Below are 72,089 nucleotides of genomic sequence, written 5' to 3'. Positions count from 1 at the left end.
CATGACTAAATACATGGCGTACTGATTATAAAATTGGATCCACGTGACACGTATTCTATGCACAGAACGAAATAAGTTTCATTTACGATAATTTTAGAATTATTGGTTCAATATCCTGTTGTTCTATTAACAATTTTATATTGAGAATAAATCTATATTTGAATTTCTGTGCTTGTTTTATTACAGTCTGTATTTAAGTTTAATAATTAGAGATCGAAATGAGATGCTGTGTGCCGCTATATGTACCGAATTTGCTTTCTGAGAAAGCGTACTGACACTGAAACGTACAGTACATACAAGTATAAACTTGAATTTTTACATTTGCGTTTAATTTAATACATTGGTATAGTAGTATTTCTACGGTTCCACTGATGACGTCATCACCTCCTATGTCTGGACGCAGGACGGTCTGAAACCATACGTAATGTCTTCTACAATGTATCTGGACTTGAAAAACAAAAACAAAAAAACGGACGAAAAAGCTCAAATAGAAGAGAAATAACGCAATGTACCATGAAAACTACGTATCGTACAAAATGTACGATAAGATACGCAAAGGGTTAATTTTCTGTTGCTTACAATCATTTGAATCTTCTGTAGTTTTACATAGCACAAAAGAAAAGACCAGTTTCACAAGTAATACTAAGAAGAATTGCTGGGAGGAAGAGCTGGGAAAATTTTACAGTTCATGGTTTGAAAACAAAATTTCATAATTAATTTGATATTATTTGTGATGTTTAATACAACTAATTAACTGAAAAGTAGACAGAGTATGTATATTATAGAGCTTAATGTATAGACCTAAATAATCATATTGGAATATATCATGCTAGAAGTAAATTATTAGTTATTATATACGTATTATTATTTTTTTTTTAAGTGAACATGTCATTTTATTTCTACAACACTATGTTGATTAACACTGTCGTCAGTTAATAAGGAATAAAACTGAGTGAAAGTGTAACATTCTTATTATACAGATATTTGAGATTTTGAGTTAAAATTCACTCTAACAACGTTCTTCTCCTGACAACTTCTTGAATATCCCCAAATTTCTTGTTTCCAAATTTTAATGAACCTTTCATCTTAGTATTATCGACACGTTCTTTATTAGAAGTAGAGAGAAAGAGTGAGAGATGGAGAGAGTGAAAATGAGAGAGTGTTTGAGAGAATGAGAGAGAGTGGAGATTGTTGGTGAACCTGACAATCGATCGGTTTACACACTGAGCAATTCTTGCAAAGCAAGCAATTTTTGTGGTTGCTCGAATTATTTCCTACTTTTGACGCGCACAGGACCCTTCTAGGGGCCCTTCCCTAATTTTTTTGATGGCCCGTTTATACAGTTGTAGCCGGGTTTGTGTGTAGAGTGTGTGTTCAGACTGACAAATTTTGTTTCTTAATTGGTATGTACTTGTGGAAAGTAAGAAGTTACTTATTGGTAAAACTAGTTTCATTTTATGCACATGCCAAGTTTTTAAAAGGAAGAAGTAGAAGCAGATAAAAATGTAGCATGTTAAAAAAAACGGGTTAGATATTAAATATATTTTTGTTCTTTTGGACAAATTTATTTAAAGATGGTACATGGCATATGTTGTAAATCTTAATTCAAGATCTGTGTTTATAGAAGCAATAGAAAAATTAAAGTTTTCAACTGGCGCAGTCGGTAGGATTAGTATTATACTATAACCATGTATACAGGGTGTTTCAAAACAATACCGACAACATTTGGGAGGTGATTCCTGACACCAAGATAAGACAAAAGGTATAAACCAAACTGGGTGCACAAATGCTTCCTTTCACAGTTACAGGCTGCCGAAAACATGAAAAAAATAACTTTAATGGTCCATAGCTCCAATACTATGGAACCTACCGCAGTTGGGTCAAGACTTCACTTAGGAACTAATGTGTGTCCTATCCAAGTATCCATGTTTCAGAATCCTGAGGAACATCTGCAGCAATTTTTATAGAGGTAGATTGTGAGTACTTCAAATTATATGCCCGTAACCAAAATTGTGCAGAAGTTCCTCAGAATTCTGAAACATGGATATTTCCCATGGACATTTGTGCACCCAGGTTGGTCTATACTTTTTGTCTTATCTTGGTGTCAGGAAACACCTCCCAAATGTTGTCGGTATTGTTTTCAAACACCCTGTATAAAACCATTATATGTAACATTAAATTGTAATGAACAATTGGTAGAATTTTTGGTAGATAAATAATGCGGATGATTCGTCTATTAAAACTCTAGGTAAATGTACGGTTAAAGTTCAATATTTAAAATATGTTGATTTGCGCATAATGGTAGTACAAAATTATATGTTTCAACCTATATTAGGCAGAAGTTGGTTAGATGCGATGTATCCTCAATAGAGGATTCAACTATTGACTATGTTAAATAACTCAGAAGATATGAAGCAGGTTGTGCTTAATAAGGATACGTTAGTGGTTATCTTACAAAATCAATAATTAATACAATTTAATGACGTATTTAATGGTTCAATTAATGTACACCTTGTCTCAAAAAGGTTGAGCGCATACCTTATTGCTGTTTTGAGGCAAAAATTTTCAAAGTCCAACTTCGGGTATCTTCGGAAAAAAGTAAACCAGGTTCGAATCTCCGAGTCAATCTTAGCAATCGCGAAAAATTTTGCAGATGTGGTTTTCTTCTTTTAAGTATGATAAGACTTGTTACCAAGTGTAGAAGAAAAGCAACATTGATTGAAATACTTAATGATACAATATTTCGAAACTTTGTATTAATGACAGCACATGCTTGTTTGTCATTTAGCTCTCCATACGTAATGGGACATTTAAATACGTAAAGGAATCTTTCCATATATAAAAGAATGTTTAAAGTTAAGACATAGAACATAATTCTCGCCTGAGTACTAAAATAAAATAACGAGTATCTCTAAACGAGTACTAAAATAACGAGTATCTCTGTTATAACTTAAAATCTGTAAACCTCAAAAACACACAACAAACACAGAAGAAATATTCTTTCAACATATCAATAGTTTAAAAGTGTGTAATAAATAACTTGCCTTAACTTGACAGAAGTAAAATCCCAATCGTTATATGCCATAGCACGAAAACAAAGAACTGACACACAGCACTGTTCCTTTTCAACTGATAAGAACGCTGCTCAAGCGCAACAGCCCTTCGTCCTTGAGAATCTTGTTTAGGTACTTATCGCTAGATTGCAGTTAATTACAGTTCAAAAAATACCGATACCCCGTTTTGCCCCCCTTCCCCGTTATGCCCCACGTTCCCCTATAGAGCGATATGTCGGTGATCACCCTAGACCTGGATTTTAGAATTTAGTTCCCTTTTATGGTTATCCTTTTTGGTACCTTAAATTCCCATGAAGGGTTTAACCTCCTCCTTAAATAACTCTTTTTGGTATCATGATATTGTACTGAAGTTTACATTAAATATTATCGTTCTCTTTGACAGATAAGATGATTACCAGCTTTCTTACCTTGATGAAGAGACAGACCGCCTTATATGTTTACGTATGGAGATCCTGTTCTTGAATTAGTATATCCCTGAAAGGAACAATGGTGAAAGAGGGGGTCATCCTTGTCGCTTGTAGATTTCTTATAACACATTGTTGTGAGTTTAAGCGATTTTTTTAAACGCTCAGTAAGTGCTTTATTAATGGAAACAGTGTTGCCAGATTTTTTCTTACCTAAACTGCTCCGATTCTTTTCGAAACGGTTCCGCAGAGTGCAAGAAATTTTGAACTAAAATTTTTTCGAACTAAAAAAATTTCAAAACAAAATTTTTCGAACTAAAAAAATTGTAACTAAAAAATTTTCGAACAAAAAAATTGAAACAAAAAGTTTCAAACAAAAAATTTTCGAACTAAAAAATTTCAAAAAAATTTCGAACTAAAAAATTGAAAAAATTTTGTCGAACTAAAACATTTTTTAAAAACAAAAGTTTCGAACTAAAAATGTAAATCACATCTAAAAATTTTCAAATCAAACTTTTTATCGAACTAAACTTTTAAAATTTTCGAACTAGAAATTTAAACCAAGTTTTAGAAAACTAAAAAGAAAAATCCTAAGAAATGTTTTTTCAGGAATCGAACTCAGGTCTTTCAAACCAAAGATGTGTATGCTAACCGCTTAGCTATGAATGAATTCGGTTTTAATCGTGCTTGGTGGGTTTCGAACCATGGTTCTTGAAAAGGATACACTTATACTTTAAGAAAATAAATCTGACAGTGTAACGCTTCCGTTCGTGGATTAAAATAAAATGCTGATAGACTTCTTTGTGTGTTGACATAGAAGCACATATGATTGAAAATGCAAACGTCAGCGGATGTTGTATCGTATTACTTTAGTTTTACTACGAACGTGTCAGCATGATTCATGAAAAAAGCAAACATTGACATTCTCGTATGGAATATGAGGAAAATGAAATGTCGTCACAGTTACGACAGGTAGTGACATGATCCTGACAGAAAGCATTTTGGGATGATGTCATGATCGGAATTGCGATACTAGATGTTGTAACTATTGAGAAACGTGAATGACGTCACGATCGATTGTTACACATCGTTTTGGTTCGTGATTCATGACGAAAAGCAGCGTTTTGATTGGTTCGTTGTGATGTCATTTTATAAATTTCCTCGTTTCTGATTGGTTGACGGTGACGTCGTTTTCACAGCGACCTAAATAAAAATCTAAATTTCATTTTTCAAATCCTACACCGCTCTCAACTATCAAGTGAGAAGGTCTACTTTTAAAAGTGTCTTCATTGCACCGACTTTTTGTTCATTGAATTTGAGGTAAGTTCAGTGAGATTTTATTTTTCACACAAGATTCGAAAATCATATTTAGTTCATATTTGTGGACGGATCACGAATACACTGTTTTACTTTTAGTACGAAATATTTAGGCTATGTGGAATTAGTGGAATGGGAAAGTGAGAGTACGAATCAGGAAACCCCACACATTAAAACTAAGCACGAGAAATGATATTGTTTAGCGTCCCTTCAGCTTAATGTTGAATCTGAGCGCCCGTCGGGAATTGAACCATGGTCAGAAAATATGTATGCTTAGTTTTGAAAAGAATGCATTACAAAATTTCTAAAACTATGCCTGAGAATAATATTGCTCGATACCCTTTGAAACCATTGTTTTAGTTTAACGTCCCTTCAGTTTAACGTGATATTCGAGCAACCGCCCGGGATTGAACCAGGGCCAGAGGTGTGTACGTCAACTTTGTTTTGAAAAGAATGTATGATAACGCATGAGAATAATACATTTCAGAAAAGGTTTGACAGCGCCCCGACGTGGAAAGCAAACCCACCGAGGATTGAACCAGGGCCTTTCACGTTAAAAGCATGTACGCTAACCGCTTAGCCACGAGTGCATGAATATGTGGTTAAAAGTTTTACGCTATACAGATTTTGTTTTGACAATTACGATGCGTAACGTTAATGTTTGATGAATCTCTTTAACTTGCAAACGCATCATTTAAAGGTCGTTGTGAGTGGAAAAATGCTTACGCGTATTTTATCACATCTCAGCACTGATGAAACATTCATTCATGCATTCTTTTTATCACTATAGAATCATAGGTCAGTTAAATCCTGATGTAATGGTCTCGAGTATGACAGCAATAAAACATTTCAGTAACATAATTATTTTTTTTAAAAAAAACTTTGATTTCTAGTACGCGTGCTTTCATAATGAGATTCTGAACGTCACCGCCAGGGAATCAAACTCAGGACCATTACATGAATTACTTAGTTAAGAATTTATCATGAATGTTATGATTTCCTGTTTATCAGGTGATTAAGATTTTTCTTTCTTCTTTTCTTTTGTAGTAAATTCACGCTGGTCAATTCCTTTTTTCCCATTACATACTTTATCGTAATTCTACCTGTTTGTTTGTTTTCTCCTTTTATTAACCATGGCCGAATCGGGTTTTACTGTTTGTAATGAAATCACTCGTCATTATAGACGATTTAACATTGAGGGCAGAATGCTCGAAATTCAATTCAACGCACCACCCGTAGGAACCGATATTATCCAATATGTGCATAATAGTTTCCAAGCGATGCTGGACCATTTATTAGCCAATGTCGATGATGAGGCGATGGTTGGTTTATCGGTAATATCGCCACGCAATACCAATAAGCCGTTTTGGGTGAGTTTTCGCCAAGCACGAAACCTGACATTGGAAACGATGTGGGCCTCCTTTGAAAGAGTTTTACAAAGTAACAATTCATTTCTTCTTCACGAACCCTTCACCGTTCATTTTCATCGTGTGGATATTCCACGTGGCTACGGCGGTGGTTTGCGGCAAGGAGTACTTCAAAACGAAGAATTGTTACGAAGCAAAAAAGGGATTGTACGCGTAAAAAATCAAGATTCAAGGTGTCTGGCGTACGCTCTTGTTATTGGTACTGGCCTGAAAAATACAAGAATGTAGATGTGAATCGACATAAGCAGTATCAATATCAAACAAAATGTATTGTGGACCAAGAAGTCGATGCGTTATGTGCAAATGCAGGAGTGAATTTGGATCATGGTGCCAGTGTAAATGAAATTCGACAATTCCAGTCATACCTCAAAGAATATAAAATTACTGTGTATACCAGTTTTACAGGCCATTATATCATGTACGAGGGGCCCAATGATGAAAATCGCACTCCCATAAATTTGATTTGTTTGGCTGGCCACTTTGACATCATCCAATCTTTAACTGCTTGTTTTGCAACCAAGTTCTACTGTGAAGCGTGCCATAAAAAGTATGATCAGCGTAACAGACATGTGAAAAATTGTCCTGTAACATGTTCAAAATGTCTACAGAGACCACTATGCGACAAGAACCAAACGTCGATATTGTGCAACGACTGCAATCGTCAATTTTATGGCGAACAATGTTTTAATAATCATCGTAATATTGTATATCATCAAGGGGAACCTATATGTAAAATGGTGAAGCAATGTACTAAATGCTACAGAGTTTATTCTTTTGTACGAAGTGGACAACGCATTCTTGATTGTAATGATATCTTTTGTAATGTTTGTAAGAAGATTGTTCCGGGATCACATCAATGTTTTATGCTTCCTGATCGACAATGCTTAAAACCTGGCGTTCCTTCACTCATGCACGCAAAGAAAGCCTTGTTGATTTTCTACGATATAGAATCCATGCAGGACAAAAATATTGACGATAATATGTATGTACACGTTCCGAATTTATTGGTTGCACAACAAGTATGTTACGCATGTGTTGAAAATGATAATATCCAGCAGTCTTGCAGTACGTGTGGTCAGCGCCAGCATATTTTCCAAGGAGACGATCCAGTTTATGATTTTCTCCAGTACTTGCGGGAACGTCGTCCCAATATAAATAGGATTTTCTGTCTCGCTCACAACTCGAAGGGCTACGATGGACATTTTATTCTAAAGGCTATGGTAGAACAATGTCAATGGAGACCTGACGTCATATTAAATGGGACCAAGATACTGAGTTTAACGTTGAATAATCTGACGTTCATTGACTCGTTGAACTTCCTGCCTATGGCATTAAGCAAATTGTCAAAAGCGTTCAATTTACCCGCAACCAAAGGCTACTTCCCGCATTTCTTCAACACCATGAAAATCAATCGTATATTGGACCACTTCCAGAAACGAAGTATTATGGTGCAAATGAAATGGCCGTCGAAGACAGGAACAAGTTCATGCAGTGGTACAACGATCATCGTAATGACACGTTTGATTTCCAGAAAGAAATTATCAACTATTGTATTCAAGATGTCAATGTACTGCGACAAGCATGCGTTTCGTTTATGACGTCTTTTGAAGCAGAAACCAAAGTAAATCCCTTCTTGGAGACGATAACGATTGCCAGTGCTTCCAATTTAGTATTCCGCCGGAATTTCCTCAAACCCAACACCATTGGAATTCTACCGGCACATGGCTATCGATGGAGAAGTACCCAATCGATCGCTGCAATGCAATGGCTGGTCTACATTGAAAAAACCGAAGGAAAACAAATCTTACATGCGGCCCGACAAAAAGAAGTGTTTATTGCGGGATTCCACGTTGATGGCTACTACCAAGATCCTGAGACGTTAGAGGAACACATCTACGAGCATGCCGGCTGTTTTTATCACTGGTGTAAAGTGTGTATTACTACAGGCCGTAATCAGCCCATCTACGGCAATCCAGAAGACACCATGGAATCCCGTTATGAACGAACGCAACGCAAAAATGCAAGACTGCGTGAATTGGGGTACATTGTACATGAAATGTGGGAGTGCGAATTTAAACAGTTCTTGAAAGAAAATCCAGCAATGGCGACGTATCTCAAGAATCATCCGTACATGAACCGTAGACCATTAAATCCAAGAGATAGCTTTTTTGGAGGAAGGACCAATTGCGTGAAATTGTACCACCAAGTCGACGAAAAAGCGGGGGAAGTAATAAAATATTTCGATATTGTCTCGCTTTATCCTTACATAAATAAGTGTGCTAAATACCCTGTAGGCCATCCTAGAATTTATCTACAGGGTGATGAAAATATACCACCAATAAATAAAGTCAATGGTCTGATCAAAATGACGATATTACCAAGTCGCCATCTTTATCATGGTCTCCTGCCTTACCGATGCAACAAGAAACTATTGTTTCCACTGTGTGCTGCGTGTGCCGAAGAAATGAACCCAGACTCTACAGCAACGTGTACGCACAACGATCAGGAGCGGTGCCTCACTGGAACATGGGTATCATATGAAATACAGAAGGCAATAGAATTAGGATATCAACCGGTGGAAATCTTTGAAATTGGGGATTATGACATTGAACAATATGATCCCATCACGAAAACAGGTGGCTTGTTCACGGAATATATCAATACGTTTTTGAAATCGAAAATGGAAGCTTCTGGCTGGCCCAGTTCCTGTGTCACCGAAGAAGACAAATCAAAATTTATACAAACCGTCCTGGAGCGTGAAGGTATTGCATTGGATCCGACCAAAATTGAAAATAATCCTGCACGAAGAAGTTTATCTAAGCTTTGTGTTAACTCTCTATGGGGAAAACTTTCTCAGCGTACAAACTTTAGCCAGACCACAATTATTGATCGGCCGGAAGAATTTTATGAAAAACTCACTTCCCCCGACATTAAACTCCATTAAATTGTACCCATCAATGATACGATGTTGTATGCGTTCTGGGAGTACAATGAACATGTGTCTGTTCAAAACCGAAACACCAATGTCGTGTTAGGTGCATTTACAACATGTCAGGCACGTCTGGAACTGTACAAGTACCTGGAAATGTTGCAGGAACGTGTTTTATATTTCGACACGGATTCTGTGATATTTACAGAGAAGCCTGGAGAGCCAACCATTAAACCTTCTACGTACTTGGGATGCTTATCGGATGAGATGGAGTCTTATGGACAACGAGCGTACATCAAGACATTTGTTAGTGGAGGACCGAAAAATTACAGCTTAGAAATATACAATCCAGATACCAACGTCACCAGCTACATATGTAAAATTAGAGGATTTACATTAAATTACAATGCAGGACAACAATTAAATTTCAACACGCTAAAAGAAATGATTACAAATCAATGCCGTGGACAAGTCACCATTACTATCCCCCATAAAATATGCAGGACCAAAGACCATACCATCGTCACACGCAAAGAAGAAAAAATGTACAGCATCCAGTACACAAAACGTCGATTTAAAGAACTCAATTCCTATGATACGGTTCCGTACGGGTACGTTAAAAAACAGAAGATGGAATTGGAAAAAGAAGAAGATGAAGAAAAAACTGTAAACACCCAATGAGGCCGCCATTTCTTTTTACCTTTTCCTTTTTTCTCCTTGACCACAAAACCAACACCAAGAAGAAAAAAACGCAGTACCCAGAAGATTTCATAAACCACCAACACCATCAGTGGAAGAAATGTAGTCATCTCGTACCCAAGGGGGAACCTTGACCATAAAGCACCAACACCAAGAAAAATGCAGTACCCAGAAGAGTTCATAAACCACCAACACCACCATCAGTGGAAGAAATGCACCCGAGGAGGAAGATGAGCCTAAACAGATCCATCATTTACGAGTAAGTTTTATTTCTCTCTTATCAATATTGACCCGCTTTTATTGTTTCAGAAAAAAAAGAAATTCATAAAGTAATCCTTTGTTTCTTCTTTTTCTTTACAGGATACGTCTACAACATTCGAAGATGATGACACGTCCAACATATTCATTAAATTAGATCCTGTATTTATTATGTTAATAAAATTGTATGAGAAGAGCACATACCTTTCGTTAAAATACAAGCTAAAAAAAATTTGTTTTATTATTTCTTGAAATCCTGAACACTTGTTTTCAAATAATGGTAATCTTGAAAATTTAAGATGGAAAATACATCCAAGAATTGGTTTAAATGAATAGTTTGAAAATATTTTGTTCGAAAATTAATTAATTTTTAGTGTCCAAATTTTGGTTTTTAATTTTAGTTCGAAAAAATTGATTTGAAAATTTTTAAATGCGGTTTACATCTTTAGTTCGAAACTTGTTTTTAAAAATTGGTTCGAAAATTTTTAAAAAATTTTTAGTTCGAAAAATTTTGATTTGAAAATTTAGTTCGAAAGTTTTGTTTAAATTATTTTTTCGTTCGAAAATTTTTTAATTTTTTTAGTTCGAAATTTTTTTGGGTTCGAAAATTTAATTTTTTTTTGTTCGAAAATGTTTTTATTTGAAAATTTAGTTCGAAAGTTTTTAGTTTAAATTTTTTAGTTCGAAATTTTTTTGAAATTTTTGTTTCAAAATTTTTAGTTCGAAAATTTGTTGTTTAAAATTTTTTAGTTACAATTTTTTTTAGTTCGAAAAAATTTTAGTTCAAAATTTCTTGCACTCTGCGGAACCGTTTCGAAAAGAATCGGAGCAGTTTAGGTAAGAAAAAATCTGGCAACACTGTTTCCATTAATAAACCACTTACTGAGCGTTTAAAAAAAATCGCTCAAACTCACAACAATGTGTTATAAGAAATCTACAAGCGACAAGGATGACCCCCTCTTTCACCATTGTTCCTTTCAGGGATATACTAATTCAAGAACAGGATCTCCATACGTAAACATATAAGGCGGTCTGTCTCTTCATCAAGGTAAGAAAGCTGGTAATCATCTTATCTGTCAAAGAGAACGATAATATTTAATGTAAACTTCAGTACAATATCATGATACCAAAAAGAGTTATTTAAGGAGGAGGTTCAACCCTTCATGGGAACTTTAAGGTACCAAAAAGGTTAACCATAAAAGGGAACTAAATTCTAAAATCCAGGTCTAGAGTGATCAACGACATATCGCTCTATATTTCCCTCATGGACTGTGGAGGGGGGGCTAAGATCATGTGACTTCTATCAACCAATCAAAATTGATGTACCAAAACATTCATCTTACCTGTAAAAGGAAACAAATGAGTGAGGGGTTTTCCCACGTTATACCATGTAATCTGTTCACCGTGTGGCGGGTCTAAAATCATGTGACCTCTATCAACCAATCAGAATCGAGGTACCAAAGTATACATCAGAAAGGACACCCTAATTTCAAAAATCCTAGGACCTAAAATCACGTGATCTCTATCATCCAATCAGAATCAAGGTACCAAAGCACTTATCTTACCCGCAAAAGGAAACGAATTAGTGATGGATTTCCCCGCAAGGGTAAAACATGACGTCATACCATGTGACTTGTTCACCGTGTAGCGGGTCTAAGATCATGTAACCTCTATCAGCCAATCAGTATCGTAGTACCAAAGTACTCATCAAAGAGGATACCCAAATTTCAAAATCCCAGGGTCTAAGATCATGTAACCGCTATCAACCAATCAAATTCAAGGTACCAAACCACTCATCTTACCCATAAAAGGGAACGAATTTTAAAAAATCCCTGAGCCTAAGATCACGTGACCTCTATCAGCCAATCAGCATCGTGGTACCAAAGGATTCATCTTACCCGTAAAAGGGAACGAATTTCAAATATCGCAGGGTCTAAAATCACGTGACAGCTGTCAATCAATCAGAATGAGATATCAAAACACACCTCTTACCCGTAAAAGGGAACAAATTTCAAAAATCCTAGTCATAAAAGAGAATGAGGGATTTCCGCGCAGGGTGACTCATGACGTCATACCACGTGACCTGGAAATTTGAATTTTCCGCGTGGGCGGGGCCTAACGTCACGTGACCTCTCTCAGCCAATCAGAATCGAGAAAATTTTTGCTGACTCGACTAGATATACGCGCGTCCCTACTACTACGGTAATGCAGATGAGCAGAGAAGTGCGTGGTGATCAGTTGGCACAATATCGCAGTTCAGGCAATGCGCAAACATCAAGTTCATATGTAAATTAAAAAAAAAATTGCTTCAGAGACTTAGATAGCCTTAAAACAGTTTACGATGACAATGCTTTAAGGAAAAATTGGCCTCAAATTAGCTCATTTCATCACCGTAGAAGACGATCCAAACTAGTGCTGTCGAATTTTTGTCACATTTGCGGTTTTCGGTTTTTGAGAAAGCCGGTTTTCTGGAAACCAAAAACCGCAAAAGCGGTTTTGAAGACCGAAACCGCAAATGTGGTTTTCGAAACTGAAACCGCAAAAACTGTTTTCAAAACCGAAACCGCAAAGACGGTTTTCAAAACCGAAAAAGCAAAAGCGGTTTTCAAAACCAACATTTCGGTTTTATGAAATTTCACTTTTTTCAAGAACCGTTTTTCGATTTTTCAAAAATCAATTTCGACAGCACTAATCCAAACCAACGGGATGGCTGAACTACAAATTATATCAAAAAAAGACTTTCATCTGTGTTTCCAGCAATGTCACGAGAAGTTAAGTAAGTGTGTGTGTTCCGAAGAAACCTTGTACTTTGAAGGTGATTAAGCATATACTGTATGTACTTATATTGTGGCAATAAAGAGCTGCAACAAAATACCTGGAACTTTTTGACTGTCCTGGTATTTCATAAGCTAATATTGTTGGTACGATATGTTTTCTTTTCTTGCAGAATATACCTAGATCTTTATATTTAATAAGCAATAGAAGCTATTAAAGTCTGATACATTATTTATGATTATATTTCGCATTAAGAGTTGCTAATTATTATGTATTATTTACTATTTTATAATTACCATTTTGTTGATAATTTTCTTTCAGTGATGAAGTAAAACGAATGCATACGGCATTGAAGTTGAACCAAGTAATATTAGAAAAATCTCAGAAAGCCGACTTAATAATAATCCATTTACCAACTCCTCCCAAAGAAACCAACATAGAAAAAGATGCACATTGTATCCTTTCCTGTTACTTATGCGAGTTCGTCTTCTAATTAGATAATAATTCATTTGTTTAAATTAAGGAAAAATACGTAAAATTATAGAAATCGCACGATTTTCATCTAATAGAGTACCAAATGGCTTAAATACTATGTTGCCACTTGTCTTGGATATTTGGTCATAAATATAACGAGAAAACTACTACAGCATCCAAAGGGGTCAATCACGTTGGCAGATCGTCTCCTAGACGGCAAGTTAGAGACATGGAATACACGTTTCTTACATATACTACTAGTACTTTTATCGATAGCTTTTGTGGCTTGTTCAATGCATAAAAGAATCAATTCAACTTTCGGTCATTTCGGATATATTTTATCCTTAAGATCTCTCTCTATATAGCTCCTTTCAGAGCTAAAAGATTCATATTCAGATTTTGTAAATAACTTTTACAATGTAAAAAGAAGAAAAAACTTTCCGCACAAACTGTATGTGTATTTTACTCGTGAATTGATTACCTTGTGCCCTGAACACTCCGTATATAACATGCTATAATTATTAATTAAGTGTGATGTGATACTGAATAGCATGGAACTCAGCGTTTGAAGTGGCCCAGAAAGCTAAGGGAATAGCCCTTACATATTTCTTTAATTTCTGTTTATACCAGGGCATAATTTTGCACAATTGGAAAGAATTTAAAAAAAAAAAACTTTTAAAGCAAAAATATTGTCCAACTTCCAAAAAGCACTAGAAAGCAGAGAATAGTTTGAAAAGCGCTTAAAAAGGAGAATAGAAATTTTAAAAAGATCTAAAACTTTTCTGTTACCAATAGAAATGTTGAAGTCTGTGCCCAAACAAATTATTGCCTAATATGAAATTATGGTATCAATAGCAATCTCATTAGATTGGTTTGGCTTGACACGCACTTCATTAGACACACACACACACACACACACACATATATATATATATATATATATATATATATATATATATATATATATATATATATATATATAAGTAACGTTTTAAAGTGTTATAAATTATTTCTTCTTAGCGCTTTTAAAATTACTTTTTGCATTCTAGAGGTTTTTTAATAGGTCAATATTTTCTATAATGTTTTTATTTTCTGCTTGTTTGGTTAATTGAGGAGCTTCAAATCTTTCACGCTCTTTGACTCAAAAAGCGCTATGCCTTTCGTGTTGTTCGGAACAGAACGCACTATTTGATAATGCAGAAAAATGTAATCACATCAGCTCACAAGTTGTTTTGCGTGTTGTCAGTATGAATGACTCTAGTGTGGTTAGGAATTTTCTTGACATCATTTGGCGTCTGTATGGCGATAGTTTAACGCTTCTACAAAATCCATTCGATCTTTTCCGACGGTCCTGTGGTCAAAATGAAAACACATATGTTGTGTACATGACTTAATCTGTGGTTGCTGCTAAGATCTCTTTCTTCTCTCAAGAATATTACTATGCACTTTCCAGTGTGAGGCTGTTCCTATCTCCTTGCCGACCGATTGTTTGGAGTGTTAGAAAAGTATTTCGAAAACATTCCGAAATTTTGAATCCTGATAGTTACACTTCATTGTACCGCGAAATTGGGACTGAAAGTTCTAGGCGTCGACTGGCATTTGAGAGATATGAAAGTATTAGGTAATTCCCTACCCCCACCCCCAAAGAAATTACAGGTATCAGTGACATGAAACGTGTGTTCCTGAATAAGGCTTTGCACCAACGACGTTCCGGAGTTGTTTTCAAAATGAAACCAACGTACAATTTTGACGATCCTTCTAAGCAGTATGTGTCACCACTGAAGCGACTGATAATGGTTGCCAGCGTACCAGACAGCGGCGCAAATCTGTCTTCAACATTGGAGGGGACAAGTAAGACCTTTCTTTTTTTGTTTTGTTAAGGAATGCTCAAAATATTTGTGAAGTTGAAAAGCAATCCTGTGGAAGATCAGGGAGCAGAATTGTCTTCAACATTGGGAGGCGGGCAGATTTGAGGTTTATTCTGGGGGGACATCAATTTCATTCATAGGCGGTGCCAGGATTTTGGTAACGTGGGTGCAGGCTAGGATGGGACAACATTGTTGCCAGAACGCTCTGCACTATTGAGCCTTAAGATCTAAGTAATCCCTAAGGTTTACTCAAAAAAATGTAGAAAAACACGATATGATAGCAAGTAACTTATGACAAACTTAAGTCACTCAAATATATCCAAAAATAGGAAACAAGAAATATACAAAATCTGAAAGAGGAAATCTGAAAATCGAAGTTAATGTGGGTACGGCTGCACCCACTGTGTCGCCGCCTATGGTTTCATCTCACTTTCCTTTCAGGCAATCGGACACATTTTTTTTCAAAAAACACATTTCAAATCAGATTATTGTGGGGACAGTCCCCCCCCAGTTCCAAGATTGGAGGGTACATGTCCCCCTTATCCTCCCCGGGATTTGCGCCAGTGGTACCAGATGCCCCAGCACTACCCCTAGAAAGTCGGATCACCGATGCAAAGAAAGCTGTCGTTGCAAATCTTCTAAGAAAACGATTCGGAGATCAGTGGAGACGTGAATCTGTGCAGCAGTTTTATATTGACGCACTGGATGCACAGCTTGCACATTGTACTGAAAACGAAAGTGTGTCCGAATGCGACTGCTTGAAAGAAGAAGTGGATATCGTATGGAACACAACACGAAATTGAGAGCATATTACTGCAGAGCATATTAAAGTGTATATGAATTCTTATAGCAAAAATTCATTGTTTTCAATTTGTAGTATGAATATTTATTTTATGGCGTATAACCCATTAATATTCACATACAGAGGGAGAGAATTATAGTTCTACATGCCTCATACTCTGTTGTGTGTATCATTGTAAATAAAATATGCTCAAATGTATTTTTGTATTTCTTTTATGAGTCTCAGATATAGGTCTATCATTTTCGGTATGTTTGCATCAAAATGCACTTTGTCCAAAATGCTTTTAACAACAACTCGGCTATTATTAAAAAACTGATTTTTGTAATCATGTCAACTCAACTTATAATACTTTAATTTACATATAACATTAACAGTTTATGTTATGTCCGTGACAGTTTCGGAGCTATTAGTTTTTCTGCTCTCCTGATTTTTTTTTTAATGGATTCAATGCTTTTTGTTTTGGAGCTCTTCAATTCTCATCTGGTAAATTCTCATTTTTTAAAAAATACAAGTTGTTCTGTGCGTTATGGAATTAAACGTGAACATAGTACCACTCGGTTACGTTTTATAACAAAATACGTAAAAAAAAAACTTTGATGCAGCAATGATGGTTTTCATGAGACTCATAAATTACATCATATAGGTAGTTTCTAATTTTATTAGTTTGTTCATATTGAAAAATTATATGAGGAGCGTTTTTTCAAAACTCGATAGAGCACAAATTTTGAGATCGGAGGTATATATGGGATTGTATGCTTTTTAAGCTACCTATCGAGCTGTGAAATGAGAATTGGCAAATCTCGATATGTGTCGTATGTATAACATACTGAATCATGAGCGTTTTGTCAGAGCTAGATAGTGTTCATGAACAGCAATTTCTCAAAACTCGATACAGCACATAGCTGAATACTGCCGAATCATGGAATCTCGTGGAGTTGTCAAAGTTCTTAACAGGAACAGGCAAATCAAAACACTGAACAAGATTTCTCAAAAGGTTCTGAAAGCAAAGTTGCCATTTCAAATGGTAATGCAACGTGTCATGTATGTACTGATAGTGTAAGTATGCAGTACACTTACATTGGGTTACCTGTAGAGGTTTCTGTTTTCAAATCTGGAATTGAAACATGCCACAAAGAAATGTCTACAGAAGATGAACATGGAGAAGAAGGACGTAAAGAAACTCTTACACTTTTTCGAAATGCCGGAAGAAGCAAGAGGATTTTATGAAGATGTTCTCAGAGACTGCTAACTACAACGTAAATGTATGCTTCATTACTAACTATTGTAAACACTTTGTATTCTTACATTCTGGTGTTGCTTTTTGAAATTTTCCATAATGTCTATTGTTTTTTCATTCGTGTAACCATGTAGAAGTCAGTGGCGGCTGGTGGATTGTGGTTTCGGGTGTTGCAGTACGAACGATAAGAGACAGAAGATATAAAGTTGACTCATTGACTAATTAGCATAACTTTAGATGCAAATGCTATGTGACATGTTAAATTAAATAAAATTCTGTTTTTAAAAAATAATAAATGCAGAACATTTTATCCGATTAGTCACCTTATTTAATTAGTAAGTCCATTCTCCTCTCTTTTATTGGAGCAAATCTGTCTAATACATGCTGGTTGAACTCTGGTATTCTTATTGTCAGGTCATTTTCCATGGAAAGCATAACCAATGGTGATAACCTTTCTTGGGACATTCAATTCCTTGAAAGTGTCAATTCTTTCTCATGTGGAAAAAACTTTTCGTCTTTTGCTGACACTATAGGTACAGTTAATATTAATTTCAGAAGCTTTGCAGATTCTCTAAATATTTTTTTCTAGATTATTGCGGATGATTCATTCTAGCAAACTCAGTCCCTGACAGTGATCCGAATTCTTCTTCAGCGTTGACTGAAGAGAGTTCGTAACAGAGATTATGTTATTAAAAAAATGTGCATTGAACACACTTTATTCACAGTTTACCCAGGAAAACTTAAAATAAATTGAGGAAATGTATTTGGTGCAAACAACACTACTACCATAAGATATCATGTAAATTTAAACTGGATTTTCTTTTTTCGAACACTCTCCTGAATTGCCCTTTGCTTGTTTCGTCTAAGCCTTAATTGCAAATTTTTCCTCAGTTGAAAGCTGGTCAATGTTTTTGTAAGTTATTTACAGAAGTCATGGTATGCAATTCATTCAGAGTTTGTAGGTTATTTACAGAATTAAAGCACACACAATAAAATTAAATCCAGTAAATAAAAACCAAAACAGTGATACAAAAGAGGTACTGGTATATGAATTGCGAATATCACATATTCATACATCAACACACACACGTGTGCATAAAAGAAAAAACTACATTCCAAATCATCCGTCTTGGTTGTTACGCAATGCACGATGAACAAAATATACTTCCACATGAAGCGAAACAACGCTTACCAATGTGATATGTTGTGGAAAGGAAACCTCGAAACCCGCCAGATCAAGGATCAGCATGTAACACAAGCCAAAAATCAAAGAACATCAAAACAAACAGCACTGCCAGTTTTACACCCAGAAATGTTAACTGGAAGGGGTCCAAAGTATTTGAGGGAGGTCCAATACGTCTACATAATATGGAACCTGTCTTATACTGCACCCGAAAAGACGATAAGTAATTCTTACTTACTGTCACCTATATTTTTAGAAAAAAATGATAGAACGATTATTTTTATAAGAAAAGAAGAGTTCATGATGAGGCGTAAAATAAAATATTTAGCCTACATCAATCGTTTCTCTGTTAAACAAGTATAGTTCGTTAAGAAAGTCTACAAATGTTAGTCAAGCTTCGAAATTTTTGGGAGGTCCGGACCCGGTGGACCCCCTCGTGGCTACGCCCCTGAGTATTGCTAACTAGTCCCAAATTCAATGTGGCGTCCCCCATCATACAGTTTTATGTGGAAATTATCAAGAGTATAAAATATACTTATTTTATAATAGAAATATATATATACTAAAATACTATCCACAGAAGGGGGGAGCGATTCTACATACTGACTTATTAATATTTGAATCACAAATTACTGTAGAAGAAGCTTTCATTATCAATATAAGCCAGGAATTAACTTGTAAATGCGGGTCTACTTTCATTTGTTTTCTCATCTACTAGATATTTTCTTTCTTATTTTGTAATTTTGCTATCACTTTTTTTTTAATTGTCATTATATTGATTTGCTTCAGTATGGTACTGTAATTTAAAAATATGAATGCATAAAAACAAATTGCATTTGTTAATTGCTAGTGAAAAAAAAAAAATCAGAAATCTTATTTAGCGCGAGAAACCTTCTCGTTCACTGGAAACCGTGCTGTGCTGCAGAAGCTCTGCAACGACAAGTCCCTTTAACTTCTGAGATAGGGGAAAGGAGACTTAACATTTGCTCCAATTGCAGCGCTGAAGGAATCTGGTCGTTGTATGCTCGCTGCAACACAATATAAATTAGAGACTCTGTGACGGATTATTTTTCGCTTTTTAAAACGGATTAACGGAACGGACAGTTACGGAAGAAAAAAAAATGTTATTTAAAGTGTATATATGCGAGTATTAAAAAGTATTTTTTTCTGTTCTTTACTACTATTGATAATAATATTTTTTTCTTGAAATACTTTGGTCGTTGCGCAACACTGCAACACTAACATTAGCCGCCACTGGTAGAAGTAACCCTTTAAACTGTACACAAAACTAACTAAATAAAACAAAATACTAATCAAAACTAAATAAAGAATATATCATGACGATATAAACAGTATAACACTATAAAACAATAATACTAGAAGCAAATTCAGGTTCAGTCACATTCCTATGTTTCCTGTCCATGTACTCTATCGAGTTTTGAAAAAAAAACTGCATTTTTTAAGTAGCCAATTTGATGACAAATATTTGTATTCCCTAGGAGATTCACGTTGTCTGTACTCGTCCCAGGATAATAACTAGTATTACCTACAATTACGTTTCTTTAATGAAAGCTTATGTACAATAATAACAAAAATGCAATTCCTGTAAAAATGATATTTTGTGCTCTATCGAGTTTTGAAAAAATGCTCCTCATATGATCTATGTTACCCATCTCCTCTCCACACCAGCAACCAGGAGTTTATTTTAATTAATTTTAAAAAGTTGAGACGATGTTAATTCCGTGTGTGGTCTAAACCTCATTAATTGTACAATTTAATTCTTTTCTGATTTTTTTTTAATTTTCTCTCATGGTTTTGTTTCATGTGTATTAGATATATCCCAATAAAATTTCATCGAATCTATTTTGTTTTTCATGTTTGCTTTCGAACAACGATAGAAAAATAGAAATTATGGTGATCCAAAAAAATTTGATTCTAGATTTCAGCGAATTTATACGTTTCGTGGTCTTTATAAGCCGAAAAAAAGATTTTGGATGTCTGTCCTTTCTGTTCTTCCGTCCATCCGTTCGTTCTGGTGTAAACATGTTCATTCATCTAGAGGCTATACTGCTCAACATATCGGGATCAAAAGGTTTTTATAGGATTTTTTTATTTTTATAGGATTTAATAGGATTTTTTAAAATGTTCTTCCTATCCTCAAAAATAAGCTAGTTTACTGAAGGGTGAAAACCAAATTTTGTAATTTCCTCCAAAGCGGCTCTTACGATTTTGTTTATATTTCATAAACTGATGTTCCATTAACAACCCTATAATATGATATAGGTCGTTTTTCTTTTAAAAAAATCCACAAGGGGAAGTTTATTCTAGGGATGATTTTTTTCTCAAACGATTTTGTCAGAAATGACTTTGTAGATTTTGTTAATAATTCATAAATAAATATTTCATTAACAATCTGACAATATAGCATAACTTATTTGTCCTGAAAAAATCACAAGGTGTAATTTATTCCTCGACGTGTTTTTTGAATGATATTCTAAAAAAAAAAAAAACTTCGGGCAATTTTGTTTATATTTCATTTAAAAAGTATGTCATTAATAACCTGACAATATAGCATATCTCATTTGCCCTGAAAAGATCAAAAGGGGTAGTTTATTTCTTGGAGGTAAGTTTTCTTCGGACGATTTTCTCAAAAGGGACTCCAGTGATTTTGTTTATATTTCATAAACAACACTTAATATAACATAGTCATTTGTCATTTAAGAATCCGCAAACGGTAGTTTACTTTTGGGGTTGAGTTTTCTTTCAACAAAGTTTTCCGGGAACATAATTATGTTCGTATTTCGTTCGTAAATAAATGCTGCAGCATAACATGATTTAGTTTAAGAAATTGGAACGTGGAAGTTTAGTGAAATGGTTCATGCCTTTTATTCTTTATTCAATTGCATGAGAGTATCCAATTTTGATTTTATGATTGGGTAAAAGTTTCCCGCTGCTAATTTGGTTTATATCCCTTCTAAAGCTGCCAGACTAGAAGCTATGTCCGCTTTTCAAATTATGTTATTGTGCACCTTAGTCTGGATAAATTTTATATCTACTACATTTTTCATCAATTGTGTTAATAAACTCCAGTATGTTTAGTTGTAACCATGTTTGTTTGTTTGTTTGTTTGTTTTCAGTTATTATTGAAAGGGTTTTCGCTAATACTTGAAGAAAATACGCTAAAGGCGTCTGAGATGTACAAGTTTATTGCAACCTGTCTGATTTTAGAAGTTTCTGTCCCAGAAATTGTCATGTAAGATGGAAGCTTCTACTTTAAAGTAGTTTGCAATTTGCTGTTCTTGGATGTATACCCCTGCTCCTACTAAAATATTATTTTTGGAATCATCCGTAAATAATAAGACATATTGATTTGGTAACTCTCACCATATTTGATTTTGCCATCTTGCTGGGATCATTTCGTTCGATAGGTCTTTTATGTCTACCGATAGATGTGAAGGAGTGATCGGTGTTTCGGTAGTTAATGAACTATTATGGGATACATTTAAAAAAAAAACATGGCAAGAGTGGATATTTTACAATTTTGCTTTTGAGTGCTGTGGTGAGGAAAAGCTTCGTAAATCCATGGAGGTCTATGTAATATGGTGTACTTTCTTTTTCTTGTAATATTTTCAATTTGTTAAATTGACCTCTTTTCATTTTCTGCTCCTAAAGCATAATTTTGAACTTGTTTTATCTGTTGTTGGCAACAATTGTAGAGTAACAACAACAATTTAAACAATGTTATTGAGACATAAAATTTGGAGAGTTTTCCATTATTCAGGTGAACACAATGCTTTTAATATTTAGTCACTATGTAAATATGCGCGTAGTACAATAGCATGATCATGAAAATAATTTCGGGAAATATCTCAAAATGTTGAAGTTAATTCTAAAAGTGTTTAAAACAAAATAGATGGATATGGTTAATTTTGATAAATATGGAATTAAAAAAACTATAATGGAATACTGGGTTGAACTTACTTGAATGATAAAAGTAATATGATACTTATTCCTGGAAGAATTAAACAGAAATTAAGTTATAAAGAAACCCTTAATACTATATAATGAGTAAGAATAGTTATTTCTCTTATATAAATATGATTTTTTTGAACATCCTTAACCATATTTCAAGATATGGAGTTCTTAGAAGTATTAACTGAAGGCATGTTGAGAGTTCTAATGTTGAGAGGCTGTGGTACTGAAATATGTTCAGAATGTCCAGAAAATGAGAAATAATAGTTTGGCGTATGTACGTACGTATTTTCTAGACTAGGGATATTCGTTTCTCTCAGTTACCATGACTAAATACATGGCGTACTGATTATAAAATTGGATCCACGTGACACGTATTCTATGCACAGAACGAAATAAGTTTCATTTACGATAATTTTAGAATTATTGGTTCAATATCCTGTTGTTCTATTAACAATTTTATATTGAGAATAAATCTATATTTGAATTTCTGTGCTTGTTTTATTACAGTCTGTATTTAAGTTTAATAATTAGAGATCGAAATGAGATGCTGTGTGCCGCTATACGTACCGAATTTGCTTTCTGAGAAAGCGTACTGACACTAAAACGTACAGTACATACAAGTATAAACTTGAATTTTTACATTTGCGTTTAATTTAATACATTGGTATAGTAGTATTTCTACGGTTCCACTGATGACGTCATCACCTCCTATGTCTGGACGCAGGACGGTCTGAAACCATACGTAATGTCTTCTACAATGTATCTGGACTTGAAAAACAAAAACAAAAAAACGGACGAAAAAGCTCAAATAGAAGAGAAATAACGCAATGTACCATGAAAACTACGTATCGTACAAAATGTACGATAAGATCCGCAAAGGGTTAATTTTCTGTTGCATACAATCATTTGAATCTTCTGTAGTTTTACATAGCACAAAAGAAAAGACCAGTTTCACAAGTAATACTAAGAAGAATTGCTGGGAGGAAGAGCTGGGAAAATTTTACAGTTCATGGTTTGAAAACAAAATTTCATAATTAATTTGATATTATTTGTGATGTTTAATACAACTAATTAACTGAAAAGTAGACAGAGTATGTATATTATAGAGCTTAATGTATAGACCTAAATAATCATATTGGAATATATCATGCTAGAAGTAAATTATTAGTTATTATATACGTATTATTTTTTTTTAAGTGAACATGTCATTTTATTTCTACAACACTATGTTGATTAACACTGTCGTCAGTTAATAAGGAATAAAACTGAGTGAAAGTGTAACATTCTTATTATACAGATATTTCAGATTTTGAGTTAAAATTCACTCTAACAACGTTCTTCTCCTGACAACTTCTTGAATATCCCCAAATTTCTTGTTTCCAAATTTTAATGAACCTTTCATCTTAGTATTATCGACACGTTCTTTATTAGAAGTAGAGAGAAAGAGTGAGAGATGGAGAGAGTGAAAATGAGAGAGTGTTTGAGAGAATGAGAGAGAGTGGAGATTGTTGGTGAACCTGACAATCGATCGGTTTACACACTGAGCAATTCTTGCAAAGCAAGCAATTTTTGTGGTTGCTCGAATTATTTCCTACTTTTGACGCGCACAGGACCCTTCTAGGGGCCCTTCCCTAATTTTTTTGATGGCCCGTTTATACAGTTGTAGCCGGGTTTGTGTGTAGAGTGTGTGTTCAGACTGACAAATTTTGTTTCTTAATTGGTATGTACTTGTGGAAAGTAAGAAGTTACTTATTGGTAAAACTAGTTTCATTTTATGCACATGCCAAGTTTTTAAAAGGAAGAAGTAGAAGCAGATAAAAATGTAGCATGTTAAAAAAAACGGGTTAGATATTAAATATATTTTTGTTCTTTTGGACAAATTTATTTAAAGATGGTACATGGCATATGTTGTAAATCTTAATTCAAGATCTGTGTTTATAGAAGCAATAGAAAAATTAAACAGTTTTCAACTGGCGCAGTCGGTAGGATTAGTATTATACTATAACCATGTATACAGGGTGTTTCAAAACAATACCGACAACATTTGGGAGGTGATTCCTGACACCAAGATAAGACAAAAGGTATAAACCAAACTGGGTGCACAAATGCTTCCTTTCACAGTTACAGGCTGCCGAAAACATGAAAAAAATAACTTTAATGGTCCATAGCTCCAATACTATGGAACCTACCGCAGTTGGGTCAAGACTTCACTTAGGAACTAATGTGTGTCCTATCCAAGTATCCATGTTTCAGAATCCTGAGGAACATCTGCAGCAATTTTTATAGAGGTAGATTGTGAGTACTTCAAATTATATGCCCGTAACCAAAATTGTGCAGAAGTTCCTCAGAATTCTGAAACATGGATATTTGGAAAGGGCACATACTAGTTCCTAAATGAAGTCTGACCCGACTACGGTAGGTTCCATAGTATTAGAGCTATGGACCTTTAAAGTTCATTTTTTGATGTTTTCGGCAGCCTGTAACTGTGAAAGGAAGCATTTGTGCACCCAGGTTGGTCTATACTTTTTGTCTTATCTTGGTGTCAGGAAACACCTCCCAAATGTTGTCGGTATTGTTTTCAAACACCCTGTATAAAACCATTATATGTAACATTAAATTGTAATGAACAATTGGTAGAATTTTTGGTAGATAAATAATGCGGATGATTCGTCTATTAAAACTCTAGGTAAATGTACGGTTAAAGTTCAATATTTAAAATATGTTGATTTGCGCATAATGGTAGTACAAAATTATATGTTTCAACCTATATTAGGCAGAAGTTGGTTAGATGCGATGTATCCTCAATAGAGGATTCAACTATTGACTATGTTAAATAACTCAGAAGATATGAAGCAGGTTGTGCTTAATAAGGATACGTTAGTGGTTATCTTACAAAATCAATAATTAATACAATTTAATGACGTATTTAATGGTTCAATTAATGTACACCTTGTCTCAAAAAGGTTGAGCGCATACCTTATTGCTGTTTTGAGGCAAAAATTTTCAAAGTCCAACTTCGGGTATCTTCGGAAAAAAGTAAACCAGGTTCGAACCTCCGAGTCAATCTTAGCAATCGGGAAAAATTTTGCAGATGTGGTTTTCTTCTTTTAAGTATGATAAGACTTGTTACCAAGTGTAGAAGAAAAGCAACATTGATTGAAATACTTAATGATACAATATTTCGAAACTTTGTATTAATGACAGCACATGCTTGTTTGTCATTTAGCTCTCCATACGTAATGGGACATTTAAATACGTAAAGGAATCTTTCCATATATAAAAGAATGTTTAAAGTTAAGACATAGAACATAATTCTCGCCTGAGTACTAAAATAAAAGTCAAAGTAGAACAAAAACAGCGTTTGCAGCGCATATGAATATCATTGTCTTGAGTGCCCGTTCGGTATACATCGCTAGAAGCATGTTACGAGGAGTGCCTGTGTTGGCCCAGTGGTAAGCCGTTGGGTTTTAAATTATGAGGTTGTGAGTTCGATTCCAATCTGGGTCAATGCTTCTTTTATTATTGTTTTCTCCAATGCATAAAAAATTTATAAAAATTGGATTAAAATACATCAGTTGTATATATATAACATACGAGTATAATCATTGCAGAACAAAGTAATTATTAAGTTTAATATATAACATGTGAGATAGGTGTTCACAATACGTTGGTATTCTATATGTGAATGTTAAATTAAGAAAATAATATCATAGCAATATATAAGTTATATACTGTATTTTATTTGCAGCTATTTGTCATATAGAGGTGACTTCTCAATATTCTCATTACAGTATGTCATTTACATTCTAGAAATATTATTCGAGGCATTCAAAGTCAGACCAGACAAACCACTCAGATGTACGAATATTTCCCGAGCCCCAAAGGTCACGTGAATAAGGTCACGTTTAATATTCTGATATGCGTTTGTAACGTGGAAGTCATGTTTTATAACATGGCGATGCCTTGGTCTCTCTCTCTCTCTCGCTATCTTATATATATATATATATATATATATATATATATATATATATATATATATATATATATATATATATATATATATATATATAGGGCCGGATCCAGGATTTATTGAAGGGGGTGCACCAATAACTGCTACTACATTTGATTTAATTTTTTAAGTTTTTTAATGCCTTTAGGCATCTGTGTGATGTGAATGAGGAATATTACTTTGTTTAATGAATTCTTTTCCTTCAACCTTCAGAAAATCGACTTACTATTGGTTTTGCAATATTAAGCTTTCTTTTAAGCCTCAAACGGACTCATGACAGCAGAAAGTTTCGGAGAGTGTTGCTTTTTCACTGCTAGGGTCTCATTTTAGATACTGTATATTTACAGTGAAGGGAGGTGCATGTGCTCCGGCAGAGCGAAATTAGGGCAGAGCGAAAAATCACTTTTTTATATGTCGAAAACGCAATAGTGCGGAAAAGTTGTCAATTGATGTTGATAAATTACTGTAAAAATTTCGTCGCTGAAATTAAATATCTTCTGGTGGCAAATCGCCAAAAAAGATTTTGTGTGTTTGTATGATATGCAAACCCGCCGTACACATCATTATTTTGCGTTTCTACGGTAAATGAACAAAAGTATAACCTACATTTCTTAAGTAATATATAAAATTTAAGAAATGTTTTCTGCATGATTTAGCCACATTTTGGATCACACACTAGTCAATTTGATCAAAATAACAATCTACTTAATACAAAATACATATTTTTCTGCACCTCTCTGCATGGTTCAGCGAAACGACCCAGGACCCACGACGAGGACGTGGGTGCCGATCAGGTCCCTCCCGTGCCCACCCTACCATCCATACACGTATGTTCAAAATTAGATCTTTGGTTATTTGCAAAGCATAGTTTGCCTTTGTTTCTACTTTTGTGTTTACAAAATCGGTATTTTTAGTTTAAGTCTGATAAAACCATCTCTGCCACAAACTGCTGCAGATGCTTCTGTTACAAGTTTCACGCAGCGTTCTGTACTCGTAATGTGACAGGACTGGATGTTCACGGTTATTATTGTAGATTTCAACTTTGGAAAACAAGATAACGCTGGAGGATGCCTCACTTCAACTGATTCCCAATTAATAAGGTCTGTGTAATCGTTTGCATTGAAATTGAGCTTTGGTAGCATACATTTTTTTTTACATGTAACTCATTGTCTTTAGGTGGTCTTCCTCGTTTCGTCTTCATACTGATACTACTGTCATAATATCTGCTCTTCTCATTCCTAGCTTTTCCCATTACGTTGACTATCTTTCTCTATTCCTCTTTTCTGACGTAAAGTCTTTCATCGTCAACCATAAAAAGCAATATTCTCCGGGTGTGTGAAATAAGTTATTTTGGATTACGCACTTCTTGAACCAATTGCCGCTCCTTTTGTGGTATGTACCTTGAAGAAGTTCTCATTAACCACAAATATTTAGCTCCATCTTTACAAGTAGCGTATCTCTTTGCTGAAAACCAGCGACCTCCAGTCTCTTTCCTGCATAGAGTTTGATCTTCAAGACCATCAAAGTACAAGCTTCTAAGATCCTTTCCTTTGGCCATTAGCACTTCCTTTTGTCCTATATTTTCCCTTTCTCGCCGGACTTTTGGGAAGTCTATCATCTAGCCAGCATTTTGTGGATCAATTATTCCAAAAGATTGCAGTGTAGCTGTTGCTATCAAAGCAGTTGCACGATCAGATGTTCGAAATCGGTCTGCCAGCGTACCGAGAAGACTAAGGACGTGTCGTTGCTATTTGCTTCTTCTTTCTCTAATATTCTGTTGTTTTGCCAAGTAATCATCAACACCTGACTCATCGCCATCATAAGATGATGTCTGGAGTTCATTAGAAGTAGGCCTACTCGTTTGTGATGTGTAAGAAGACTGTTGGCGGGTGGTCTCTAGTGATTTACTTTTATTGCTTATGATTAGTTTTAAAGTCTCCTCGTAGTCAACTCACTCTCTCTGGCTACTCGTGTTGTTCTCTGTTCTTGCAGAAATATCGACTCCTTCCTAGGTATTTTCTTTCTTAATTCCATGAGCACATGGAAAGTTCATGACATTTACAGGAACATATATCAAAAGACTTCGTGTAATCTTGTTTAAATATATCCATTTTTTCTGGAAACTAGCAGAAGCTTTCGTTTTCTTCTCAGATTTAACAAACTTTTTATATACTTTCCGTGCAAAGCAAGTAGAAACTGAACTACACGTTCTAACGACAAAGTAGAGATGGAAGCTTTGCCCTAAACAGATTTCACACATTGAGCAACGTCTCTCGCCAACTTCTTTACAGATCGATCATACTCTTTCTCACACTTTTCCAGCTCTACCAATTGAAAATAATGCTTCATTACATCTAATTTTGTGGGCAACTACACACCTGAAAGTTCAGCTGAATTTCCAAGCACGGGGTGAGTCGTTTTTAATCTTGTTCTTATCTTCGGCATGGTTAGAGTTTCAATATTGATATAAAATACAGATCTCACACACATTACATAAAGTTTAATTTACAGTACAAAAACAAACTGTTTATACACGTACCAACTACGCACAACGAAGTAAACACTAAAACACAATGTTAACACCCCAAAATTACCTTGAAAAGATCGTCTTGCACACTCGAACAAAGTTATCGAATACTAACGTTTGTTTTTAATACTGCTACTATCAATTGGACTAGTCCAAATTGAATTCTTATTCAGGAGAGGAAGTTAAACTCTATAAAGCAGTACGAGATTTTTTTTAAAGGAAAAAGAGTGTTGAAGGAAAAATTACAATAAACAATGAACACATTTATCGGCATATTAATTTAATGCTAGAACCGTATAAGAAACTACAAGTACGGTATATGATATGCAATATTTTGTTTTGCTAAAATGGGCTATTTTATGGTTCCAAATCTGCCTAAATCATCTAGAAATTATTTCTTCAATTTTATAGACTGCTTACGTTAAGAAATATAGGTAATAATTTGTTCATTTATTGTAGAAACACAAAAAAAGTTATGTGTACGGAGGGTTTGCATACCCTATAAAGACAACATCTTTTTTGGCGATTCGCCACCGGAAGATATTTGATTTCAGAAACAAAATTTTTACAGTATTTTATCAATATCAATTGACAACTTTTCCGCACTATTGCGTCTTCGATATATAAAAAATGATTTTTCGCTCCGCCCTAATACATATATATTAAAGAGTTTGCTGTCTGTGTGCGGCCTGGGGACCAGACGAGTGGACCGAGAGTTACTAAATTTGGATGATGGGTACCTTAGTCCAGGCTCCAGATAAAACGCAGCGCTTTTTTTTCTTAAATTTCGAACCAAGGGGTCTCAGGGGGACGTTTACTGGGACATGTAAAAGTAGTAGAAAATAACCAATATTAGTGTCAAATTCATAGTTTGTGCGATCGTAGAGATCAATGGTGAAACTCCGATCGCATTAACTTCCAAATTCACCCCTTCGATTGCGGGCCTTGGATCACCAGGGATACTGAAACATATAAAAATAATCCAAAATCGCCGATATTAGTGTCAAATCCATAGTTTTCGCGGTTGCTGAGATCAATGGTGACACTTCCATTCGCGATTAATTTGAAAATTCAGCCCATTGTATGCGGGTCGGGGCACCTGCGGGGTAAGGCTTACCGAGACTTGTGAAATAATCCAAAATAACCAATATTAGTGTAAAATCTATAGTTTTCGCGGTCACTGTGATAAATGGTGACACTTTCATTAGCGATGACTTTCAAACTCAGCCATCATTGTATGCGGGCCGAGAGTCAACTGCGGGGGGGCGGGGGTACCGAGACAGATAAAAATGATCGAAAATGACCGATATTTGTGTGAAATCCATAGTTTTGTCTACACTTATGTTTTTTTCTGTTTAGTAATACCTGGGTAGATGGTTTTATTGAGGTTAAAAACATGTTAGTTAATGGTTGTATTAAGTATCGACCGTGTTTAAAGTCATTCCAATTGAAACACATCTACGTTGTCGGATATGCATTCACACAAAATAGATTCATTTTTAGAAATGTTTAATTGTTCTTTTATAGTTCAGTTTATTTACATAGATATTTTATCTGATGCGTGTGAAGAACGGGCATAACAGCAGGTATATAATAGTAGTAATCGCCCCACTTGGCCTAACTTTTGGTTATCCAATTTTGGGTCCCCATGGACCATAGTGAATGAATCAGGGATGCTTTGGCCCGGGATTACATCACCTATTGAAATTTTGCTTATGCTTATTCAGGGGCCATGCACGATGGTACGAATGAATCAGAGGTACCTTGGCCAGGCTATGACGTCATTGAATTGGGAGTATTGGATCAGAGGTCATAATTACTAAAAATATGGTCTTGATGATTCATTACGTTATGAAATAGTACAGGTTTACGAATGCTTTCGTTCCCTTTTATGGCATAAAATTTGGAGATTGTTATATCTTTGATGAGATGGACTAACACGGGTGCAAATGAAATCTTTAGTTTTACGTCCCACGCATATGCAGTTTAAGCTAAAGGAGACGGTGATGATAAGAAAGGAATGAAAGTGTGGGAGAAAATTGGAGCATAATGTTGCCCACCACAAAACTATTTTCGAGGTGTTTTAAATCAGGGACCACATACAGCAGAGGTGAACGCTCTACCACTGAGCCATCGCGTCTCTACTGGTATGAATGAATTAGAGGTAGTTGGTTCGAACTAATACGTTCGTTTGACGTCACTGAACTGGGATTTTTAGCTGGGAGCTTATGATGGTTTTTTCCTTCCCTTTTATGGGTATAAAATTACCAAAACAAGGTATGATCTCTTTCTTGATGACCTATTACGTTATGAATTAGTAGACCCCAGTAATAGTATAAATTAGTATTAGTATTAATATGAAACTCGAAAACTTTTGGAGTTCCTTTGTGGCTAACCGGTTAGCGTATGCGCCTTTAACGGGGGAGACCAGAGTTCGATTCCCGGAAGGAGCTCATGCGGTTCGGATTTCACGTTAATTACTAGTTTCTATTTTTGCTGCTGAACTTTGGGAGGAATACTTGATTTTTGGTTGTTATCCCTTTGATGAGATGAACTAACACTGGTGCAAATGAAATCTTTAGTTTTACGTCCCACGATTATGCTAAAGGAGACGGTGACGATGAGAAAGGAATGAAAAAAAATTGGAGCATAATGTTGCCCACCACAAAATTATTTTGAACCAGGGACCACATACAGCAGAGGTGAACGCTCTACCACTGAGCCACCACGTCCATTATTGGTGCGAATGAAGTAGAGGTATTTGGTTTGAGCTAATGTGTTTGTTTGACGTCGGGCTGACCCTATTTCACTTTTGGGACCCCACATGGACCATAGCGAATGAGTTAGAGATGCTTTGGTTTGGGATTGCATTACCTATTGTAATTCCCGGCGGGAGCTCATGTGGTTCGGATTCCACGTTAATCAGTAGGTCCACGTCTCATATAGCCTTGCTGCTGAAAGGGACGCTAACTAAAATCAACTCAACAACTCAACCTATTGTAATTTTGCTTATGTTTACTCAGGGGCAGGGATCACTCAGGACACATAAGATCACCTTAATTCACATCAGGAGTTGGGGGGGGTACAGGACCTCGTTCCCTTTGATGATTATCGATTTTGGAGCCTTATTACGTTATATGGAGGCGTATTTAAAATTATTTCCTTAAATTTGATAAGTACTTTGTGATCCACTTTGTTCCGTTTCAGGGGTGAACATGGATATCTTGCAATCGTACCGAGTTTGATTCTTGGTGCTAGTTTAGGAAATGTTGAATTTAACGTCCCCCGTGAAAACGATGGTGATGAGAAATGATAGGACGAAACAGGGGAAAACATGTTCCCTTTTAGAGGTACAGAATTGCCAAAATATAAACGTAAGCAATACGTTGTACCACGTGTTTTGTCTTTTGGCCCAATTTATTCTCTTGGATGAGGTCCTATTACCTTATATAGTTATATGGACGTATACAGGGGTTCATTATCTTTCATAAGATATGGGTATATTTGTGCACCCCTTTAAAATTTGGGTGGAGTACTTTGACCCACACCCTTCAATTTTGGAAATTGTCCAATTTAAACATTTGGTATAATATTATAGGGCTCTAATATATATTATTATAAATTTGGGTGGTCCACCTCGTTCCTTTTAGGAACACAAAATTACCAAATTTTACTGCAACCACGTGTTTGGTATTTTGGCTCAATTTATCACCTTGGATGAGGCCCTATTACCTTATATAGTTATATGGACATATACAGATGTACATTTCCTATTATAAGACATAGGTACATTTGTGCACCCCTTTAAAATTTGGGAGGAGTACCATAGCCCACCCCTTAAATTTTGGAAATTTTCCAGTTTAAGCATTCGGTATTATACTACTGGACTCTAATATGTATCATGATAAATTTGGGTGGTCCACCTTGTTCCGTTTTAGGGGTACAAAATTGCCAAAATATAAACATAAGCAATATGATGTACCACGTGTTTGGTTTTTTGATCCAATTTATCCTCTTGGATGAGGACCTATTACCTTATATGGTTATATGGTCATGTATAGGGGTCTATTCCCTATCATAAGACATAGGTACATTTGTGCATCCCTTAAAATTTTTGGGAATGGTACCTTGGCCCACCTCTTAAATTTTTATAAATTGCCCAACCACGTGTTTGGTCTTTTGGCCTAATTTATTCTCTTGGATGATGTCCTATTACATTATATGGTTATATATAGGGGTCTATGCCCTATCATAAGACATAGGTACATTTGTGCACCCCTTTAAAAATTTGGGAGGGGTACCCTGGCCCACCCCTTAAATTTTGGAAATCGCCCAATTTAAACATTTGGTATAATAGTATAGAACCCTAATATAGATCACTATAATACCCCTATGCACTCCTCTTAAGCTTTTTGATAAGAGAGAACCACGATATTTTAAGGTTACCTTCTTGGTCTTGGTGTTAGTTCGTGTAGTTTATATCTTAAATAACATTGACGGTTTAGTTAAAATCATCTCAAAATATTTTAGCCAAAATTTTTCAGTGAGTGCAAAGAGGGAATTGTTTCACGGTTAACCGCCAAACGTTATCCGGTTTTTAACTATTCGATTAAAATTTATCGGTTTTTAACTATTCGATTAACATATAAACGGTTTTTAACTATTCGATTAAATTTTGAGTCCACTAATTTCCAGTTATTACAAAAGTTCAAGTGAAAATTTGAAACTAAATTTTTTCGAACTCAAATTTTTCAAATCAAAAATATTCAAACTGAAATTTTCGAATTAAAAACATCAAACTAAACTTTTCGAACAAAAAAGTTGAAATCAATATTTTCGAATTATAAACATCGAACTAAAATTTGAAATAAAACTTTTCGAATTCAACTTTTTAAACCAAACAATTTCACACTGAAATATTTAAACTAGAAATTCTAAACTAAAATTTTCGAATCAAAACATTTCAAACCAATTTTAGAACTAGAAAGTTGAAACTAAAATTTTCGAACAAAAAAAATTGAAATAAAACTTTTCGAATTCAAATTTTTCAAACCACACAATTTCACACTGAAATTTTTGAACTAGAAATTTTAAACTAAAATTTTCGAAAAATGAAATCAAAATTTTCGAACCAAAACATTTCAGTCCAAATATTTGAACTAGAAAGTTGAAACTAAAATTTTGAATTCAAAGTTTTGAAACCAATCAGTTTCACACTGAAATTTTTGAACTAGAAATTTTAAGCTAAAAATTTTCGAAAAATGGAATCAAAATTTTCGAACCAAAATATCTCAATCCAAATGTTAGAACTAGAAAGTGGAAACTAAAATTTTTCGAATTAAAAGTTTCAACCTGTTTTCGAACTAAAAAAAATTTATAACGAAATTTTCAAATCAAATTTTTGGACCTAAAATTTCAAACCAAAATTGTCGAACTGAAAGTTAAAGTTTCGAACAAAAGAAATAATTCGAAATTTTCAAACTTCTTGAAAATATTTAACCATAGCCGTTTACTGATTTTAAAATTTTAATTGTCTTGAAGAAATATTTGGGACTAAGTTTTGAGAGATGAACCGTTTGGTAAGCCATAGCCAGACCGAGACATTGATATTGCTTGAAATGAAGTTTAATCAAGCTTTATTTCATCAGACAGTACTAACTTACGATCCGTTTTAGTGCATTTTTTGTTTCAGATCAACGGCCAGCCATAATTGGACTTTTTTTTTCGTATCATCATGAAAGCACGCCAAGCTTCTTCTGGTCATAGCCGCTACGCTACGTAAAACTCTGAATCCCTACCACAGAACAACCATAAACGCATATTTTAAGACCTTGAATCGAACCTGGGACCATTTTAAGAAAAGGTTACTTACCACAGCGATTTTAATCGAATAGTTAAAAACCGGATAACGTTTGGCGGTTAACCGTGAAACAATTCCCTCTTTGCACTCACTGAAAAATTTTGGCTAAAATATTTTGAGATGATTTTAACTAAACCGTCAATGTTATTTAAGATATAAACTACACGAACTAACACCAAGACCAAGAAGGTAACCTTAAAATATCGTGGTTCTCTCTTATCAAAAAGCTTAAGAGGAGTGCATAGGGGTATTATAGTGATCTATATTAGGGTTCTATACTATTATACCAAATGTTTAAATTGGGCGATTTCCAAAATTTAAGGGGTGGGCCAGGGTAACCCTCCCAAATTTTTAAAGGGGTGCACAAATGTACCTATGTCTTATGATAGGGCATAGACCCCTATATATAACCATATAATGTAATAGGACATCATCCAAGAGAATAAATTAGGCCAAAAGACCAAACACGTGGTTGGGCAATTTATAAAAATTTAAGAGGTGGGCCAAGGTACCATTCCCAAAAATTTTAAGGAATGCACAAATGTACCTATGTCTTATGATAGGGGAATAGACCCCTATACATGACCTTATAACCATATAAGGTAATAGGTCCTCATCCAAGAGGATAAATTGGATCAAAAAACCAAACACGTGGTACATCATATTGCTTATGTTTATATTTTGGCAATTTTGTACCCCTAAAACGGAACGAGGTGGACCACCCAAATTTATCATGATACATATTAGAGTCCAGTAGTATAATACCGAATGCTTAAACTGGAAAATTTCCAAAATTTAAGGGGTGGGCTATGGTACTCCTCCCAAATTTTAAAGGGGTGCACAAATGTACCTATGTCTTATAATAGGAAATGTACATCTGTATATGTCCATATAACTATATAAGGTAATAGGGCCTCATCCAAGGTGATAAATTGAGCCAAAATACCAAACACGTGGTTGCAGTAAAATTTGGTAATTTTGTGTCCCTAAAAGGAACGAGGTGGACCACCCAAATTTATAATAATATATATTAGAGCCCTATAATATTATACCAAATGTTTAAATTGGACAATTTCCAAAATTGAAGGGTGTGGGTCAAAGTACTCCACCCAAATTTTAAAGGGGTGCACAAATATACCCATATCTTATGAAAGATAATGAACCCCTGTATACGTCCATATAACTATATAAGGTAATAGGACCTCATCCAAGAGAATAAATTGGGCCAAAAGACAAAACACGTGGTACAACGTATTGCTTACGTTTATATTTTGGCAATTCTGTACCTCTAAAAGGGAACATGTTTTCCCCTGTGTCGTCCTATCATTTCTCATCACCATCGTTTTCACGGGGGACGTTAAATTCAACATTTCCTAAACTAGCACCAAGAATCAAACTCGGTACGATTGCAAGATATCCATGTTCACCCCTGAAACGGAACAAAGTGGATCACAAAGTACTTATCAAATTTAAGGAAATAATTTTAAATACGCCTCCATATAACGTAATAAGGCTCCAAAATCGATAATCATCAAAGGGAACGAGGTCCTGTACCCCCCCCCCCAACTCCTGATGTGAATTAAGGTGATCTTATGTGTCCTGAGTGATCCCTGCCCCTGAGTAAACATAAGCAAAATTACAATAGGTTGAGTTGTTGAGTTGATTTTAGTTAGCGTCCCTTTCAGCAGCAAGGCTATATGAGACGTGGACCTACTGATTAACGTGGAATCCGAACCACATGAGCTCCCGCCGGGAATTACAATAGGTAATGCAATCCCAAACCAAAGCATCTCTAACTCATTCGCTATGGTCCATGTGGGGTCCCAAAAGTGAAATAGGGTCAGCCCGACGTCAAACAAACACATTAGCTCAAACCAAATACCTCTACTTCATTCGCACCAATAATGGACGTGGTGGCTCAGTGGTAGAGCGTTCACCTCTGCTGTATGTGGTCCCTGGTTCAAAATAATTTTGTGGTGGGCAACATTATGCTCCAATTTTTTTTCATTCCTTTCTCATCGTCACCGTCTCCTTTAGCATAATCGTGGGACGTAAAACTAAAGATTTCATTTGCACCAGTGTTAGTTCATCTCATCAAAGGGATAACAACCAAAAATCAAGTATTCCTCCCAAAGTTCAGCAGCAAAAATAGAAACTAGTAATTAACGTGAAATCCGAACCGCATGAGCTCCTTCCGGGAATCGAACTCTGGTCTCCCCCGTTAAAGGCGCATACGCTAACCGGTTAGCCACAAAGGAACTCCAAAAGTTTTCGAGTTTCATATTAATACTAATACTAATTTATACTATTACTGGGGTCTACTAATTCATAACGTAATAGGTCATCAAGAAAGAGATCATACCTTGTTTTGGTAATTTTATACCCATAAAAGGGAAGGAAAAAACCATCATAAGCTCCCAGCTAAAAATCCCAGTTCAGTGACGTCAAACGAACGTATTAGTTCGAACCAACTACCTCTAATTCATTCATACCAGTAGAGACGCGATGGCTCAGTGGTAGAGCGTTCACCTCTGCTGTATGTGGTCCCTGATTTAAAACACCTCGAAAATAGTTTTGTGGTGGGCAACATTATGCTCCAATTTTCTCCCACACTTTCATTCCTTTCTTATCGTCACCGTCTCCTTTAGCTTAAACTGCATATGCGTGGGACGTAAAACTAAAGATTTCATTTGCACCCGTGTTAGTCCATCTCATCAAAGATATAACAATCTCCAAATTTTATGCCATAAAAGGGAACGAAAGCATTCGTAAACCTGTACTATTTCATAACGTAATGAATCATCAAGACCATATTTTTAGTAATTATGACCTCTGATCCAATACTCCCAATTCAATGACGTCATAGCCTGGCCAAGGTACCTCTGATTCATTCGTACCATCGTGCATGGCCCCTGAATAAGCATAAGCAAAATTTCAATAGGTGACGTAATCCCGGGCCAAAGCATCCCTGATTCATTCACTATGGTCCATGGGGACCCAAAATTGGATAACCAAAAGTTAGGCCAAGTGGGGCGATTACTACTATAATAAGGTGCATGTATGTATGTGTGTATGTGTTCCAACATAATTCTGATATGTCTAGAGCAAAACGATCGATATTAATATCGGATGCATAGTTTCGGTGTCACTTAGGTAAATAGTGTCAATTTCAATTCCGCTTAAGTCCAATTAAGCTCCCATTAGCACCCAGAGTGGGTACGTAGGGACATACAAAAATCGAAATTGACCGATATTAGTGTCGAATCGTAAGTATTCAACGTCGCAAAACTAATTGCTAGCAGTTGTAATGCCATTTAAGACCAAATTTACCCCCAACTGTGATAATACCCCCTTAGCCGTTCTAGGAGAAATGGAAGAGGCTGACATCAAAACGATAAAAAGAAGATCGATATTAGTGTCCAATCTATAATTATAGGGGTCGCTTAGATAAATAGAGGCACTCCGAATGTCATGGAAGTTTAGCCCCCATTAGCACCCTGAAGGTGTGTGTGAAATTGTGACATGTAAAAGTAATTGAAAATGACCAATGTTAGTGTCGAATCCATAGCTTTCGGGTTCTCAATTTTACAAAAAAAATCATAAATAAAAATATAAAATAAAATAAATGATGATGATAGTGATACTGATGTGTTTTGTATGATGTTCACTTTCCTTAAGGCTATGGTTGCGTGAATGTGTCACTGATTGGTGACCGCGAACCCACCGGGCCCAGGTTGGGCAAGCTGTCAACACTCACTGACCCATCCACCAAACCAATCATCCCCGGAAAATTGAACTCAAATTGACCCAAAAATGTGAAGATTTCCAAGCCTCCTTCATTCTCACTCGCAGTCCAGTATCCCGATCTGCAGTCCATCGTCTGCATCCCATCACGGGATAGGTTGCAAACCATAATCTAACAAAACAAGACACCGACCCAAGAGTGAAACTGATAATGAGTGCTTCGAAAATCTGAATGTTTGTATTTACTAACCCAGATAAAAAAATCTCAAACTGAATTCTGAATCGCGCAACGGAATTGGATTTTGCAAAACTGAATGCCAAAAATGAATTTTGTTGATCTTATTAACGAAGTGAATTTTTCTGTCAGGTCTGTGATTCCAACCCCGGTCACACTAAGTGAAATCAATTCTGTATGTTTTCAAACGCTACAATTTGATTTTGTCATACTGTTCACGTATTGCTTTTCAAAACTCTGTATACTATGTACTAACAATACCACTGAATTTACTTTTACAACATATTTCTAAATAATGAACTTTGCACTGGATAAGAAAAGGTTGTGTTTCGGCTCGTACATTTCATTTGCACTAGATTTATGTATGACAAGAAACTGACAAAACCAAAAGAATAAAAAAATGTTGTAATGGTTAGAAATGTGAATATTTTTGTACATAGCTGAATGAATAAGTTTGGATACAAATTGATTAGAATCACATTCTCTCTCCACACCTCGTGAGTAGCCTTCATGTGTTTTAAATTTCTATCGACTATAAAACAAATCGTATATTATCACATTTGTTACGAGGAAAACTGATTACGTAAAAAATACTATACTACACATGTACTACTACTGTGCATATATATTTTTTTCTTTCGTATTTCTCTCGATCAATGTTGTGCAAGTGGGGCTGGCACAGAGCATTTATACCGGTAGGGTGACCTCTTTATATAAGCTCAGGCCTATCCACATTTACCTCTCACAACCAAACAAATTTTGACACAGAGAAAATACACATGAGGAAATATTCAATAATAAAAATATACTTATCCTAAATCCCTAACCTAACTATCTAAACTAACCTAACCTAACACATATAAAATTCACTTTTAGTAGACATATTCGTAGTATAGTATGTACAGCCGGTTACGAAGGACGTACAGAACACTTATCATTCAGCTTCAAATTATTTTAATTTTTTTAAATAAAAAAATCCACACATTTCTTGGACTCTTTATGACAATCGTCAACACTGAAACTCAAAGAAAGAACCCCCCCCCCATTGAACGAGCATTTCCTATCATATCTCGGATTTGTGTACTGTGTAACTCAGGGAAAAATGACGCAAAATTAGCACTTTATGTTAGACATCACCACACCAATAACATAACACATTTTTTTTAAATCCAAAGTTAATAATGTAATTTTGCAGGTTAAACTCGTCCGAAAAGGAAATTTTTTTGATGAATAAAAATAGTCACTTACTTGTTCATCTCAGAGACATATAACTACCTTAGAAGTTATGGATGGTCCTGTGGCTGTCGTTATTAAATTACTTCATCCCCTTACCTCCTGGTAAGTTTTGGGACGGCAAAAAACAATTTAAAGCTGAATTGCAGCCATACTGTCTTCACAGTCTCGGCGACAACGTGCAAACCTGACGCCAGCAGCTTGCTTTCTCGTACCCTTTCACAATGAGCAAGTCAAAAATAATTTGTATTGCGCCGCAGTCCTCAGGAGTTCATACTCCAAAATTGATCCACTAGCAGCTAACTACACTGAATTAAATTGCAGATTTTCTGTAGACCAGACGCCTTACACATCTGATCATGGCGGCTTCATTAACGAAAGAACAAAGATAACTGGAAGAAGATTCCCAATTGAAAGATTACTCTGACGTAACTATATGATGATAGGTTTATCTCTCGAGATCAAAGAAAGCCGAAAATCTCAACCACAACTGTGATTGCTTAAGATCCAATCACAGATAATTTAGATTAAACAAAGAGATGCTTCAAGAAGCTACTATGGCTGACTTTACGAATGTGGAATTTCAGAGAAGATTTTGAAATAAAAAATTTTGATTTCTTTTGAGGATCCTCTAACCGAAAATATTCATGAAAATTAACTGGAAAGGATTCAAAACGACCAGATATAACCTTATTTCCTAAAATAACATTAGATTTTAGCTAAATATACGAATATTGTCCAATGTAGATATATTTTACCATATATTTCCCTCTAAATATATTAAAATTATCATTTCAAGGAACTGTAACGAAATACTTTAGTTAGTATAATATTTACCTGTACCGTGGGCAAAAAGTGTTCATAAATATGTAATATACTTAGTAGAATGTTCATTTTAAATTAACAAAAAAAGAAGAATGTTTTTAATATCTGTAAGGGATTATTATGGGATAGTTGTGGCTATGGACAGGTTATGTGTTGACCTAGTCAAGTGAATTTATGTATTTTACGGTCTTAAAAAGAATATTTAAGACATATCAAGCAATAAAGGTGAGACTAATAATCTTTGAATATCTGAGTTGATTTTTGCATAAAGAAAAGTAATTATCGCTTCGTAACTGATATTTTACAAGACGAACCAGGTTGACGACGCTTTTCTATAGAGTCGTTATAAAAATTTGGTTTACCAAACCCGGGACTTTTGAAAATTCAGTTCCCGAAGAAGGAAAGTAGGGCTGAATTTACTTGGATATTACCATTTATGAATACGAACTTAACCGTATTACGAAGCGGTAAGGTCATCAAAAGAAAAATGGATAGTGAAATAGTGCAACAGGAATCTAATACCAGTAATCCAGGTGAAATTAGTGCAACACCAAGTTTGTCATCTGAGGATCGACTTTTGTTAGCTGTGCAGCGACAAATTATGCAAATGACGACTGAGATAAAACAAACCATGGAACAGAAGCTCAATGAATCTAACACAAACATGGAACAGAAGTTCTATGAAGCTAACCAAACCATGGAACAGAAGTTCTATGAAGCTAACCAGACCATGGAAAAGAAGATAGAACTGAAATTTAACGAAGCTAGCAAGCAGTATGAAGAATTAAGTAAACGAATAGAACGGATAGAACTGAAATCAGACGATACGAAACAAACAATCGTCCATGTGATGAACGACATATCCTCGCAGTTTGAAGAGAAGTTAAAAAGGTTAGCCGATGAGTGTCAAGAAAAGCACGATCATCAAAATCATGAAATCTGTGCTGTAAAAAAGGATTTAACGTTAATAGAATCTTCCGTTAAACATCAAAAGATCCAGTTGGCTACTATGCAGGAAGAAATTAAAACGTTACAGGCTAGAAACACCATTTATCGCAATAATCTGGGCAGTGATCGCTTCGAGTTTCCCCAATCACCGGATATAAATACGTCTTCGCCGGAATCTGAGGAGGATATTATATTAGAGGAAAATTGTCCGAAGATCACTGATGAACGAAATATAAATGGTATCATGACACAGCACGCTACGGACCGGAACAATCACACCACAAGAACAAGGAGTGAGAAAAGAAAGGTAAAGTTAAGTGTCAAGATGAGCGAAATCAAAGCCATGAGTAAATTTAGTGGTAAGTGCAATGAAAATGCTAGTTCTTTCTTAGAGAAGTTCCAAGACGAATGCAGTATAATGTCTATCGACCGATCACAATACATGAAATTAATACCCCATGTATTACTCCCACCTTGTTCCTTATGGTTTAAGGCAATACGTGATCACATTAGTACATATGAGGAATTTAAAGCGGCATTGATCGCGAATTACGAAAATGACTTTTTGCTGGCAAACAGAGATGCCACTCTTAGAAATCAACATTTCAATCCTCGATTGCACAAATCTATTGTAGAGTTTGTTGTAAATGTCTATAATGAATTAAAGGTTGTTAATCCCTTGCAATCGGAATCAAGAATAATTGCATCGATTCGCAATTTGCTTCCATTTAAATTACAGCAGATCTTATTTTCCACACAGTGTATGAGTTTCAGTCATTTATTAATGCTTGTACAATGCTACGAAACTCAATACCATGCTATGAATCTAACACAATCAGGAATGGGTAAAAATAAGAATAATTCAGATCATTTGGTCCCTGTTCGGAATTTGAATATCCGAAGTGTGAATAATACTGAACCGAACCTAAGACGAATATACTCTAGCAATCAAAATGAACAAAATAGACAAGGTTATGTAGGGAATCCGCCTAACCTAATCAACCGAAGTAGACACAAAATTAATAGAAATACATATCGAAATCCTAGAGATGCTACCAATCCTATGTATAGATATAATCATTGTTCACGAGATGGTACTTCGTATCCAAATTCAAATCACGATGAAAGACATGTACAACCTAATGTAGAACCTAACCACGATTGTGCGGTACAATGCACTTTATTAGATTCATATGCCAGTGCGAATGTAACATGATTACCGTTAACAAAATTAGGTTAAACCCATGTTGATTATAGATTCTTGTGAATTTTCGTTTTAAAGTTTGTGTTAATATTAATAATGAAAACGATGGTTATAAATATTTGAAATGCATCTAGTTAAAGAGTTAGTAGCACCCAACATTCTTGATCAAATAAATAAGAATGAAAAATAACAATAATAATGAAAAATGTGTTTATTTAATAACAAAAGGGTGTCTTTTGTTTCTGTAAAATAAATTTATTTACTTCCATTTGATTATTCAAACGTAGTTTATGTTTAATTTTTATTCTTTCTTATTAATGTGAAGAATCATAATTCAATTTATAATTAGTTAAAGGCAAAAATTATTTATATTAGATTGATTTGTGTTTAATTATCAAAGATTTATTGTGAATGTATTTATGAGAATGATAATAACTAATATTTTATATATATGAGGGTTAACCAAAATGTAATGAAGATATGTACGAGGTGTGATCAAAATATAAAAAAAACATATGTAATGTACAAACATTAATGTAATCAGACCAGTGGTTCTTGAATATAAAAGCCAAGCCCACTCATGACTTTTATATTCAGTCCCTTTATCGGGCGACATTTTCTGTAACGAAATACTTTAGTTAGTATAATATTTACCTGTACCGTGGGCAAAAAGTGTTCATAAATATGTAATATACTTAGTAGAATGTTCATTTTAAATTAACAAAAAAAGAAGAATGTTTTTAATATCTGTAAGGGATTATTATGGGATAGTTGTGGCTATGGACAGGTTATGTGTTGACCTAGTCAAGTGAATTTATGTATTTTACGGTCTTAAAAAGAATATTTAAGACATATCAAGCAATAAAGGTGAGACTAATAATCTTTGAATATCTGAGTTGATTTTTGCATAAAGAAAAGTAATTATCGCTTCGTAACTGATATTTTACAAGACGAACCAGGTTGACGACGCTTTTCTATAGAGTCGTTATAGAACTTAACGCAAATTTCGCGATCTACCTAAAAATCGAGTAAACGACTAATTATATATTTTACAAAAGTTCAATAAATATAAAATTCATATATATACTGATTGCCCAAAACTTCCGGGCCATGTTACATTATACCACGTATAAGGTAACATCCTCCGGGAGCTTCGGAAGAAAAAAATATCTAACTTAGAAGTTCTAAGTTAAGCTCCTTTTTTCTCTAACCTAACATTTTAATCACAAAATACTCTAATGAAATACATAGATCAATATGGGAAATGTTTTTTGGAAATTTTGCAGAGACCTTAATCCTAACAAAGAATTTATGACTACTCTATATGAAAGAAAAGAAGATTGGACACAAAAAAGAGACAAAACAAACAAAAAAATTACCTTAATCTAAACTTAACCTACGATTCTCTCTTTTTTTTCGACATGTTTTGTTCGGTTCAACCTCCCACCAGCTCTCTCCTCTTTTATTCAGAGCATCGAAATAATTTGAGATTGTCGCAACTCTGAGTGCCAATATTTTCTCCTTTTAAGTTCTGTAATCTTGCTGAATTTCGAGTTTTAGAAGAAACAATGTATGGTCCCACATAGGTATCCATGAACTTTGCAAAAACTTTCTTTGGTATGGACGACACGTGATGTGTTTTAACCATTACCAGTGAGCCTTCAGTAATGGTATCTTGGTGTCTCTGCTGTTTTCGTTCTTTCTTGGGCACAGCAGTCTTGGGCTGGACTAGATATGACGAGCTTCTTGTCTTCACTGATGGGGAGTGATTCCTTTGGCCAGATGAAATTATCTTTGAAACTGTTGGACGCAGAGTAGCACAGAAAACGCTCTGCCGGTGTACATCCAAGTGCATCACACCAGGAATGGTTACACAAATCTTGGGCGGCTTTTAGAAAGGTACTCCATTTGGATTGATTCTCGCTACAATAAAGGCGGAGAATACGGTGGAGGTCACGATGTCTGCGCTCGATAATGCCATGGGAGTAAGGATGGTATGGCGTGGTAAGTATATGTTTGATTCGATGTTTTTGACAAAATTCTCGCCTGACGCCCTACAAGATTTGCGGACCTTGGTCACTCACTAAGTATTTAGGATAAGGTAGCTGATAGTAATATCTTTTCTCAAGGACAGCCACAATCTCTCTTGTGTGTGCCGTCCTGAGGGGGAAGAAACACACAAGCGACTGTAGACGTCCAAGATAGACAAGATATACTTGTAACTCTGACTCCTAGGAAGGGGCTCAACCAGATCCAGGCATTGCTTTTCAAAGGAAGCAGAAGCCTCAACATGGCAGGGTTCCTTCCTGATCACCCTGTAAGAGTCCTTAGTTCGTGCACAAAGAAGGCATTCTTGAATATACTTTGTAAAAGTCTCACGCATACTTTTCCAGTGGAACATGGCCTTAGCGAACGACAAACATCGCTTCACACCAAAATGGCCTTTGTTGTGGATCGCCGAAATAATATTTTTCACTAAGCTGGCAGGAATTACCAGCAGCCAAACAGAATTTTGAGAATTCCTAACTTAAACTAAATGATTCTCCACACGTATCCTGTCATTGTTTGGAGAACCCTTCCAAATGTCATGTAGCTTTCTACAATACTTATCTTTCCGCTGTTCTCGCCTCAGTTCCGCGACATCCAAGAGGTCAGCGTCTTCCGCGGTCAGAAAATTTATAAAGTGATCCTCTTCTGCCTCAGGAATCTCTGGAGGATATCGACTCAACAGGTCGGCGATTTCGTTATCAGAGCCCCTGATGTGAACAAACTGCAGATCGAAACGTTGCAATTTGAGCAGAAGACGAGTAGTTCGAGCATCTAGGTTTCTCAGACTAAAAGCATAGGTGACTACAGCATTGTCACAGTGGACCGTAGTCCGTCGACCCAAAATGAAGTAGGAGAACTTCTCGCAGAGGAAAAGAACAGCTGCCAACTCTAACTGAAAGACTGATAAGGAGGCCTCATGCGGCTTTATTCGCCGACTCGCGTACGCAATAACCTCCGGGTCATCTTGTCCCGGGGGAAATTGAGCCACGTAGCCAGCCAATGATTCCGCAGAGGCATCACTGAACAGGTGAAAATCCAAATTGAAGTCAGGTTGAGCAAACCCAGGAGGACTACTTAGAAGTTCTTTCAGATGATCGAATCTTTCTAATAACTCCGAAGAGTATTCTATCTTCCGGTCCTTCTTAAGAAGATCGTAGAACGGAGCAGTTAAACCTGCGAAGTTTGGGAAATGTCGCTTTCGCCATCCCACGAGACCAAGAAATCTCCGTAGAGCCTTCTTAGTTCGTGGAACTGGAAAGTGACGGATGGCCTCATTACTTTTAGGATGAATTTTTACAGAAGATCCAGAAACAAGGTGACCAAGAAAAGGAATTTCGAATTTGAAGAAATTGCATTTTCGAAAATTTAGAGAAAGATTAGCCAAACAAAGAGTGCTGAAAACCTTCTCTAAATGCTGGAAATGTTCGCCTATGGAAGATGAAAAACAAAGAACGTCGTCAAGGTAAACTATGAGAAAATTTTTGAAGGTTTCTAATCCGAAAGAGGTATGCATGACAGATTGGAAAATCGCTGGTGATGACTTCAAACCCATTGTTAAAGGAGTTATCTGATACTGACGTCGTTTGTAAACAAAACTGACATATTTATAAGAGTCTGGATGGATTGGGACACTATGATATGATTGCGTACAGTCCAACGAGGTGAAGATGGTTGCACCACTGACTCGTGCGATTAGATCTGAGATCGGCTTGACCTGAATCTTTGGTGCAATCACACGCTCGTTGATCCCGCGCAAATCCATCACCGGTCTCAGTTCTCCAGACGCCTTACGCACAACATGTACAGGGCATCTGTAAGGTGAAGGACCTTCAACAATAATTCCAAGTTTTACCCACTTATCTAAGACTTCCTCGAACTCTTTCTGAAGAGGAATGGGTACAGGATACAACTTTCCTACCACAGGGACGTCGTCGGAAAGATGTATTCTATACGGCTCGACCTTTATGACACGGGGATTCTCTGTGAAGAGACACCTGAATCGAACTAATAAAGAAAATAACCTCCTGAGAATCCGAATCAAAATCGGTTCTCTGAAAACCAAAGTCTCGAAGTTCCTCCGTAACAGATGGCTGAAAGAAAGAGTCGTCCTCTTTATCTGATGATAATTCTGCGACAGTAACCTGGCAACAATGCTGCTGTTCCATGTCAATAGAAATGATCTGTCCCGATTCTCATTCAAGCGAAATTTCTTTAGATTTACAATTTAGAGAGAGGTTGTATCGAACGAAAAATGGAAATCCTAAAATACAGTGTTTTTAGTTTCTGAACGACATATACTGGGACTTCAAAAACACAACCTTGAATAGTGAAGTTTAAAATCTGAAAACCTTTAACCTGGAATGATTCGTCTCCTGCAAAACCTTTTAGTGAAATATAAGATTTCGGTCGGAGTTTGGCAGAAGGATAGATCTCTTTTATTCGTCTCCAAACATCTCCCGAGAGCAAATTCGTGTCCGCTCCCGAATCTAAGATACAAACCAAAGATAATTCTCCTACCGAACAAGTTAGAGTGGGTGAGGGATAGGATAAAAGAACACCTTTCTCCGCACTGGAGTCGCACTTCCTCTCATTTATCACGAAACGAACCGAGAACAGAGGCTGCCCGATTTGTTTCCCCGAATTCCGAGTTACCAAAACATTTAATTTTGAATTTTGAGGTTCGAGATTAATTTCTGGACAGGTTGATGCTTAACAAAAATTTTGACTTTCCGTTTTCGAACTTTCTTTCTTTCGGGGAGTAGAGGAATTCATATCGCAGTCCACAGTCTCCCCTAATGAGGGCTACGACATGCATTTCCCGAACTATTCCCATTCGCTTCAGATGACTGCGCCATCGGCGGCATGAACGTCGTATACGGCGAAGGCCAACCAGTGGACATAGCCATGTTCACCGCTGGGGAAGGAGTGGATGTGGGAGCTGCCACTCCTCCTCCAGGAGGCAAATTCAGCATGTATCCCGGATAGGCTTGCGCTCCCGGTATGTTGTTCGGATTCGGCGCGCACTGTTGGATGCAACCCCGATGACATCCGAAGTTCATCGCTCCAGATTGATAGGTAGGGTTGGAAACATATGGAGCATTCTGGTTTCCATTCCCCCAGTTCGGCCTTTGATTGTTGTACCATGGTCTTCTGGCATGAAAATTTCTTCGACCTCGGTTTCCCAAGAATCGATTGCCATTTCCATTTCCCTTGGAATCACCATTCTTCTTTCCTTCATCCTCCTTCGTCTGCGACGAAGTGTCTTTAGCCTGTTGTGACTTCCCGCTCTTTTCCATCTTTTTTCCCATCTTGGCCTGCCGAATATGGAGACGCTTGAATTTCTTATCCGTTATTGGTTCCATTGGTTCCGGATGACTTCTATTTCAGCTATCTTGACAATTAGATGCTGGATATTCTTGGGCTCCACGGCTCGCAACAACTTAGCATCTCCAGCTGGTAGACAATCTAGTACAATTTTGATGAGCTCTGTCTTGTCTGGATGTTGTGCCACTGCATAATATTCGGCTATGACCTTCCAAGCAAAGTCTGTTAGCCTGTTGTACTTGGACCGGTCAAACTTCATCCCTTGGATGAATTTCTTCTGTAGGCGTTCCATTCTGGCCGAGAAATAGTGCTCCTTAAAAAGACCACAAAGTCGGCATAACTATTGATATCTTTGCAGACCGTTTGGTACCAAGTCTTGGCCTCAGCCAACAAACAACACGGTACCAAGACCATGCGTTCGTATTCCTACGCGCAGATTATCTTGAAGGTCGGTTCTGGGTTATCTAGAAAAGATCTGGCTAAACCATATTCTTCAGTAAAGTTTGGTAAATAGTTTAATTCCAACAACCTTAGATTCAACGATCTGTTTCCAGAACATCCCTTATATCTGCTGGGACTGAGGGGAGAGTTGCAGCCAATCACGGGGCTCTTTGCATTGGAATAATTTTGTCCAAGATTTGAATAATGTGTGTAATTTGGTCCAAAAGGTAAGTTGCCTGGCATCGATACCACCGTGTGACTACATACTCCCTCCGGAATTCCAACAAACGGAGAAGTCCTGTCTGCGGCAGTACTGGACACTACATTACTTAATCTACATATATTGGAAGTCGAGACCGAAGCCTGAGACCACGTCAATAATGGATTTAAAACCCTAGAGGCAACCTGACCACTCATGATATCCCCACAGGTGGGACTGGAATTACTCGTGACCAAAAAATGTGAATTTATGTCAACGGCCAGACATTTTTGGTGTGAACGTTGCTCGGCTGACAGACAGACACTGTCACCGTTGGGACAGTACGAGTCCCCCCAACCGAAGAGACTGGCATCCACTCGGGTGTCAGAGTCTGTTCCGTCAGAGTCAACCCCTTCACAACCAACAAAGTCACGTGACCGCTTGCGACCGACCCGACCTGGTTTTCTTTGCTCCTGGTCCTTTACCAGAGTTTGGATCTTAGCCTCGAGTACGTCATAGGATTTCTGGGTGCTCGACTCGAGATGCGATAGCTCTTTGGCGAGCTGATCACATCTGCGATTTTGTTTTTCCACTGACAACCGGAGATTCTCCTCAACGGTGTCTACCCACGTTGTCATCGTATCTTGGTATTCCCCTACCGAAGTGTACAAGTCGCGAACTTCGTTACAGAGGTCCGATACGTCCTTGTTTACATTATCGACTTTTTCATTTAAATCTGCACCATTTCCGATTTTAACATATCAAATTTTTGATTCATCGTCAACAACTTATTATATACTCTTTCAAATCTTTGGTTCATAACACTGTCAACCTTTTCAAATTTATGATCCAAAGTTAGAGTCAAAGTTCGACTGAAACGTTCTAGCATTTCCGCAAGGTCTACTACGGGTGCAGTTGAACCTGCAGTTCCGGTACTATCTCCACCATCGTGCAAAAGTTTCTCTCCCGAGTCGTGTGTCGTGGTGTTCCGTTCATTTCCACTTTCCTGTGACTTTGGAAGCGATCGTACAGTCAACTGTTTGGCCACACACGTTTTACAAAACCATGGCTCACTACACTTATTTAATTCTTCAACCTGCTCATCTGATATACCGTAGCACTGTGCCTGCACCCATCTAGAGCAACCGTCACAATATACACTAAAGCCCTGTATCTCCTCACTACAACACACGTATTCATCCGGACTACGGGATTCAGTACTTGACCTGCTACCAGCAGACATCTCCATTTCATAAAATTGTTTTCTCTAAGTTACACATACACAAATTCAAGAGTGACTACGCATCGCTCAAGGAGTCGATTGTCATAACATTCCCCATTACATTACACTGCTCTTTCAATATGATTCACTTAGCAATCGCGAAAGATTGAAATAACAGATCCTGGCTGTGGAACGCCAATTTTACAACAACAAAAAATCATAAATAAAAATATAAAATAAAATAAATGATGATGATAGTGATACTGATGTGTTTTGTATGATGTTCACTTTCCTTAAGGCTATGGTTGCGTGAATGTGTCACTGATTGGTGACCGCGAACCCACCGGGCCCAGGTTGGGCAAGCTGTCAACACTCACTGACCCATCCACCAAACCAATCATCCCCGGAAAATTGAACTCAAATTGACCCAAAAATGTGAAGATTTCCAAGCCTCCTTCATTCTCACTCGCAGTCCAGTATCCCGATCTGCAGTCCATCGTCTGCATCCGATCACGGGATAGGTTGCAAACCATTATCTAACAATACAAGACACCGACCCAAGAGAGAAACTGACAATGAGTGCTTCGAAAATCTGAATGTTTGTATTTACTAACCCAGATAAAAAAATCTCAAACTGAATTCTGAATCGCGCAACGGAATTGGATTTTGCAAAACTGAATGCCAAAAATGAATTTTGTTGATCTTATTAACGAAGTGAATTTTTCTGTCAGGTCTGTGATTCCAACCCCGGTTACACTAAGTGAAATCAATTCTGTATGTTTTCAAACGCTACAATTTGATTTTATCATACTGTTCACGTATTGCTTTTCAAAACTCTGTATACTATGTACTAACAATAAAACTGAATTTACTTTTACTACATATTTCTAAGTGATGAACTTTGCACTGGATAAGAAAAGATTGTGTTTCGGCTCGTACATTTTATTTGCACTAGATTTATGTATGACAAGAAACTGACAAAACCAAAAGAATAAAAAAATGTTGTAATGGTTAGAAATGTGAATATTTTTGTACATAGCTGAATGGATAAGTTTGGATACAAATTGATTAGAATCACATTCTCTCTCCACACCTCGTGAGTAGCCTTCATGTGTTTTAAATTTCTATCGACTATAAAACAAATCGTATATTATCACATTTGTTACGAGGAAAACTGATTACATAAAAAATACTATACTACATATGTACTACTACTGTGCATATATATTTTTTTCTTTCGTATTTCTCTCAGTCAATGTTGTGCAAGTGGGGCTGGCACAGAGCATTTATACCGGTAGGGTGACCTCTTTATATAAGCTCAGGCCTATCCACATTTACCTCTCACAACCAAACAAATTTTGACACAGAGAAAATACACATGAGGAAATATTCAATAATAAAAATATACTTATCCTAAATCCCTAACCTAACTATCTAAACTAACTTAACCTAACACATATAAAATTCACTTTTAGTAGACATATTCGTAGTATAGTATGTACAGCCGGTTACGAAGGACGTACAGAACACTTATCATTCAGCTTCAAATTATTTTAATTTTTTTAAATAAAAAAATCCACACATTTCTTGGACTCTTTATGACAATCGTCAACACTGAAACTCAAAGAAAGAACCCCCCCCCCATTGAACGAGCATTTCCTATCATATCTCGGATTTGTGTACTGTGTAACTCAGGGAAAAATGACGCAAAATTAGCACTTTATGTTAGACATCACCACACCAATAACATAACACATTTTTTTTAAATCTAAAGTTAATAATGTAATTTTGCAGGTTAAACTCGTCCGAAAAGGAAATTTTTTTGATGAATAAAAATAGTCACTTACTTGTTCATCTCAGAGACATATAACTACCTTAGAAGTTATGGATGGTCCTGTGGCTGTCGTTATTAAATTACTTCATCCCCTTACCTCCTGGTAAGTTTTGGGACGGCAAAAAACAATTTAAAGCTGAATTGCAGCCATACTGTCTTCACGGTCTCGGCGACAACGTGCAAACCTGACGCCAGCAGCTTGCTTTCTCGTACCCTTTCACAATGAGCAAGCAAAACTAATTTGTATTGCGCCGCAGTCCTCAGGAGTTCATACTCCAAAATTGATCCACTAGCAGCTAACTACACTGAATTAAATTGCAGATTTTCTGTAGACCAGACGCCTTACACATCTGATCATGGCGGCTTCATTAACGAAAGAACAAAGATAACTGGAAGAAGATTCCCAATTGGAAGATTACTCTGTCGTAACTATATGATGATAGGTTTATCTCTCGAGATCAAAGAAAGCCGAAAATCTCAACCACAATTGTGATTGCTTAAGATCCAATCACAGATAATTTAGATTAAACAAAGAGATGCTTCAAGAAGCTACTATGGCTGACTTTACGAATGTGGAATTTCAGAGAAGATTTTGAAATAAAAAATTTTGATTTCTTTTGAGGATCCCCTAAACCGAAAATATTCATGAAAATTAACTGGAAAGGATTCAAAACGACCAGATATAACCTTATTTCCTAAAATAACATTAGATTTTAGCTAAATATACGAATATTGTACAATGTAGATATATTTTACGATATATTTCCCTCTAAATATACTAAAATTATCATTTCAAGGAACTTAACGCAAATTTCGCTATCTACCTAAAATCGAGTAAACGACTAATTATATATTTTACAAAAGTTCAATAAATATAAAATTCATATATATACTGATTACCCAAAACTTCCGGGCCATGTTACATTATACCATGTATAAGGTAACATCAAGTTCATTGGAAGTAGTTCTGATGACTTTTACGTTTAAGTTCAACTTCCAGTAAAGGTAAGATTCGCAAGCACATCTAATAAGGAGAGTCGAAGGGAGTAATGTATATCTACAATGATTCAAAACGACTGATATTAGTGTACAGCCCATAGTTTCGGAATCACCAAGATAGATAGCAACACTTCTGGTGCCATTTAGCCAAGTCAGCTTGATTTTGAATTAACAGGAGCAGTATCGAAGGCGCTGCTCGCATAGCTCTAAATATTTTAATGTATATATATATAAATGTATATTCCAGAGTAATTCCGGAATATCTGGAGCAACTTTTACCAAACGAGGTAGACATATTACTTTCAATCTAAGAAAAAATATTGTGATTGTAAGATAGCCGAAGAGATGAAAGTTGGGAGGAATAACATGTTAAAATAATGTAAAACGACTGATCGTAGTGTGTTATTCATACTTTTTCTGGGTCCTTGAGATAAATAGTGATGTACCCAATGACATTTACGTCGAAATTCATCCCCATCTTCAGAGGATGAGAAGCTGGGAGATCTGAAAATAAAATGTCAAAAATTACTGAAATATTTGTCGAACGTATAGTTTTCGGTGTCGGGAAAGCGTTTCTAATAACTTTGGAATGTAGTTTCTATCCACTTCAAGATGGGCTCTTTAATCATATGAATTTCCCGCCGTGAAAAGAAATGACCATCTCAACTAGTATATGTATCAAGCCAACCTTCGCAATCGAGAAAAAACTGTGTAGATGTATGTTTCGTCTTTTAAATGAAATAAAACATGTTAAACTTAGGGATGGAGTGGGTCGATGGGTCAAATGGGTCAAGATTTGTGAGTGGGTTAGTAGATCGTGGGTCAATAGAACGTGACCCACTGCGAAACATCGATGATGCGAGCTGATGACGATTGGTTTTAGTGGGTCGGAGTTGATCAGAATAGTTCAGAGTGGCTTATAGTGGGTCAGTGTAGGTCACGATGGGTGGTGGGCCATCGTGGATCGCGATGTGTGGTGGGTCAGTGTGTTGTGGATCAAGTTTTCATTGAGCCGCCATCTCTGGTTAACATTATAGTAAAGAGGAGAGGTTCTGCAGGTACACGTCGGCAATTTTCCAGAAAGCAATAAATCTGAAACGATTCACAGTATCAATTCATAGAACTCGAAATATAGGGATTTGTCTGATTGGCTAAATTAAGACCTCAATAATTTATCTTTCTGCAAGAGAGTATTTCTTCATCGTTTCCGTGGCAAAGTCAGAAGAGTACGTGGCTAGTAAACATAAGGTTGAAGGTTCGTGCCTATAGCTCGTCCAGAGTTAAGTCTGTACTGTGGTTGCTTATGGGCTTTTACTTCTGCGTACTTACCCCCTTAAACAGAACAGATTTCACTACTGTAGTTTATCTTAAAGAATGTTAAATATTACCGACGATACAAAAATAATTTTCGTAACTTCTCTTTTCCTTATAAAGTATTTAATTAGCTTTTACTGGCTATTTTTTTGTTTTTTAAACTCGATGAGGGAAGACACGATAAGTGTAACATCTGCTAAAACGTTGCGGGTGCATTTTCACGTGACTAAAACTGTCTGCTCAAAGATACCGTTGCCAACTGACGAGAAATTTTTACCGTAGTGTCAACCTACATTCGTGCGCTCATTAGTATTGTCACTTCACTGATTTCAAATACGAAAAAATGTAGCTAAAAAGGAATAAAAGTACGGCCAGAAAGAATTGAATGAAATCTTTCTGATTTTAAGAAAAAGTAAAATTTTACTTTCATCTTCTCAACCCAAGAAAAACATTTTAATCAAAAAAAGAAAGAGAGCGGAAATGTTGTTTCAGCTTAACGCGAGATTCGAACAACTTGTGTCCCCACCGGTATCCTTTGATTACAGGACGGTAAGCGTAACCACTCATCCACGGGGGCACTCTGAATAAAAAGGCGGCAATAATTTCAGGGGATGGTCTGCGGGATATTTTTTCAAGTACTTCAGTTTTATTAGATCTGTTATTATTATTATTATTATTATTATTATTATTATTATTATTATTATTATTATTTAACCAAGCTAAACCATAATCCATAACTTTCCAAAACTATTAACTTATTTGTATTAAATATAAACGCTAAGTGTAAAACTTCTTAGGCCAAACACTGATTCATGAAGTGTTTCTCGGAACATCTGAGTTCGATTATATATAGGCCTACGTATTCCTCGTCGGGAAGGAAATTTCAGCGAGAATTGCTGCAGGACGCATTTCACATTTTTTTTTTTAACTTTCGTGCATTGAAATTTCTTTGGGAGTTCATAACTGACTAACTTCTGTTGGGTTTCATAATAGCATTGGTTTCAGAAACTACACCAGGAAATAGAGAGAGAGTTTGGTGCGGTGGGTTTGGCCAATAGCTTCCCTACCGTATCGTCTATTGTCGCTCTAGATGACTCATGTCAGATTCCAGGCGAAATTCTTCTCTGTTGTGTCTTTGTTATTGTGCAGTGTGTGGCGGAGTGTGGACTCTGAACATTCGGCATTTTCTTGATTGTGTTCATTTACTTACTGTGCTGTTCTGAAACAAAATCGCGCCGTCTGTGTGTGCATAGGTGCGTGAGTGTGTGTTAATATATCAAAATGGAAGAAATTACAGTGTTGAAGAGCAAAGAAAGGGCTATTGTTATGAACATGTTTAATTATTTAAAGCAGAAAAACCCCGGTAAAAGTATAAGTTGGGTTGGGTAGGGATGATGATGATGATATGGAAGGAATTGATTCTTTGGAGTGCGATTGATTCAATGTGCTAAGTTGTTTTTATTACTATTATTATTATTATTATTATTATTATTATTATTATTATTATTATTATTATTATTATTATTATTTATTAATCGTTATGGTGTGGATTTACTTTTTACTACGTGAGTTGGCGACATCAGTCGGCAGTATAATAGATGCGCGATCTGTTCTCCATTTGTTTTTAATGCTTAACGTGGCATCGCTGTTCCCATAAGACCAACAGTCCACTCTTAAGTCTCGATAAGCCATACCTGAGGGTTTTTTTTTTTTTTTTTTTTTTTAGACACCTCAACATAAACAAATCACCCATATAGGCAACTTAACATATTTTGGGGGAGTAATTTTGTGGTTCGTTGGCGTTTCTGCCGCTGGTGGTAAAATTTTCAAAATGGAACTGGGGCCACCGTGGATCGTCGCTGCGAGGCCATCAAGTTTTGGCGATATGTCGATATTCGACCATCTGTGGACCACCGACGCTTACAACTTGGCGTAGTGAACGATGTAATTGCTTCTAAACTTCATGACTACCGACGTCAGCAGTCAACTAGCTTTCAGTATTCCAATACAAGCCATCTATCGTTCATGTTTATACACGGTGTTGTTATAATAATAATAAAATAAGTAGTAGCAGTGTCATTGATAATAGAATAATTATATTGTCTATGTATTGTCTAGGTAGAACTACATACAGGATTTGTTCACCTCCGGTGCTTGGGGTCCCTGGTTCGATCCCAGCTCGCGCCGTGTGAACTTTGTGGTGGACAAACACCGTGCTCGTGGGTGTTCTCGGGGTTCTCCCGTTTCCTCCCACTTTCTTCATTCCACCATTTCATTCATCACTCATCATCACCGTCTCCTTTAGCCTAACTGTCATAACCGTGGGACGTAAAACTTAAAGATTTCTTTTTACATAAAGATTTCTTTTTACTCAATGTAGCCTTAATCCGAGTCGAGTTGGAGGAAAGTTTTCGCGCTCTGTTTCGAGTCAAGTTGAGTTTCAACGAAAAGTCGCTCGTGCCGATCCTTACTAATGAGAGCTTAATCGGAGTTAAGCGAAATCGAAAGTCACACTATTTACCTAAGCGACCCCGATAACTATGATTTTCGACACTAATATCGATCATTTTCTAGCAATCTTTTATACGTATCCCCCTTCCATTCACCATAGCTAACCCGACAGCAATCTTTTCCACGCTATAAGAAATATTGTTAAAATCACTCTAGGCCAGTGGTTCTCAACCTAATTCATATAACGATCCCCTTTTATCACATCCTCTGGCCAGCAACCCCGTTATAATTTATGTTTTATAATAAGCTTGTGTGGTATTTTTAACATACCTAGGCCTATTTCTATAATACAAAGAGTGTTCGAAAAGTTTATTCAATGGTCTCTAATTTTTTTATTTGTTGCAGGAGGAGAATGAAATTTTTTGTGAACATACTTGGAACATGTAGCTATAAGTTGGTATATAGAAGTATTTTTTTTATTTAAAGGTGAGCCATAATGGACCGTAAAGTAGATGTCAGATTGCGACAACGGTCGATGATTTAGTTCCTCTTCAAGACCGGCGATGACTCTGCCACATCGATTCACAGGAAGTTGCTCCCTGTTTATGGGGAGGAAACATTGGATCGCAGCAGTATCCAGCGGTGGTTGCAGAGGTTTAAAGAAGGTGATTTCTCTCTACTGGGCAATCCATGATGCGGTAGACCATCGACGGTAGTGAGTGATGTGAATGGGATCAGTTTGGTGTCATTTTCGTTTACTTTTTGGAACATGGCTCCACAATTAACAAGGACCGTTACTGTTTGTCATTAGACAAACCACTACGTGCCATCAAGACCCACAGACCACAGTTTCAGGGTAAGCTCATCAGACTACATCATGACAATGCCAAACCCCATACAGCCCTTGTGACGCAAGAGAAAATCACGAAAATGGGTTGGAAAACTGTTCCTCGTCCTTCCTACAATCCGGACTTGGATCCGTCTGATTTTTTCCTCTTTGGTCGCCTGAAGGCTCACCTGCGCGGTAAAACATTTGATATTGAGAAAGACCTTATTTCCTGTGTCAAGCGATGGTGTAAAACTCAATCCCCAGAATTTTATCAAAGTGCATTTAAATCATGGAAAGAACGTTGGACCAGATGCGTCACAGCTGATGGAGGCTACATTGATTAGGCTCAGTTTATATCTAAATGTTCCAAGTATGTTCACAAAATAATTTCATTCTCCTCCTGCAACAAATAAAAAAATAGAAACCACTGTACAAAACTTTTTGAACACCCTTTGTAGTAAAAATCCATTTCTTGTTTATAGTGAACAGTGCCGTGTCATGGAGAATCTGCGCCTGGAGCGAGAGTATACGACGATGTCCCCATACATATAAGTGAGATCGCAAGACTAGCTGCGAAGCGCCACCATGGTTGGCGCGAAGCGCAATAAAATTTTCAAAAGTAAACCCTGGTTTTCCTTGATTTTGAGCACTTTCTATTACATTTTTCCTTCTATTTTATACACGAGCACATGCATTTTTCCAACATGAGTAATACACTTCCTCCGAATTTTGTGCACCCTTTCTTCGGCGCCTGGCGCTGCGCCCTCACGGTGCGGCGCTGATAGTGTATACAGTAACAGTAAGATATTACCTACGATGAAGGTACTGGTTCAAGATGGATGTTAAACTCCTTGTCTGAAGAGGCCATTAAAGTAGTTGATCTAACAATAACCTCACAACTTCTTCAACAACTAATAGAATTATCGTGTGACAAATCCTTGCAACTGTTTTTCTGTAACGCAGACTTGGACAAGTTCTGTCTGATGAGGAGAGAAGAATATCTCTGTTACTTTAAAAATAATAATTTTATTTGCTATATCTTACCTGTACGAAAGTGGTTTTTCTTCCATGGTAAACATTAAAACAAAGACATTAAATCACTTATCAGTTGAAAATGGCTTGATAATGTGCGTCACGAAGATTGAACCGGGCATTGCTGCACTAGTAAAATTACACCATGCTTAGGTATCTTATTAGGTTTCAATTTTAATTGTATTTCAATATACAGGTTTTGTTGCATTTGTATTTTTCTTGTATTTCAATATAGTTTCATTAGTTTCATATCATACCTCTTTCATTTAAATCCATTTTTAAATAACTCTGCGCCTTTTAAAAATGTTTAGTAGACTTATTTTATGTTGTTGTTCTTTACAGTATGTATAAAAAAATAAAAATACGCCTTCCAGAACAAAAGTCAAAATAATATTTAAAAATAATTTCCGGTATTAGATTCTAACTAAATTTATCTCTTCTGCTTACCTTCGTGACCCCCATTCAACCCTCTCGCGACCCCCAAGTTGAGAAACCCTGCTCTAGGAATACATGAGTTCTGTTGGAACATACACACACACACACACACACATATATATATATATATATATATATATATATATATATATATATATATATATATATATATACATTTTTATATGTGTAAATACAGATAAGAGAGCTGAGAGAGAGTGTTTAAGGCATTACCGCTCTCAATCTCTTCAAGTGACCTTTGCGATTCGTGAATTTCTTACGTGACAGTTTTGGGGCTAGCTAGTTGTTTGCCTTGAAGCACAATCCGATTTTGGATATACTCTACCTAAATCAGATGACGTAATGCGAATATTGAGACGTTATCTGCGTATGAAAATAGCTGCAAATAAATACATAACTTATTTATTGCTATTATACGATATTCTTAATTTGTATTTAATATTTACATATAACATACCGACATTCTGTCAATACCTCAGATGTTATATTTTAAACCAAATAATTACTTATGTCGAAATGATTATATATATATATATATATATATATATATATATATATATATATATATATATATATATATATATATATAACTGATGTATTTGAATGTAATTATTTTACATAATTTTCACGCATTGAGGAAAATAGAATATCATAAAAATTTCACCTGAACTGGTATCGAACTCATAAACTGATTATTTGAACGCTCGGGGGTGTACCACTGAGCTAACATGACCGCTCTTGGGAAACTGCTTCTAATGAAATATAACTGAGCTCATACGTAGATGTTCTTTTCCGTATGGAAATCACACAGAGTGAATACACAGTTTCGAAATATTGTTTCATTAACTATTTCAATCAATGTTACTTTCTTCTACACTTAATACCATTTCAACATGTGTTATTATATTTAACAAAACGATAAACATATTTGTACATTTTTTTCCGATTGCTAAGGTTGGCTTGGAGGTTCGAGCCAGCAGCTTGTTTACTGTTTTGCGAAGATACCGGAAGTTGGACTTCGGAAGTGTTCGTCTCAAAACAGCCATCAAAATATTGCTCAATCTGTTTTTAATATGGTATATGTTTTTATACGTGCAAAGTCAGTATAACAATTTATTCTTTCAACAGCTTTCCGTATGTATTAATATTCCTTTATGAAAACTGTTTTTAATATTATTATTACGGCGCACCATTTTAAGATTTCTTTCGCGAGTCGTTGACCAAATCGTTCCCCAGAATAGGCGTGTCGTGCAAGTAACCAATCGTATGTCAGGTACTAGCTTTTACCTATTGCTTCCTGCTCACAGCTCAGAGCATTGATAACTATGGATAGACATACAGCAGTAATTACTTTATGGGAGTTGGAACGCTATTCTGCAACTGCAGCTAGCAGGCGAGTAGGTGTCCCGGCCTCTACAGGAAGGCGACGGATTCAGAAATACGGTGCTACAGGTCAGACTGGTAATTTATGATCACCTGGTCGTCCACATGTGTCAACCGAAGCGGAAGATGCGAGATTAGTAAACGAAGCTAGGTTAGACCCACTAAGGATGTCTAGACAGATACGGGAAGCTTTACACTTTCCTGGTAGTAAGCATACAGCTCTGCGAAGGCTTCGTCATGCTGGGTTACGTGCCTGTATTGCTGTCGTGAAAGAAAAACTCTCAAATGAACACAAAATTTACCGTCTCGCGTTTGCACATGTGCATCGGAACTGGGGAAACGTAGTTTTTTCAAATTAATCCACATTCACAACATCAAATGAGGGAAGCCATTTTGTGTATTGTCCGAGAGACGCCCGATATGACCCTGGATATGTGGCTGCTTGCAATCGCAGTCGCCATGTATCTATTTCATGTTGGGGTTGGATTTCCAGTCGCGGAGGAGGACAGCTTCACAGAATTGAAACATATGGGCAGTGCTCAGTACTTAGACATTATGAGTAATATCATGGTGCCATCTGTACGAGTATTTCAGCCTGATGGTGTAATTCAGTTCCAGCAAGACCAGTCGCCAATACATACTTCCCATGTGGTTCAGGAATGGTTCGCAGGGCAGCCTGAGATTGATTTAATTGACTGGCCGCCTCGTGGAGCAGACCTCAATCCCATGGAAAATATGTGGGCAGAGGTGAAGCGTACTCTAAGGGACAGTTGGCCTGAGGCAGATCCACCAAGAACTCGAGATGACCTGTGGCATCTTGTTTTTGAGGCATGGCTGAAGGTAGAGGAAGGAGATAGATTTGTCAAACATTTAACCCATAACCAGACAACACGTACGTGTACGAAACATGTGCACTCTCCATGCTTAAGCTGTACATGTGCACATGTGCATTTATGTAGATGATGTACACATACATAACCCGTGCATAAGCCGTACACGTGAATTTGCGTGAATGAAGCATACATACATAACCAGTGTATGTGCATATATGCATTTGCGTGGGTTGTGCACACGTACATAACCCGTGACTATGTCGTGCACATTCACATGTGCATTTGCATGGATAAAGCAAACATTTATATAACCCGTGCCCAAGCCGTTACGTGCACATGTGCATTTACGGGGATGAAGCACACGTACAGAACCTGTGCTTAAGCCGTTATGTGCACATGTGCATTTCCATGGATGAAGCACACATTTATATAACCCATGCTTAAGTCGTTATGTACACACGTGCATTTGCGTGGATGCAGCGCACGTACGTAACCAGTACTTAAGCCGTTATGCACACATGTGCATTTGCATGGACGCAGCGCACGTACAGAGCCCGTGCTTAAGCCGCTATGTGCACATGTGCACTTGCATGAATGTAGCACACATTTATATAACCCGTGCTTAAGGCCTTATGTACACATGTGCATTTGCATGGATGCAGCGCACGTACAGAACCCGTGTTTAAGCCGTTATGTGCACATGTGCATTTGTATGAATGAAGCACACATTTATATAACCCGTGCTGTGACCGTTATGTACACATGTGCATTTGCGTGGATGCAGCGCACGTGCATAACCCATGCTTGAACCGTGCGTGTGCACATGTGCATTTGCATGGATGAAGCAAATTTAAATTGCCCGTTCTTAAGCCGTTGTGTGCACATGTGCATTTGCACGGCTACTGCACATGTATATGACACATTCATAATACCGTGCAAGTGTATACTTTTACTTTCATTCTTTTAGTCTCATTCTCATCAACAATATAAAGTAACCTCCATTTTTGGTAGGTGTCGTTTTTCCTTCAGGCGGTGTTATAGAGACTTTTCGACGAATAACAGCTGAATGATTGTAAAAAACTCCATAACGTCCGCTGAGCGAGGATACAAGATAAACAGGTGGCAGCATTGTACTGATGTAACTAGTGTCTGACAGTTCATAGGTTTACAAAATTATTTTCGTGACTGATTACAGCACAACATGTTGTGTTATTTTCTTACTTGGCAAACATGTCAAATATACTACCTAAAGCTTTACTCGTTGCAAATAATGAACTCCAAAAGTAAAATTCTCACTGACAATTATTAGTTACTTGTGATATATTTTGAAGGCGATGTCTTTGATGTTATATATGATGTCACTGTGTAAGGCGCCAAATATATAAACTCTTTTCTTCGTTGCATCTCGAATATGTTTTTACATCACCTGGGTACTGCGTGTAAATCACCTCTGTTCTACATGTAAATCATCTGGGTACTGTGTGTATATAACCTATATGCTACGTGTAAATGACCTTTGTCGTACATGTAAATCATCTGGGTACTGCAGGTAAATCACCTGTGTATTATGTGTAAATCATCTCTGTCCTACATGTAAATCACCTGCGTGCTACGTGTAAATGACCTCTGTCCTACATGCAAATCACCTGTGTGCTACGTGTAAATCACCGTTGTCCTACATGTAAATCACTTAAGCACTACATGTAAATCGAATATGTGCTACTTGTAAATCACCTGTGCACTACATGTAAATCGCATATGTGCTACTTGTAAATCACCTGCGCGGTAGGTGTAAATCACTTGTGCAGGACGTGTACGTGTGCATTGCACATGTATTGTGCACTTGAAGATGTTGAATAGAACTTGTGATGGATATGTGCATCACATGTACAGGCGTGCATTTATACAGATGATGCACATGTTGCATCCGTGCAATTGTACATATACTATACGGGTACTATACGTGCATTGTACTGTCTGGGTTAGTGCATGAAGTTTCCTAGAGGTAATATTTGCGTACAATTTGTATTGTGTGCGTACTATTTTGAGGTAGGTTTAAAACACTTTAAACGACTGTAGCGTATTCTATCTGAAATTTTCGATTGTAGTGGACGGAGAGCGCCATAAAAAATATCATGCACAGGAAATACTTGACTAATAAGCGATATTTCACCAATGTTTTTATAATAAATAATATTTTATTCTTCATACAATATTAGCACTTCGTTACTTTGGTTAACGGTTTTAGTTATTGGCAACGAATCCACATTTCTTTAACAGTTGTGTACTTGAAACATTATTGATATTTTAATAACCATAGCCGCCTTTGAAGGATTTGTCCTGTAAAACCAAAGTGCAATTTTTTAGAACAATAACACCCTCTCACAACTGTTAAAGGATCGGGCAACAATGTTTTGCTCGCAAAAGTTCTGGATATTAGGTTATAATGAATTAAAACGTAATTAACACAACATCCAATTTTTCGGATCATATGCACTAATGGGTTAATAGATTCCATGGCCAGAAGAATGGAGTGGGTAATAAGTTCAGAAGGGTCTTGGACACAATATTAATGTCCTCGCTTTAAGTCCCGAAAACAGCCCTTTTCAGAGCTACCTAAACGTTTCTGAAAATATTTCAAGAAGTAAATCACTCCATGTATCCGATTTTTGTCCAATTCTACTAACAAAAAAATAATAATTCGCTGCAGGCTTTGAACTCAAGACCTCATCATTGACAAGCCCGTACTCTACCAGTGAGCTAACATGAACACACAAACCCAACATGAAGAAACACGACTTTCAATTTCCGGTGTTCGATGACAATGATTCCCATGTACGTTGCAAATGTTGTATTCAACTTGGGATATTCCGCAACACACACACATACACAAAGCAAGAGAGAGAGAGAGATGAATATACAAAAGCATATAAACGTATTCGAATGAAACCCTAAGTAACGACATTCCCTTCTAAAGAGAATTTGTGTTTATTCTCGTGACGTTAAGGGGAGCGGGAAAAGTTGTGCATCTGGAAGCAGGATCGGACTTCGGATACACTGTTTATACACTTTCTATATCTGTAGGAATACACTGTATTTCACGAATGTAAATGACATGCTGTAATGAGAATATTGAGAAGTAACATCTGTATGACAAATAAATGCAGCAAATAAATGCAGTACATAATTTATTTATTGTACTTAGATTTTCTTAGCTTGTATTTAACATTCTCATGTATAATACCGACGTACTGTGAACACCTATCTCAAATGTTTTATTTTAAACATAATAATTACTATGTTCTGCAATGATTATGTTACCTAGGTATATATATACAACTGATATATTTTAATGTAACTATTTTGTATTATTTTCCATGCATTGCGGAAAATAGAATTTCATAAAAAAAACATTGACCCAGAAGGGAATCGAACTCACAACCTCGATATCAAATCCAACAGCTTACTACTGAGGTAACACAAGCATTCTTCGAAACATACTTCTACCGATGTATAACGGCTCTCAAGATAATTATGACCTTCATATCCACTGAAAAAGCTGTATTTGTTCTACTTTGACTTTTATTTTAGTACTCAGGCGAGAATTATCTATATATATAAAAGAGAACGTACAAAATCCTTTGTCCGCTCATCACGCTAATACGGCTGAACCAATTTCTTTCATTTTTGGGGGGTTATTAGGATTTGGACCCTAGATGGTTTTTATCATATCACTTTAATTTTTAATTACCAGTGTCTTGAGATAATTGACCATTCAGGTGTCCACAAATCCTTTGTTATTAGTTCATCATATGTAAAAATAAACGTATTTATATGCAACCCGCATGACCGTGTCACTCGGCGGGTTAACATAAATGACAGGCGATATACAGCGGAAAATAGCTTGAATCTTCTGTTTAAAATTTTTTAATTGATTTGCTTATTTTTACAGACACTTTTACAATATGCCAGCACCGGGATGACCGCAGCGAAGCGGGGCGGGTTAACATAAATGACAGGCGATATAATGTTAAGATTTACTGCAATCTTCTATGGTTTTTATCATATCACTTGAAAGCGAAAAAGTAAAAATTATCTAAGTAACAAAGTTTATTGCGTTCCGGGGTGACCGCAGCGAAGCGGGGTGAACGCTGCTAGTGTTCTATGTATTAACTTTGAGCATTCTTTTATATATGGAAAGATTCCTTTACGTATTTAAATGTCCCATTACGTATGGAGAGCTAAATGACAAACAAACATGTGCTGACATTAATACAAGGTTTCGAAATATTGTATCATTAAGTATTTCAATCAATATTGTTTTTTTCTACACTTGGCAACAAGTCTTATTATACTTAAAAGATGAAAAGCACATCTGCAAATTTTTTCCCGATTGCTAAGATTGACTTGGAGATTCGAACCTGGTTTACTTTTTTCGGAAGGTACCCGAAGTTGGACTTAGAAAATTTTGCCTCAAAACAGCAATAAGGAATGCACTCAACTTTTTTGAGACAAGGTGTACCTATTAAGGAGTTTAAGGTATCAATATCGCTTAGGCAAAATATTATGCCTATTTTTAGAAAAGATTATAATATATCTTACTCCTTAAGAGAACCAGTTAAGTCAGAACTAAATAAGTTGTGTAGAGCAGGAGTAATAAAGAAAGTGGAACAATCTGATTGGGCTACTCCAATGGTAATCTTTGAAAAGAGGAATGATACGGTTAGACTTTGCTTAGATATTAAACGTAACTGAGAAAGTTAGCTATCCGCTTCCGAAAATAGAGAATTTACTTAATAGATTAGTTTTGCCAACCGGTTTGTGTTGTTAGATTTAAAGCAGGCTTATCTACAGCTGAAAGTAGAAGAAAATTCGCAAAAGTATTTAGTATTTAAGATACCTTTGGGAATTATATCAACAGTATAGTCTACCTTTGTTCTGGTCAGATTTTTCAGAAATTTATGGATACAGGAGTACAAAATATAGAAGGAGCAGCTTGTTACTTGGTTGATATTCTTATTTGGGGAGTTAATGTACAAGCGTGTTACCAGAGGACAGTGCAAGTACTAAATAAATTTAAAAGTCTAAATATACAGGTGAAAAAAGATAAGAGTATCTTTTTTGCAGATTCTAGAACATATTTAGGATATGATATTTCAAAACAAGGAATATTGCCTGCAAAGGATAAATTACAACCGACATTAGACACACCGTTTCCTGTAAATGTAACCCAGTTAGTCTTTTTTGGGTATGTTAAACTTTTATAACAGAGATCTACTATCCTTGTCATCAAACATTCCCGAATTATATAGGTTGTTAAAAATAGGTGTACACTGGGAATGGACTAGTAAACAGGAGGAGGAATTTCGCTTAGCCAAAAGCATGTTACAAAATGCAAGACTTTTACATCCTTTTGATGAGAATGCTAAAGTAGTTCTAATGACAGATGCTTCATCAGTTGGAGTCAGTGCTGTGTTATACATTGAAATAGGTGGACAATTCAAACCAGTAGCTTGTGCATCTGCTACCTTATCCGACGCTGAAAAGTAGTATTCACAATTTGAGAAAGAAGCTTTAGCAGTAATTTTTGGTGTACGCAAATTTCATAAGTTTTCATTTGATAGGAGTTTCAAAATTCTAACAGATTCTCAGGCAGTAAAGTGGATTTTTGGTTTGAAAGCTGCCCCTGATGGTGCTTCTCCTCGTATGCAAAGGTGGTTTATTTTGTTAGATAATTATGACTATGATATCATTTATAGTGAAACAGTGAAAGTTCCAGATTATTTATCTAGATTCCCGTTATATGTACCAATCAAAGAAAAACTAATAGCTCGGATTAAATCAGCTAGATCTCTACAAACATATTAAATAAGAAAGAAATAGAAGAAGAGTTACAAAAGAATTTTATGTTTATACAAGTGAAAGATTGGATGTTGAATGGTTGGCCTAAACGATTACCACCTAGTCTAGATTATAAGGAATACCTTGAATTATTTCGCAGAAAATTTCAATTAGAACTACAAGATAATTACTTGTTTTGGAAAGGTAGATGAATACTTCTTCCAAGAAGAATGAGGAATATTTATAAGGAGAGATTACACAGTGAGTACATAGGTTGTTTTGCTACTATAACAATGACCATAAAGAAGTATGGTTGCCCGATATGAATACAGATTTATATAGACATTTGCAAGACTTTGAAGTTTGTGCAACTATAGCTAATAAACCACCTAGAGTTAATTTTTGCTCATGGCCCAAAACAGACAAACCTTTTGAACGAATACATATTGATCATTGTCAATTTTTTAGATTTCTCTTTTTAATAATGGTGGTTACTTTCTCACACTGTATTAGAATATGGAAGATAGATTCTACTAATACTTACGCAAGATTAGATTGTTTAGGAGAATTATTTGGTTTATTTGATTTCCTAGAACTATTGTGACAGATAATGGTCCTCCTTTTAAAGGTCGAGAGTTTCAGGACTATTGTAAGAACAGAGACATTAGATTAGTAACAATTCCACCTTATTCACCAGCAAGTAATGGACGTGTCGAGAGAGCTGTACAAACTTTTAAGAAAGTACTAAAAAAGATATATATATATACAAAACGGATATAAGATTACTAAACAACATGTAATTAATTGGTTAAACGAAATTAATTATGCCATTTTACATACTCCAACTAAAGTTACCAACTCTTCACCAGCTACTTTAATTTTTTCGTTTAAACCTAATACATGGTATAACGTTTCACCTAGTATTTTTGACAATAAAAATAGGTCTAAAAAGCGTGATCATTGGAACCAACTAGAGCCAGAATTGTCTGAAGGAGAAACTGTATGGTAAGGAATTATAAAGGCGATCTATGTTTATTAAAAGTTGTTTTATACGATTGTTAGGTAATAACATTTTGGAGGTGTTAGTAAATAGAAATATTCGTAGATATCAAAGAAACCAAGTGCGAATCCCTAGAGTGATGTTGAATAAAAAAATAAAGAAATACAAGAACCTTCAGTTATGGCAGAAAATCAACCGAGTCAAAGGAATGATGGAGGATTTATAGAACATACACGGCAGATTATTAGCGACCGAAGATTGCAGAATTATGAGCAAACTGAAAATAGTAAATCTCTGTTATGTCTCAGGAGGAACCTACTGCTACTGATTATAGAAGAAGGTCCCAAAGAAGTAGAAGGGCTCCTGACATATAGGAGTATGATCAATAATGGACGGGGGAGGAGTTGTTGGAAGTAGGAAATTAGTTATTGGTGAAACTAGTTTAATTTTATGTACATGCCAACTTTTTAAAAAGAAGTAGAAGCAGATAAAAAAATGTAGTGAACTGATAAAAAATGAGTTAGATATGAAATATATTTTTGTTCTTTTGGACAAATGTATTTAAAGATCGTACATGACATATGTAGTAAATGTTAATTCAAGATCTGTGTTTATAGAAGTACTAGAAATATAACACAGTTTTCCGTATTGCGACTGCAGTACTATCTACGTGTATGTTCCAAGCGGGAAGTAGAGCAATCCTGCCTGCTTGTCGGCGCATTGGCCAGATGTTGCGTTCTGAAGAACAAAACAAGTTAAGAGTCCAGCGTTAAGAGACGTTTGAAAGCTATGATTATGCTCTACCACGTTTATTTCAAGGCATTTTTAATATCTCGGTTAGTTTCTGAGTTACATGCCAATACAACATTATTGTAAAATGAGAATAACTATATTTTTTCAGTATTGATGCAGTACATAAAAACATTGGCACAAGAACGAAGTTTCCAGCTTAATTCTGTGAGTAGATATTGTCGTTTAAAACTAAGTTGATGTTTCGGTTTGGTTGCCATATTGAATCCAAATGGCGGATTTTCTCAAAGTGGGAGAAAGTGAGAATTTTCAGGATATGTTCTGGAAAGCATACTGAACCTAACCCAAGTGGTTTTGCTTTGTTATTATTTTTGTCCAGGTTTGGCTCAAAATCTGCCTAAATGCACTAGACTATAAGTGGTTCGGTTACTATCAGAAGAGCCTTGCAAACAAAATTGCAATCTTCGTCCACAATCTATTACATTCACGACTGTGTGCGAGATCGTTCAGAAAAAAGCGAATTTTCTTAGCATGAGTTATTATCAAGTTTTCCAATTGACAAAAAGTTATTCATTTAAAATGATTACCTTCTACGCTGAAATAGTCTGCTAACAATTTATAATGGTTTCATGTCTGTCAATCCAGCTACTATCTGTAGCTTCTGTAAACCATTTAAATCCCTTCCGAAAATTTCATATAATCTTTTTCTTTCTTTGAACATCCTGTCTTTCAAAAACATTACTTTAATGTATTAACATAAGATAGCCTGTTGGTGCTTAGTCAATGGAATATGGGCGGTATGCAACAGTAGTTAACACTTCCGGGTCTTTCAGCACCATTTGATTTTATACGTCCAGTCTTTTAGAACATGGGGGCATGGTGACTCTGTGGTAGAGCGCTTACCTCTGATTCGTGGGGTCCATTGTTCGATCCCTGGCCAAGTAAGTTTGTGATGGACAATATCTTAACAAAATAGGCTTTACGATATCAGCTTTAGATTTAAATTTTTTTACAGAATTTCAAAGATGTCTAACTATTGTTTCTATAACATTTATTGTACAAGACGCATTCTGTAGTTAAAATATAACCGAATAAGAGTATATTGTGGTATCGAAGCAAGAGGTAATTACATATACCTCTCGGTTGCTCTATGTCAGTGATGATCAACTTCTTTAAACTAAGGGGCTGTGTCATAGAAACTTCTATGTGGCAAGCGCCGCAATTTCATATGATATTTTACTTTACGTTTATAAAACACCTACATTCAAAACAGACAACGAAACACCGACATGGCGAAAGTCAGGTAGTCTAATCTAACCTAACTCTTTTAACCTAAGCTAACTAACTTTAACTAAACGACATTTGTAACGTGTTGGTACTTTGTGTTTCGGTGTTTGGTTGACTGTGTTTTGTGTGTCGGTCTTTTGATTGACAGTGTATTGAACGCAACTCCAAATTTACACAATTCAAGATTTTTTTCTCAGACAATATTAGTTGAAGGAAGATAAGATTTATTCCAAATAACAACAAAATACTCAAAGTCTGCAGTAGTTACAGTTCAACTACAGTTTTCCCTATGTGAACACTCTGGACGTGTATGAGATTGACCAATTATCCAAAGTTAATTTCGATAGGAAAAAAACACAGTCAAAGGAATGAGTATTAGACTACTCAGTCGATTTCTTTGAATAGATGTTATTGCTTTCATAGAGGAAAATGTACACTCAAACACGTAAGTACTTCCGAATGTGGAAGCAGTCTTTCTTGTAAAGTCGCTCAACTTGGAGGATTTATCACTTTGCAGAGCAACCTACACACCAGTGTACTTTTACTGAATTATCTCATATGGTTTTTGACGTACGCTAAACCCAACTTATCGTCCTGTAAACTTCATATTTTTACGCTCTTTTCTTCTTTTGAATAGATGTTATGATACTCTTTTCAAGCTTTGTTGAGATATTTTGTCATATCGTTTCCTAATCTATAAACATTTTGTATTTCTTATAACCTATTTACTAGTTTAATTATTAGCCGTCTGTCTCTGGTGTTTGCCTTTGCGTTCGTCTTTAAAATTGGTGAAGCTAAACTGTCATTCTTTATCTGACTTCTTTTGTCCATAAATTTTTGATCTAGACTTTTCTGTTAGGATGTGCATTCCTTCCATCGCTGTTTAATTTCCCTTCCTGTAGGTATGATGAGCATTTCCTTTATATTTTCAATAAAATTCAACTGCTGTCTATTTCCATATAGGTCTTCTGCGTTCTTTTTTGTTCATATTTATTGTCTCTATCCATTCGTTTATTATTTTATGTTCCTAGATTTCTTTACCTTTCCTTGCATCTATCTTTGTAGGTTTTTTAACTTTGGTAATTCTACTTAATTATAATGAATATTTTTTTAAAAAAATCTTTTCTTCTCCGTTAAGTACAATGTTTGACTGTCATCAGGATTTACGCAGTTTTTTTTATTATTATTATTTTAACTTACATACTCATTTGCTTTTGATTTATCTTTCTATCTGCAATGTACACCCTTAGAGATCACAGAACTCCTGCATGGCTATAGCATACACGTCTTCAACTTCTCGATGAAGACTCATGTTGTAAGGATTCAACATTAATATGTCTTACATAGCCTAAGTGCTGTTTTGTTTCTTCTTATTTTCTTCGTCTGTCGCAGCTTGAACTTCGGAAGTCAGCCAATTTTAACTCAGTTTCTCTGACGCTGAGAAAATGTAATTCTTTGTACAATACTAAGAACCATACTTAATTTATCAGTTATTCGAAAGAAAATGTACAGTATATTGTAGCTATTTTTACTATTGATTATATAAAGCACATTTACTTTTCGTTATTGCTCAAATCTCATTAAAGTTTACTTTCTTCAATTACTCATACAAAGGTAAAATATATTTTCACCAACATATAGTTAAGTAACCAAACTACTACTAGTGTATACTAATTACCAAAATAGTGACTGAGTACTTTCTAGAATAGAGGAATTGACCCGTGATTAGTCAGTATGATGGTTCAAGAAGTACAGACACGTAGTTCAGACTAAAATTGAGATCACAGATGACTCAGTTTTCGATCAGGGTATTTGTTGGATATAGGAACGCCTTGTTCAGT

General features: G+C 36.1%; 1 protein-coding gene and 1 long non-coding RNA gene across 2 annotated transcripts in view; both read left to right on the top strand.

Annotated features, from left to right (window-relative positions):
* Positions 1-167, top strand: part of LOC145664306 (solute carrier family 12 member 7-like) — a 394,685-nt gene extending 394,518 nt beyond the window's left edge. Inside the window, exon 20 of the mRNA XM_081730851.1 lies at positions 1-167. This exon is cut by the window's left edge and continues 164 nt beyond it. The gene's annotated coding sequence lies outside the window, so the exon portion shown is untranslated.
* A 13,037-nt stretch (positions 168-13,204) lies between these two features.
* On the top strand, positions 13,205-22,910 carry LOC145663635 (uncharacterized). Its single transcript, XR_014127201.1, has 2 exons — positions 13,205-13,338; positions 22,580-22,910. It is a non-coding gene; the product is annotated as an uncharacterized LOC145663635 (long non-coding RNA).
* Positions 22,911-72,089: the final 49,179 nt, after the last annotated feature.

This window comes from Thermobia domestica, chromosome 11 (assembly GCF_964235325.1).
Source record: "Thermobia domestica chromosome 11, izTheDome1.hap1.1, whole genome shotgun sequence".
NCBI classification, from domain to species: Eukaryota; Metazoa; Arthropoda; class Insecta; order Zygentoma; family Lepismatidae; genus Thermobia; species Thermobia domestica.
This window is presented reverse-complemented; position numbering and strand designations above follow the sequence as displayed.